Source organism: Genypterus blacodes, unplaced genomic scaffold (genome assembly GCF_046128005.1).
Source record: "Genypterus blacodes isolate CSIRO-AG114 ecotype Tasmania unplaced genomic scaffold, CSIRO-AGI_Gbla_v1 ptg000058l_1, whole genome shotgun sequence".
Lineage (NCBI taxonomy): Eukaryota > Metazoa > Chordata > Actinopteri > Ophidiiformes > Ophidiidae > Genypterus > Genypterus blacodes.
In genome coordinates, this window is record NW_027466870.1 from 1,215,770 (window position 1) to 1,286,428 (window position 70,659).

General features: G+C 43.4%; 3 protein-coding genes and 1 non-coding gene across 5 annotated transcripts in view; all 4 read left to right on the plus strand.

The window, feature by feature from the left end:
* LOC143003051 (elongation factor 2b-like) overlaps positions 1 to 4,828 on the plus strand; it is a 6,314-nt gene extending 1,486 nt beyond the window's left edge. Inside the window, exons 2-13 of the mRNA XM_076153526.1 lie at positions 1 to 139; positions 304 to 485; positions 584 to 792; positions 1,166 to 1,344; positions 1,435 to 1,540; positions 1,805 to 2,057; positions 2,194 to 2,389; positions 2,500 to 2,866; positions 3,156 to 3,509; positions 3,628 to 3,810; positions 3,927 to 4,059; positions 4,472 to 4,828. The exon at positions 1 to 139 is cut by the window's left edge and continues 76 nt beyond it. Coding sequence (XP_076009641.1) covers positions 1 to 139; positions 304 to 485; positions 584 to 792; positions 1,166 to 1,344; positions 1,435 to 1,540; positions 1,805 to 2,057; positions 2,194 to 2,389; positions 2,500 to 2,866; positions 3,156 to 3,509; positions 3,628 to 3,810; positions 3,927 to 4,059; positions 4,472 to 4,665 — 2,495 coding nt within the window. The 3' untranslated portion in view covers positions 4,666 to 4,828. The remainder of the gene's footprint in view (positions 140 to 303; positions 486 to 583; positions 793 to 1,165; positions 1,345 to 1,434; positions 1,541 to 1,804; positions 2,058 to 2,193; positions 2,390 to 2,499; positions 2,867 to 3,155; positions 3,510 to 3,627; positions 3,811 to 3,926; positions 4,060 to 4,471) is intronic.
* Positions 1,656 to 1,723, plus strand: LOC143003138 (small nucleolar RNA SNORD37). The gene has a single exon (XR_012963839.1). It is a non-coding gene; the product is annotated as a small nucleolar RNA SNORD37 (small nucleolar RNA).
* A 1,837-nt stretch (positions 4,829 to 6,665) lies between the features above and the next one.
* On the plus strand, positions 6,666 to 9,934 carry hmg20b (high mobility group 20B). Of its 2 annotated transcripts, none has more exons than XM_076153575.1 (9): positions 6,666 to 6,714; positions 7,015 to 7,143; positions 7,479 to 7,679; positions 7,811 to 7,931; positions 8,032 to 8,084; positions 8,177 to 8,240; positions 8,365 to 8,580; positions 8,959 to 9,091; positions 9,365 to 9,934. In XM_076153575.1, the coding sequence occupies exons 2-9, from the start codon at positions 7,066 to 7,068 to the stop codon at positions 9,375 to 9,377; spliced, it is 879 nt and encodes a 292-aa protein (XP_076009690.1). In that variant the 5' UTR covers positions 6,666 to 6,714; positions 7,015 to 7,065; the 3' UTR covers positions 9,378 to 9,934. The 2 variants fall into 2 exon arrangements, with proteins under 2 accessions (XP_076009690.1, XP_076009691.1); XM_076153576.1 differs by having other exon boundaries at positions 8,035 to 8,084.
* A 1,569-nt stretch (positions 9,935 to 11,503) lies between these two features.
* Positions 11,504 to 42,544, plus strand: unc13a (unc-13 homolog A (C. elegans)). The gene is made up of 45 exons (XM_076153248.1): positions 11,504 to 11,525; positions 15,970 to 15,999; positions 16,096 to 16,195; positions 17,036 to 17,153; positions 17,774 to 17,897; positions 18,165 to 18,241; positions 18,650 to 18,698; positions 19,405 to 19,434; positions 19,662 to 19,857; positions 20,466 to 20,585; positions 22,110 to 22,907; positions 23,041 to 23,134; positions 23,919 to 23,965; positions 24,114 to 24,192; positions 25,723 to 25,728; positions 25,994 to 26,068; positions 26,176 to 26,395; positions 27,346 to 27,573; positions 27,664 to 27,805; positions 27,901 to 28,070; positions 28,194 to 28,309; positions 28,895 to 29,058; positions 29,146 to 29,299; positions 29,515 to 29,583; positions 29,917 to 30,006; positions 30,417 to 30,551; positions 30,853 to 30,986; positions 31,231 to 31,316; positions 31,552 to 31,678; positions 32,087 to 32,183; positions 32,969 to 33,112; positions 33,207 to 33,284; positions 33,380 to 33,457; positions 33,651 to 33,739; positions 33,869 to 34,015; positions 34,165 to 34,288; positions 35,230 to 35,235; positions 36,717 to 36,746; positions 37,459 to 37,515; positions 37,677 to 37,757; positions 37,907 to 38,054; positions 38,571 to 38,627; positions 41,490 to 41,582; positions 42,008 to 42,167; positions 42,256 to 42,544. Exons 1-45 carry the CDS (start codon positions 11,504 to 11,506, stop codon positions 42,542 to 42,544), a joined length of 5,478 nt encoding a protein of 1,825 aa, XP_076009363.1.
* Positions 42,545 to 70,659: the final 28,115 nt, after the last annotated feature.

The window sequence follows — 70,659 nt, forward strand, 5'->3', positions numbered from 1 at the left end:
ACGTTGACCACGGAAAGTCAACGCTGACAGATTCGCTGGTGTCGATGGCTGGGATCATCGCTTCAGCCCGTGCCGGGGAAACTCGTTTCACCGACACGCGTAAAGATGAGCAGGAGCGCTGCATCACCATCAAGTCCACGTAAGTAACCGATAGTGGACTTAATGTTGACATGTTATGTACAGAGTTGTCTTGACATGCAAGACACACCCGTTAGATTGTACAAATGAAGTGGTGCACTACATGTTACTTTTTCTACACGTCTTCTGTTACTTGAATCTCTAAGCAATTGTCTTAATTTGCAGCGCTATATCCCTGTTTTACGAGCTGAGCGACAATGATTTGGCCTTCATCAAGCAATCCACGGATGGCAATGGCTTCTTGATCAATCTGATCGACTCCCCCGGGCACGTCGACTTCTCCTCTGAGGTGACGGCAGCTCTCCGTGTCACTGATGGAGCCCTCGTTGTTGTGGATTGTGTGTCTGGTAAGTAATGGGTAGTGTGATTTATTTATATCAGTGGGCGGCATGTAACTGAGGGGAAATTTGAGTTCAACGTGGAAATTGCCTTGTGTCCTTGCCAGGTGTCTGTGTGCAGACAGAGACTGTGCTTCGTCAGGCCATTGCTGAGCGCATCAAGCCAGTTCTCATGATGAACAAGATGGACCGTGCTTTGTTGGAGCTGCAGCTGGAACCAGATGATCTTTACCAGACTTTCCAGCGCATTGTTGAGTCGGTCAATGTCATCATTTGCACCTATGGAGAAGATGATGGTCCCATGGGTCAGATCACGGTAAGTCGCAATTAATACTGTTCCCCCCATTGTATGTACTTCGTACCCCTATTGTGTATACTTATCGTCTACTTATCTACTTGCATTCTTGCACATTTCTTTATTGCACTAGTTGGGGTGATTTCTGGTTCTCGTTTTCATGCTGTACTGTAACTGTTGCACAGTAATTTCCCTCGGGATAATAAACTTTCATCTTATCTTATATTTTCACTTGAATGCAAAAATCTACCTCTCCCAGAGGCCATTGGCTAAAATTGCCACTTGCGTATGACTACAGAGTTTTGTGTTAATCGGAAATTTAGGTCTAATTTGAGCAAAAAATGTCCTGACTATCCCAATTGCTTCAATATTTAATCTTTACCACCACTTTTAGGTTGATCCGGTCATTGGTACTGTTGGGTTCGGTTCCGGACTCCATGGCTGGGCTTTCACCCTGAAGCAGTTTGCTGAGATCTATACAACCAAGTTTCTTGCAAAGGGCGGTACAACATTGACACCACAGGAACGCTGTAAGAAAGTGGAGGACATGATGAAAAAGCTCTGGGGCGATAGGTGAGTCACAAGATGCAACTGTAATAAGAGCAGCCTGAGTATTTGGAGAGAGTATTGTAAGTGTTAATTTTAAAATGTCTATTTTTAAAGGTATTTTGACGCATCAACTTCAAAGTTTTACAAGGCTGACTCTGTCCCACAAGGCACCAAGCTGCCACGTACCTTTGTTGCCCTCATCCTTGACCCCATCTACAAGGTAATAAGATTTAGTTAGTCGCATAGTTGAAATAATTTGTGAAATAAAAGTGATACCTGAAGCATTTTCGCATTTTAATTTCATCAAGGAAAATTAGCAACACTGCTGTGTGCATGCAAGTGATGATGATAACATTCTTCACTTTGACCTGAGTGTACAGTGATGATAACCTTCCCTCTGAGCACGGCACAAGAGTTGATTTGCCTGTAAGAGCTCAGATTGACATTTGTTTAACTACATCTGACGAAATTCTGTCCTTTTCAGATGTTTGATGCAATCATGAACTTTAAGAAGGAGGACGTGGCCAAAATGCTGGAGAAGCTGGATGTTAAGCTGGATAGTGAGGACAAGGAAAAAGAGGGCAAGCCCCTCCTGAAGGCTGTGATGCGTCGCTGGCTCCCTGCTGGCGAGGCCCTGTTGCAGATGATTGCCATCAACCTGCCTTCCCCTGTCACCTCCCAGAAATACCGCTGCGAGCTGCTCTATGAAGGACCTGGCGATGATGAAGCTGCCATGGGTATGTGGCTGCCTCAGCTTGAATGTTGAACGTTCATGTTAGTTTGGTAGGGCGCTTCTGCCTTAACCCTGTGTGTGTGTGATCTGTAATTTGACATTTAGTTGTTGGAGTAACATTATGGTCACTCTTTTGCCAGGTATCAAGACCTGTGACTCAAAGGCTCCCCTGATGATGTACATCTCAAAGATGGTGCCCACTATGGACAGAGGCCGTTTCTATGCCTTTGGCCGTGTGTTCTCGGGAACTGTCTCCACTGGCATGAAAGTCCGCATCATGGGACCAAACTATGTGCCTGGAAAGAAGGATGACCTCTTCCAGAAACAAATTCAGAGGTTGGTTCCCCATCTGCACTGTTAAATAATTTGAGGTGTTTTTTCAGTTCATAAGAAATTGTTACCTCACATTTAAAGTGGCTTTAACCCACAACATTGCTCTTTACCAGGACCGTACTGATGATGGGACGTTATGTGGAGGCCATCGACAATGTTCCGTGTGGTAACATTGTTGGTTTGGTTGGAGTTGACCAGTACATCATCAAGACCGGTACCATCACCACCTTTGAAGCAGCACACAACATGAAAATGATGAAGTTCAGTGTCAGCCCTGTCGTGAGAATAGCCGTGGAACCCAGGAACCCCAATGAGCTGCCCAAGTTGGTTGAGGGTCTGAAGCGTCTGGCCAAATCCGATCCTATGGTCCAGTGCATCATTGAGGAGTCTGGAGAGCACATTGTTGCTGGTGCTGGAGAGCTCCATCTGGAGATCTGTCTGAAGGATCTGGAGGAGGATCATGCTTGCATTCCATTAAAGGTGAATAGAAAACTTGCCATATTTAAGGTTTGAATTTGTAGTGCATATTAATCAAGCTATGAAGGGCTACTGCTTTACTGTAGCCTTCATTTCACCACTAATATCCCTCCAAAATATGCTTGGACTACAGCAAATCTGAGTCACCATTTTTGATGGCAAAAAAGGTGCAAAGGCTTGCACAACTCTATAACTGGCGCCTATAAGGTTGACCTCAAAGACGCTGCTCAGTAAAGACAGCATTGCCATTTTTTTGTTAGGGAGGTACTTAAATGTAATCTCTTCTCTTTAGAAATCTGATCCAGTGGTGTCCTACAGAGAGACTGTCAGCGAGGACTCCGACCGCATGTGCCTGTCAAAATCCCCCAACAAGCACAACAGAATCTTCATGAGAGCACGTCCCTTCCAAGATGGCCTAGCGGAGGACATCGACAAGGGCGAGATCACAACTCGTCAGGATTTCAAAGCCCGTGCTCGATTCCTGGTGGAGAAGTTCGATTGGGAACTTGGAGAGGCCCGTAAGATCTGGTCCTTCGGACCTGAGGGAACTGGCCCCAACATGCTTGTGGATGTATCCAAGGGTGTACAGTACCTTAATGAGATCAAGGACAGCGTTGTGGCTGGCTTCCAGTGGGCAAGTAAGGAGGTAAGGGTTGACGGGTTGATCTTACTATTGCATAGAAGCCTGACCTCAGCTACTGAAGGGTTAAAGAGAATGCAGTACTTTGAAAGAAACCAATCTCAATGGTACCTGTTGTCCTCAGGGTGTCCTCTGTGACGAGAACATGCGCGGGTGCCGCTTCGACATCCACGATGTGACTCTTCACGCTGACGCTATTCACCGTGGTGGTGGACAGATCATTCCCACAACCCGCAGAGTGCTGTATGCCTGTGTGCTCACTGCTGAACCCAGACTTCTGGAGCCAGTTTACCTGGTGGAGATTCAGGTAAGTGCTTTGGCAGACATTCTTTTCATTTGTTGTACATAAACAAAGGATCATGACTTTGCTTATCTTTGTGTATTGTTTTTCACAAATCTGACTATTGTCCGTTTACTCTGCAGTGTCCAAGCTCAGCACAGGGTGGAATCTACGGTGTGTTGAACCAGAGGCGTGGTCACGTGTTTGAGGACGCCCAAGTTGCTGGAACACCAATGCAGCTCATCAAAGCCTACCTGCCTGTCAACGAGTCGTTTGGTAAGTCCTATACTAACAGGAAACGTACTGATCCGACCCAAACAGTAGAAAGGGGTTTTACTCTGTCATTGTGTTGGGTGTTGCTAGTTATGGCCCTCTCCCACTGCTCAGTAATGTTGAACTGTACCAACATAGATATTGTTGCTATCATAGGTCAGATTTTGTTTAGTTTTTTGGTTAAGAACCACCTGGGAAGATGCAAGGGTTAGGATGAGACAATAACATTTGACCTAATGTGTTCAACCCTCCTCTACTTTTATTTTTTATTGCCACATGTTCAGAGGCAGTATGATTTTACCTGTTGTCAAACTAAGTCACTGGAAGATAACTGGACCTCAGTGACTTACCGGCTTGTCAGTGTTGGTGTGACTTAAGTGGTCCTTGCAACTAATTTTGCTCTGTCCAATCAAAGGTTTCACTGCAGCCCTGCGTTCCGCCACTGGTGGCAAAGCATTCCCACAGTGCGTGTTCGACCACTGGCAGATCCTCCCCGGAGACCCAAATGAACCTTTAACCAAGACGGGTGCGGTCGTTACCGCGACACGCATGCGCAAGGGATTGAAAGAAGGCATCCCACCCCTGGACAACTACTATGACAAATTGTAAGAACCTGGAACCCTCTTGATCTTGACTCCATTCCACTACTCCCATGGAATTTCTATTGTGGGACAGGACTGTACAGAACATTGAGCAGTTATGTTTGCCAAAAGGATTGATAATGAATAAAACATCACATAATTGTAAACCATAAATAAAGGAAATAAAAATCGTTTTGGTTCTAGCTTGTCATTGTACTGCATTGTGGCTGTATTGGCAAGGACACAGGACACGCCAAGTTCTGTTACCCTGATGCTCTGTGGGTCCTCTGCATAGATGATATACACAGGGTTGTAGGGTCATCCAGCCCCCCACTCAAGTAACCTGGCGGCAGAATATTTGCAGATATGGTGCCTTAAATTGTCACTGGAAAGGCTTTTGGGGGGAAATCTTATGTCCAAGGGGAAGTTGAAGAATGGAGTCGCAGCCAAAAGGTGCAACCCACTGAACATCTAATCATCTAGCATGCTCTGCCTCACTCAAGGTGAAACACCAAGCTAGGAATGCAAAAGAAAAATCAAAGCTTCAGGTCTATTGGACAATCCTGTAGTACTTTCTCGGCATGAATGTCGTCTTATGTCTTGAAATATTTTAAAATTGATATGGTGTCAGATGAATGGTGTTCTGGAGCGAACCAATATCTATGTTCATTCACAATTAATTTTGGCCAAACCTTTCTCAGCCCGGGAGTTCAGAGCTGCCACCGTGACAAATGTGCCACTATTACAATTCAAAGTCATGGTTCATTCTGTTTCACTATATTGCAAATATAAGGAATCCTCTGATCTTGAAGGCACTGGTGGTTTCTATGTGTGCGTACCTTGACGTCTTCCTCACAACTCTTAAATCTACAGATGTGACTAAAGGACGCGAAGTCACATTTGTTAACACATTTACTGAAACTAATCTTCCTAAGTCTTGCATTCCAGCATCAAAACAATGTGTAAAATAAGGCAGTGAGAATAATCAATAAAATGGAATGAGGCAGCCTGGACATCAACTCACTTGAAGCCAATGCACCACTAAGTATACATTTCTTTCCAAATCTCTTGCTACCACATGCAGCTTAAACGTTACATTTGAGGGGGTTTGGTGTCACTGACAAGAACCTGGAACCTCCTTCGATAAGTGGCGGCAACCAAAAGGATTCATGTGATCACAGTTCATCTGACCTCAATTACATTAGCTGCTCTGAACTGTAACAGCATGTCTGTCTTGCGCGTCCACACACAGGTGTCTTGTCATTCCTTTGCCCGGCTGATTCCTGCATCATTTTTAGCTCACAGCAGCTTTTCAAATGGCTTCAGATCAGTCAAATTTCAATTGCATGCAACATTCGAAGTATCTTATCCTTTCATGCTGTAAATCACATCCTGTTCTCTAACCCTAACCCATTGGTTTTGTTCATATTCTTAGATTATCAAAATGTATACATTTAAGAAAGAAATTATTTTAAGAGACGAGTGCACTAAGTTCGTTGATGCTAAATTTCAATGCTTAAATCACGTTATCCAATGAGTTCATTCTACTCTTAACTAGGTTATTTTTCCATGAATTATCTTTACTTTTATTTAAGGTATTTGATCCTCCTGACTAGTTTAGAGTGTAATTGTCTATTTACTTTTAAAACATATACTGTTCAAGTCTTATTTTATTTTTTAGCTTTTAATTTGTGTGCGTGTGCGCGCGCGTCCGTGTATTTGTAGGTAAACACAGTATGAACGTTGATGAAATTGATATCTGCAAATAAAATGGCGCCTTGCATTTTCATAAAACGTCAACATTCTTCTCCCCAGGAATTCACTTTTCAGTCTACATTGTTCCCGTGTAGGTGCTGTGTCACAAACCGAAAAGAAGCTGGAGAATAACGAGGTTTGACCAAGGTTTAGTCAAGGGACATTTTAGACGTAAATTTCGTCTCACTATTTTAATTGTTGGAGCCGCCGCTAAAGGGGCGCGGCTTCTTCTCCAGCAAACCAATCGTGAGTTGGTATACAATTGACCAATCAGATGACACGCAGACTTCTCTTCCTGTTTGGTGGAGGCTTTCATCACCGTGTGAGTAATACAATTAAATAAAAAAAGTAGAATTGTTTAGAGAAAGCAAACGCTGATGAAGTTCTTACTGAACAGATATTATTACATGAGGATACATTTGTCTATTTTGTTAATCTTGTCGGCGTAATTTGGATTCGCTCTTTTTTCGGGATGTTGTCCGTTGTGGCCAGTGTTAGCGCCACACAGCTAACAGTGCTACTACCGAGAAACATGGCATATGTGCGGGGATCATTCTGGAAAGGTTTCGTCATTGCATTCATGTTTGTCCTATAATTTTCTGATTGTATTATTTTTGCACAGAGATCCATCTACAACCTAGACTTGTTTTTCCATTAATCCCACGTAAACGGGATGGGAGGGATCAAACAAGAGGGTGAGAATCCCCAGCAGTCTAAAGGTGCATATTCGTCAGATCAACCTCAAGATGAGGTGAGTACATCCGGCTACTGCTCGACACAACAAACTCTCCTTATACTATTGTTCGAAAATGTTGAGAATTACCCGGATTTCTGCATCAATTACGTCATCAAAGTCATTATAATAGATACAAACACCTTGTTCACACAAATTCTGAATACACCATTGAAATTTGTTGTGTTTCTTTGTTGTTTGTTTGAAATCGTAAAATAATACTCGGACCCCCCCCAATGTTATGGTTAAATCCAAACAGGTCTTGTCAGTAATCCTGCTAAAACTAACCAACCAACATATATGACTTGTCTGAAAAAAAAACAGTTCAATGATTTTGTAACTTTTGTGTGCAGCCTAAAAAGAGAGGTTGGCCAAAGGGGAAGAAAAGAAAGAAGGTGCTCCCAAACGGTCCCAAGGCACCGGTAACAGGATATGTTCGCTTCCTGAACGAACGCCGGGAATACATGCGGGCCCAGTACCCGGAGCTGCCATTCCCAGAAATCACCAAGAGGCTCGGAGCAGAATGGACACGATTAGCTCCCAATGACAAACAGGTAGATAGAGTGCTCACATGTATTATAACACACTTTAAATACATTATACACACATTACAATACAATATTTACACCATTCTTAGACTTTTCATTTTGCTATAGTAACACGATATTATTTGATGCACTGTCAGCGCTATCTGGATGAGGCAGAGCGGGAGAAGATGCAGTATGCCCAGGAGCTGAAGGAGTATCAGCAGACGGAGGCCTTCCAGATCACCAGTGCTAAGATCCAAGACAAGAGGATCAAAAAAGGTGAGACCTGACGTCCTCTTACCTTATATCAGCTTCAGTACAGCATCCTTTGACCAGTCTCTGTGAACTCTAACCGTTCCTTATACGTTTCTGCTTTCAGAAGACTCTCCATCCGTCATCATCAGCACCAATGCAGTGTCATCTCTACCAAAGGTGCGTTCATAATGGTTACACATATTGTTGCATTTGTCGTCCTTTATACATTACCAACATGGGAGTTTTGCATTTGATGATATTTCCTTTAGGCTTCAGACATGAGCAGATTCGATATCCCAATCTTCACAGAGGAATTCCTTGATCAGAACAAAGGTAAGAATTTGAAAAGAGGAATGTGAACCAGATGTTTTCCACATATATTTTTGGAATATCTCCTGATGCATGTAACCACATTTTATCCCGGTGTCCTCACTTATTTCTCTTTCTCTGTCGTCAGCACGAGAGGCGGAGCTGCGGCGCCTCCGCAAGGCCAACATTGAGTTTGAGGAGCAGAATGCGGTGCTGCAGAGGCACATTAAGGACATGTACACCGCTAAAGAGCGCCTGGAAGCAGAACTGGGTCAGGATGAGCTACGCACCCAGGCGCTTCACAAACACCTGCTGGGCATCAAACACAAGCTGGTCGGCAGTCTCTCCGTGGTGCCGCTGCCAGGTCAGATGTCAAACGTGTGTCTGTAAAAACAAAGGTTGAAGACTCAAATCTTAGGTATTAGAGTCATGTTGTAGTGTTACATCACTTGCTTCATATTTGGTGGGTGACATGTTGTTCAAAGGGTTCTCAGGCCAGTTTTTGTGTTTCGGCCTACAGGATATACATGAAGACGATCTTAGGAATGATGGCAGAAATAGAAAGAAAGTATACATATTAAAGTATTGATATGTAATCTTAATTGAAATTAAAGTATTATTGTTATCAAATCATTTGATTGATAATTGGCCCCTAATGTTGCCTCTTCACTTCTGTTATTTACCCTGGAGAAGATTAAATTAATCCATTTTGAAATTCCTCTTCCGGGTCCTTTCCCCACAGGTACAGGTGAGACGGCATCACTGGGGAACCTGGACTCCTACCTGAGTCGTCTGAATGGCGCTCTGGAGGGGAACCCGCACAAGCACCGCGCCTTGCTCAGCCAGCTGTGTGACGTCCTCTCTCACCTGGACAGGTAACGCAGGCCCCCGTTTAACAGAGGTCAGAGGCCAGAATAGATATACACACCAGCACATTCAGACAGATCAACTACAAACAGGTTTTCTAATTTCAGTATGAAAGTTTTGCTTCAGCCCCCGTTAAGGTAGAATAGAATGACATACCAGAATTTCAGAAGAACGCAATACTGATCAGCAAATCCCCCAAGTTCAGAGCTGATGGAACGATTCTAACGTGTATGACTGAATATCTCTTTTTCTTCTTGTTGTTTTGTCTAATTTATTGCCAGTGAGAAGTTTTGAGGTGACGTCAGCCAGAGTCCAATTCATTCCTGCGTCAGATCCACAGACAACATGCCTGTGGTATTTGGTGCCAAATCAGTGCAATTCAGCAGATCCCTGATGGAGAGTTAAAGCAAGATCACACACGCACACACACACTTCCAAACACCACAGTCAGTCCAGTCTATGTGTCTTTTCTATATGAATATGTGTATTCTCATATGATTATGTCTGAATGTGAACATCTGACTCTTTGTGTTACAGTTTATTGCAAGAAGGAATTTCCTTTGGCACAATTTGATTTTACCAACTAAACTGACTTAACTGAAACACGCACCATAACCCAGCTGTTATATTATCTACAGGTCCAATTAAAGAAACCTTTCGGTTTACATTAATCACTATTTCACGTTAGATAGTTGGGGATCATATAAACAGAAAAAAAAACATTGAAGGGGTCAAATCTATTGGTCAAGTCAAAGAAATGTCAATGTCACATGTCCCAAAATATAAATAGTTGTGGAGTATATTTGTATTTTTTTAATGTTCATTAAACCATTCTGCAAATGTTTCCAAAACATTTTTGCATTTTTGTAGTTACCATGTATGTGTGTGTGTGTGAATACAGACACACGCACACACACACATACATAATGCACTTGTTTTTTCTCGCTGAAGCATAAATTAGTAATCTTAATGTTTCCTTCTTCCAATCTTGCATAAAATGTATAGAATGAGGCAATGTTTCCCCTCCCCTCCAATGAAATACATGCGGCAAAACATTACGATTCTTATCCGACATGCCACATCCCACCTTGTGTACACAGCAGCATATCAGTGGAGTAAAGTCCATGATGTGGGAGTAGCTGTGACCTACAGACAGGCAGGCAGGCAGGCAGAGAGCAGCAAGCCAGGAGCCACACAGCAGCTCACACCATGTACAGAGACATAAACACAATGCACCTTCCACTACAGCTTTGTTTCCCCTCAGGCCATGAATGCTGAACTGCCTATTGACTTGTTCTGGTTTTCTAATGTTTGACAGACAGTTCACTTCATTTGACTGAGTGTTTATGTTGCCACTTGGCAACGCTTTGAACACCAAATGAAGTATCCAACTATTTATATTTACTTGGACTGGTGCATAGATCAAATGTTTAAATGTAAAAAGTAAGACTTACACTTCAGACAGGCAGTGTGCATGTATGGGATGCTGCCTTCCACTAGGGGGAGCTGTTGGTCCGCATAGGAGAATGTAAACGCCAAATTTCAGCTGGGAGTCGAACATAAACTAACAAACTGACCTGTATTATCAAGCCTCAGCCTCGAATTAATAGGACTCTCAATCTGATCAAACTCAATCTAACAGCTGTTTGGACATTCGGACCAATGCTGAGTCACAAATACTCATAAGCATCTGAAACTGTTATATTATTTAAGCTTTCATTTTAAGTTTAAAGGAGAAGCCTTATAAATGTTTGCTTCTTTGCTCTATGAACTTGTGTAAATATACTGGAGAGTGATAAAATCATAGTTTAAGATACCTTTGCTGGTATGAATCAAGATTATATTTGAAGATCAGTCGGCCTAAGGGCGGCGCTGTAACAACAACAAAAAATCTCGACAATAACTTCTGTATTTTCAATAATAAACTCGCTAGTGATGCATCTCTCGGTGCAATTTAACTTATCAATCACGCACAGACACACGCACTCTCACTCACACACGCACAGAAAGACGCACACACGCGCCACCTCTGACGTCACTGCCAGTATCTGTCCACGCAGCGGCGGTGCTGAAGCTGAACAAGATGGCTGTGTGTTGGGGAGCGGAGAGCTGAGAGAGAAGCGGGGAAAGAGTCCAACATAGACACACACACCGCGGAGACAGACGGAGAGGATCAAGACACCGGTGTCCGCTGTTGACCCGTGAGGAGACTCGAGTGTCCCCCGCGCCGTGACGAGCCCCGCTAGGCCCCGTGTCTCCGTGTCCAGCTGTAGAGAAGGAGGGTGTCTCATCCACTCACACACACCAGTTTATTCCCAGGCTGCTCATTGCTCAGATTAGCTCAATCAAGGAAGCTGGCGGAGGACCTGGACCCGGACCTGGACCTGGACGTGGACGTGGACTAAAGGCGCGTTAAAGAAATGTCATTGCTGTGTGTTGGAGGTAAGTGAGGACTGAAATAAGTCATATTGCTTTGACACGACTTGTTGGTGCTGACAGTCTGAATTGCCTTTAAGATTGTTTTGTGTTAATATAACGTCAATATTCTGGACGAGTCGATCATTCAGAACGCTTTTGCAATAGAACTAAATGACAGTTTGGTGCAAATCCCCCGTGATGGCTCATATACACACACAATATCACACTATCTGTATCAAGCCGGTTTTCCTACAACCGAGGTGTCAAACAGTGAAATAGTCTTAAGTTGTGAAGCAGAGCTGCAGCGGTGATTTGATGATTTTGTCGTGAATCAGATTGAATTTTGACGTTTCGACCATGTGAGTTAAGCATTTTGTGTGATTTTTGCGTAATTGCGCAAAGCAAAAAGGCGTGTGCGTCTTAAAGTCACGTGATTGGTTGAAATATTATACAGATTTCGCATTGAATCGATTGAGTTCCTATATAAAAAAAATCAATCTGTTCACAATCTCTTCCGAAATGAAGAACCCCAAAGCTTTGCTATTCTTATTCCTTTGAGCTGTAGATTTTGAAATGTTTGAGTAAATATGTCCTCAGTCAGTGTAGTTAACTTATCAAATCTTCAGTAAGTGTGTGTATGGAGCTTATTTGTGTAGCCCCAATTTCACACACAACACTGACCAACCCAGAACAAGAGCTCGAAGGAGATCAGGAGAAAACTTCCTATGATACTCAACATGTCATGGCAGTTCAGACAGAGAACGTCCCCCCTCAAACCCCCATGTGTACAAAAGGAGGCGCAGGTGGGAGATCTGGCGGATCAGACAGAGACAAATAAAGATGTGACAACAGAGGGGAAATCTAAAGGCAATATTTGAGTTCTGACTAAGACTACTAAGAGGAGTTCAAACACACCAAGATGTCCCCATGTTCAGCTGAAATGTCTCATCTACTTTTAGATAGGATTTCATTCCAGATTAGCTCACTGCTTATAAACCGACAGATCACAGTCAAATGTATTTGTCCTGATATGGACTCAGAGGAACCAACTCCATGTAATCACACTGGATTTTAATTCGGATACAAAAAGTACTATTTATTCCCCTTTGAGTGTGAGTGATTCAAGGAGCAGTTGGAGGTGGTTTATAGTGTTTATGAGAGGCTGTGATGTTGTTGACACCAGTGCTGGAGCTGATTACACAGATGCCAGAATGAAACCCGGCATCGTTGGTGGTCCCCTCATGTCCCAAAGCTTTGTTGGCATAGCAACTACAACGCTACTGGCATCTTCTCATTAGTTCATACTTACTCTAGTCATAGTCCCGGAGCAAAGAATAGATCCATATAGAGCTCATGCATATGCTCTATATGTTTACTGGAAGCCTTGAAATGGCACCGCGTTCAACTCTGACAACCCTTCCCTAATAATAATGATATCATGCTGATAACTGAAGAGTCAAACTGACAGCATTCCAACTTGTGATCCAGGAGAATTGTCCTCATTAGTGCCACCCTCTGTCATTAAGGAATTATCCCAACATTACTTACATATGAAGTTGAGATCATTAGGGATGAAACGGGCTCCAAAAAAGCACATGAATATAATTTAGAGCCAAAGCATCCTTGGCGAGCTCCGTGTCTTATTATCATATCAAACACGCCGCTGTGTTACTGTAATAATGAGTCCTGTTACTGGGAGTCTATAAATAGTTTTAGTTTAAGCTTTTAAGTGTATATTGCGATGCTAAAATGTCACACAGCATCTTTCAAAGAGGAATTCTGAATCTATAATATCAGGTTCATGTTTATATTCAATTGGAGGACAAATTAAAGGAGAAACAAGTATAAAGTGTGTGTGTGTGAGGTGTTGGCTCCTTCCAGTCAGCAGGCCTGCATCAATATGCTTTGGCATCGATTGTTCAAGTCCCTGGAACTGCAATTTGCTGTTCTGTCTACGGGGGACAAGTGGACCCAACGCACCCCCATCCTTCTATAATGCCCCTCTTATCCTGTAATTGTTGACAGACTGTTCTCCTTTCTGCTGACGCAATTTGATCGTATCCTGGGTCGTCAGTCAGAGGAAGAGCCGCTCCTCTGTTTTTCCTTTTGTATCACACCAGTGCACAAGCAGCATCACGGTCATCACAGTTTGACCTCAATTCCTAAGTCCTGGGTCACTGAGGCAGCAGGCCATGTAAAGTAGCCCAGATGTCCCTCTCACTGGCCACATTCTCCAGCTCTTCCTGGGGATCCCAGAGGGAGATAGGACATATTCAGCATATTCCGGGTCTGCCTCATGATCTCCTCCCACGTGGAGATGTAGTAATGTCTTCATCTCCACATCTCTGAAAAGAGAAGAGGAGTAAAGTCTCCTCTTCTCTTTTCATCTGGATCCTGCTCTGCATTCTTATACACAGCACCGATCATGTTTTGTCTGGAAGCATCTGCACCCTTTAATGTTGATTTACTCATCTATTCTTGTTCTCCCTCTGTGTTACATGATCCTCAGCTACATATCCTGTGATATATCTGATCTTTGGTGTGTTGCTGAGGTTGAGGCTGTACTGACCTGCCTCACATTCGGGGCTGCAGGTTCATATGTTTGTTCCTGCTGTCAATACAATTGTCCTGCAGCCATTCTCCTTGAAAGCTTTTGATTGGAAAACCTCAGGAAATAAAAGCCGTTTTTTTTAGCTCCTCCACGACGCAGCATGAGGGAATTTATTTGTCCAATTTTCTGCAGCAAAGAAAGAAAAATTAGATCCTGTGATTGTTGTGGCAGACATTTTCAACAACACTTTCTGGGGAGGGTTTGCAAAAAAAATAAATGTAGCACTTCACTCCGTCTCCCCTGTAACTGCAGCAGTGTCTGTTTAGTATTATGCCTTGAGCTGTAAGACCCCCCCCCCCTTTTCCGGCACCCCCCCAACCCCCTATCCACTCTTGTCACACCGAGGAGGTTATTTTTAGTGTTGGGGATGTTGCAACTGCTATGCCCGCGTTTGTCTGCAAAGAGAGATTAATGGAGCACGAGAGAAAGAGATAGAAAGGGAGCACACGTGCATGCTCACCACATGGCAGAGGGAGGATGCTGGAACGAGAGAGAGAGAGAGAGAGGGAGAGAGGGGTTGCATCAAGGAATCAAGGAATAGGCTGTTGAGGTCCATCTGTCATTAAACATTTAACAAAAAGAAATATGGCATTAGAATTCCTTTTGGTTAAGTATATCTTTGACGCCTCCGTTCCTTTCCCTCGGGTTGTGATGGTCTCGTCAGGTGTTGGAATATCAGAAAGAGGATTTAGCTTTGATGTTAAATGAAAGGCACATGTTCTACCGTTTACTCCTGCCTCCAAAATCACAGCCAGGTTTAAGCACTAAGCGAGGGTTTTCTGGGGTCAGACTATTTTTAGATTACAATTTGTCCACCTTCTTGGCCTCTTGTCACTTCCGAGACAATGACTCAGATTTGGGTTCCTGCCAACAGCCTTAATCATCATCCTGTGTTTTGTTAAGGTAGTCGACCCCTTGCTTTGCTTTTCCTTTTCCTTTGCTGTCTTTCTTCTCCTTTTTTATGCCATTTCATTCACTGGAGGTTTTCAGAATCTCCAATTTGGTAGATCTGTCTGTGGGTCTGTGTGTCTGTAGTGCATTTTGTAGACAAACACTGAACACACCAGAAAAGTCTTTTGAATAGCAGACTTCTCAATGAGGTCTAATCAGATGTAATTCTTATAAGTATTCTTATTCCCCTTATTTTGTCGAACATAAAGTTAGCATTCATGAGAGGGATTGGAAAACAGGCCTTTGATTATTAATGCCTTGCTGCTGAACATGGGGGTGTTGGGCATCAGCAGGGTGCAGGATTGAATGAATAATGAATTGGCTTTTGACGTAACCGTGGTTTAAAAGTCACTCTGGTACTTCCAGTGGTCCCTGTGGCGGAGAAGATCGACAGAGCCGCACCTAATGTGTTAGACAAACCACGGGGCCGCTCATTCTTCTATCCAGCACGACACAAATGTGTCATCGAGGGGCGACAAAGCCAGAGCTCTGCTCCCTCGCCCCTCCTGCTCTTTGTTTCACCTACACCAACTTCTGAAAAGTGACTCAGACATCCTGCTGAACGAGGCAGACTTTGGCATTGAGATTCTGGCATTTTACCCAAAGAGGAGAGAGGACCGGACTGACGAGCAGACCCCTCCTCTTCTCTCTCAAATGCCAGGCTCCTGTCAATCACCAGTGAACCATACTTTGCCTGCCGGGCCTGCAGGATAAAGGCACACAACACTGTAAGCAAAGGCCCCGGAAAAGCCATGTTGAGAGATATACTGCACCATCTTTGTAAACAGCTCTGAAAAGCTTATGGTACAAAGACAGAAGAATCGTTTCACTCCGTTTCTTCAGCTGATGTGTGTGAAAGACTGAAACAGTCGTTGCATCTCACTTGTCTTCTGTGTGTGTTTACAGTAAAGAAAGCCAAGCTCGATGGACCCCAAGGTGAGCTGCTACTTTCCTCCATTTTACTTGTTTTCTTTAATCAAACGAAGATAATGACATCATCTCATGGGGTTTATTTTTTAATCTTCTTTTCAGAGAAATTTAACACTTACGTGACCCTGAAGGTGCAGAATGTTAAAAGCACCACCATCGCCGTGCGTGGCAGTCAGCCATGCTGGGAGCAGGACTTCATGTTGTGAGTGATTCTTGCCGTCTTTCATGCGGGATCTTCTTTCATCTATCTCACAACTCATTCTTTTCCTCCTGTAGAATTCCTTCATCTCCCTATTTAGTCCCTTTCTTAATAAATTATTCATTTTTCTGTTGAGTTTGATTGATCGTTATATGGAATGCTAAATTTAAAAGTCAGTATTCAGAGCATTATGGGCTGCTTTCTGATGAATTGACCTGTTTTTACTGCAGCGACAAAAACTCAAAAAAGGCATATTCCTGTTTTCCCTTTTCTATCCGTCCCTCTCTCCTTCCTCGCCAAACACTCATCCCTTCTCTTTTATGAAGCACTTGCACAGCCATTTACCAGATTGCTTCCTCGGCTCCCAGTGAGACAGAAAGATGCTTTTTTTCACATCATGCCTGTGTCTATTATTAGAATTTGATTCACTTAAGACATGGGCGTATGGTCTGTGGAACAGGTTTAGGCTCGGAGTTTGCTGCTGTTTGTCATATGGAAATATGGGCACTCTCTGCTGTTGGCCTCATCTATTCTCGCTCTCATATCCTGCTGGCAGCCTAGCTGACAGTCCACGACTCTTTTCCATCTTCATGCTGAATGACTCATTTCCCACAGCGGATTGAATCACAGTCCGTATCCGTCACTGCATTTAAGTGCACTTCTTGACAACGTAGAGTGTATTTCTCTAGAAGACCTTATATGAATTGATGCGTCTTAGTTCTTAACATACAGCATTCTGTTATTGTTACTTTCTCTCTTATGCTCTGTCTGTAGCTGATACCTCTCCCTCTCTCTCTCTTTTTTTTTTATCTTCCCTCCTTCCTCCCTCTGTCTGCTGAGCAGTGAGATAAACCGCCTGGATCTGGGCCTGACAGTAGAGGTGTGGAATAAAGGGCTGATCTGGGACACCATGGTGGGCACCTTATGGATCCCCCTGCGCAGCATACGACAGTCCAATGAGGTACAAAACCTCTCATTGTGGTCTGCCTCCTTCCCTCAACATGTTAACACAATACACCTTTACCCTGAATGACTGAATCTGAATGAACCCTGAATGAATACATAGATTAAGAAAACACCACCATTGTTATGTTTTGTTGATTAAGGCTTAGTGGAATCTATGGAGTTTGCTTGTTTCCTGTCTCTGCGTCGGTTTCGTTATAGCCGAGATTGTCGCCCTTTCGATATTTAGTCTGCAATGAAAATATCTCCAGATTGTATCCAACTTCATCCTACTAATGCTCTTCTACTGTACAAAATCTACTTTGTCGTCGCAATGCTGGTTTGTTGCTAACTAGTAATGCAAGCTGTATCGACTCTTAGCGTAGAAGTTAAGCTAGCTGATGCGAAACACTCTTACCGCTCAAACACTCTAGTTGTTATCAAGTTCAGCGGTCATATTTAAGAATATAATTGACCGTTGAATGCCACGACTGAGTGCTGTATAATATTACAGAGTGTCTTATAATAACCTGGAGTGTTGAGCTCCACTCTGTCTGTACAGGTTTGAGCTGACGTCAAAGACATATTTATTATGTATTTATAAGTATCGGTATGCTAATGTGTCTGTTTCCTCTCCAGGAGGGTCCGGGTCAGTGGCTCACGCTGGACTCCAACGTCATCATGACCGAGAATGAAATCTGCGGCACCAAAGACCCGACGTTTCACAGGCTGCTGCTGGACACTCGCTTTGAACTGCCACTAGGTTTGGACATTCAGAAAGCTGATAGTGTCGGCCCCATGTCAAATATAATCCAAAGAAACTGTAATGAATTAATCAGAACAGATGAAGAGTCAGCCCTCAAGCAACCTATTTTCACTTAAAGTGCACAGCGGTGTTGTAGCACAGGAGAATGAAGGCTGATCAGTTTTGCAAAGCATTCAAAGTAGACCCTTAAATGAAAACGAGAGATTGAATGCATGTTTATATAGTTTGCTGTGTTTTGTTGAGTGTTTTTGTTGTTTGCTGCAGACATTCCAGAAGAAGAGGCCAGGTACTGGGCAAAGAAACTAGAACAACTAAATGCAATGAGAGACCAAGACGTAAGAGCTCCATCCTCCTCCACACTCTGCTCTCCCTCTCTCTCTCTCCCTCTCTCTCACTCTCTCCCTCTCCCTCTCTCCCTTTCTCCCTCCCTCCCTCCCTCCCTCCCTCTCTCTCTCTCTCCCTCTCTCTGCACCTTTGTCATCTAGAGTTCTACATCTATTAATCCTCTCTCTCCCTAATTGTATTTTCTCTCGTAACAATATTCATCCTCTTAGTCTCCCTCCCACTCGCTGCCACAGTGTCTTTCCCTGTTTTTCATATTCTCTGTAATTATACTGGATGGTTCTTTCCTCAAAGACGTTGCCAACAACAGCGTTTGGATTTCTGTGCTCCCTCAGTGCTTTTACCAGTAATTTAGCTCGTGAGAAAATGTTCAATGTTCGAATGTTTTTGGTGTTTTATTCCCTCAGTATCAAGAAGAACAGGAGCGACCACTCCAAGCTCCAACCACACAGTGCTGTGAGTGTCACACACCTCCTCCTCCACTTCCACCTCCCCCCTGTGTCATCTCCTCATCCGTCCTTTTTATAAGTCCTATATATCCTCCTCTCCTCTCGCCTCCCCTCCCATCCACCTTCCTCTCTCTCGCTGCGAACGGGATTAGATCGGGGGTTGCGGCGAGGCTGACAGATGAGGCAAAGCGCGGTGGGAGGGCGGGAGGGGAAGAGCCGGTATGACAAATCGCACCAGCACGCCCCCGTCTGAGTGCCGGGATGACTTATAGGTGCTAGATGTGTGATTAATGTGAAGTGACATACGCTGGACTGTCAGACACTCACCACCCTGCCTGTCTGTTTTAGTGATGACAGCACAGGGAACCAGGTGGATGGGTGTGTGTGTGTCTGTGTAGTATTAATCTGCGGACACATCCCTAGACACATCTGATTCAGTGTGTGTGTGAAGAGATGATGCAGTGTGTGTATTTTAACAGCGGACATGCAGCGGCTCAGAGAAAAGCTGATTCTGTTCAAATGTACCAAAACAATTCTCACACTGATTTGCATCACTTGTGGACTCTCTGCACTCAAATGTAATTCAGCTGCAACCATCTTCATCTTTAACTCATTTCATTGTATTTCTTTACCTGTGGGGCTTTGGACTTGTGTGTTTAATCTATTGCCCAAAACTTAATTTAGTTTTCACAACTCTTTATCTCCTTTTGCAGGTAATTGGAGTCTGTGGGGTGAACAGCAAAGTAAGTTTCTCTCCAATTGATCTCATTTGTCCACATTTCCATTCACAGCTTACCTGTTGGTGGCGCTATGATAACAACAGTGAATTTTGGTAAATTTTGTCAACCTGCCACAGTAAACTCAGAAACAAGTGGCTCATGTGTAGCATTCCTGAGTGACCATTAGCTCCCTCCATTTGTATTTCTGGACTGTTCCTTCCATCCTCATTCCCCGCTGTGTGTGTGAGCAGACGAGGACCCAGACAGTGCCGTGGACGACAGGGACAGCGATTACCGCAGTGAGACCAGTAACAGCATGCCGCCTCCCTTCTACACCACCTCCCAGCCCAACGCTTCCATGCACCAGTATCCCATGAGGCAACAGCAATACAGACAAGCCTACAGCGACGACAGCCACGACCCGGATTTCGATCACAGAGCCATGAGGTAACAAACGGAGCAGCACATCAGTCACACAGTCCTTCCCATGAGTTTCATTGCCGATGTTGACCCTGGACAGTTGACAGAATGTATTGACGAGACTTGCAAAGAATGAAACAGTTTTAATCTGCGTCTGGAGCATCTTATGTACAATATAGTCCTGAGACAGTTAAGGATCTGTTTAGTTTAGCTTCACTGTGTTGTACATGGTAACTTGTTTTCCCTCTGTGCTCCTCTCCTCTAGAGAATAAGCCCGGCCTCAGTGTATACAAGCTGAGGCGTAGAGGTCTTGTATACAGGTTATAACTGAAGTATGAGTGTGTGCCTGTGTAAGTGTGAGAGCATCTGAAACCCCATGTGATCTCCTCTGCGCTAACTTGTGTTGCAGAAAACGACATGAAAGACAACCAGTCATGACATATGGTTTACGTAGAAAGAATCCACTGTCTCGTGTTTAAGACGTCTTTATGCAAAAGCTTTCCCGGGACAGTGCACAGACTCACTTCTTTGAAAGACTTTGAGCTCTACTGATGCTCCTCTCCCACCTCTTCCCTCCTCCTCCTCCTCCTCCTCCTCCTCCTCCTTCCTACCTTCCTCCCTGCTCCTTTTGCCAGACGCTTTGATAGTTTAGACTCAGCAACCAACGGGCGCAGCGATATCGACTCAGGCTCAGGGTCGAGCCGGCGCACCAGTCGTCAGTATTCACTAGACAGTAGGCACTCACTGTCCGATAGGTGGGTCTCTGCACCTCCTCTTCAACTCCTCCTCCTCCTCTTCCTCCTCCTCTTCCTCCTGCTCCGGCCTGTGACTCCGTCTCGCTGTGACGTCAGTGGTGGACTTGTCCCGTCCTCCTCGCTCGCTGTGCTTGCATGCATGCGCTCATACCCTCTTTATATCTCTTCTTTATATGTATACTGTATATTTTCTTTATCAAATCTGCTGAACCCGCATCTCTCTTTGCTGTGTTCCTGGTGAAGAATCAATATCACAAATAAGGCACCATGCTCATCCTCTACGTTTGTAATACTTTTATCTACAGTTATCTACAATTCTCTGTATATGTTCATGTGTGTCAGCAAGTGGGTATGTGTTGGTATGTAACAGTCAGAGTTAATTGTTGTCATAGAGAGAGAGAGTGTGTGTGTGTGTGTGTGTGTGTGTGTGTGTGTGTGTGTGTGTGTGTGTGTGTGTGTGTGTGTGTGTGTGCTTGTTTTTGTGACAGGCTATTATTATTGCCTCATCCTGTGTGTGTGTGTGGGAGAGAGAGAGACTTTAAGACGAGCACTCTGTTATTCCGGGTGTCCCACAGTTGGTAATTATACGCATCTGCTTCTCACTTGTGAGGTGGCAGGAGGCCTCCAGTCCAGTAATAGAGCCGCAGCAGAGATGGACACAGATCCTCCTACACATTACGATAAAGCTCGGATGCAGTTTGAATCCAACATTATGCAAGCGTTTTGTCTTTGTCCATGTAATGATGGAGCCCGTAGCTCTGGACTCCTTCATGCTTACGACCCATTACACACTTTCTCTCCTTTACGACTCCTACACCATGCATTATTGAACCAACACCTACGCCGCTGTAATCAATAGACAGCAAACAATAAAATGTGTGTATGTGTGTGTGTGAGGGAGAGAGGAAGTAAATGTACATGTGTCTGAAAACTCTCTGACTGATATTCTGTCTCATTATTTAATAGCCTCATTTGTCATTGTGAACAAATATTATTCACTTTATTTGCCTGCAAAAAGAGCCTGTTTTCCTTCTGCCAGCCTAATAAATGACCCTGAACCTCTCACTCCTTTCCTTTCCTCACTCTCTCTCTCTGTCTGATTCTCTCACTCCCTTCGTCCTGTGACAGACTCTTCACAGATTCACGTTCTTTCGTTTTGAATAGGCCGGCCCGTTCCTAGCTCAGTTTCATGAAAAATGCATTTGTATTGTATGAAATGTGAGTCAGTATTTCTATGTGTGCCTGTGTGTGTGTGTGTACTAGTAACTTAATAGTCCTCATAGTAACCATCCCTATTGGTTTTAAATAATACACCTTGCAGTCTTATGAATATATATCTGCATCATCAGCTTTCCCCCCAGCTTTGAATTTCCTGATTGATTGGTTCTTCTCCTATAGGTTAGCCATCTCCCTCTCTGGCCCCAACTCAAGCTCCTTAAGTGTCACTTTGTGTCATGTTACTCTGGGAAATCGTGTAGTTTTCCTCTTTAACTTCCTGTAACTGGTGTCCGTATCTTCTTTCAGCCCCTCAGACAGTCGCTACGCCTCGTCGGGCGATTTGAGTCGAGGAAGCTCTCAGCTCAGCGAGGAGTTTGGTCCCGAGGAAGGCGAGAGTTTGCGAGGATCAGAGTTCTACGATGAAAACGACTCCTACCACTCCTGCCATTCCTCTGTCAGTTACGGCAAGGCGGACTCCCCGGGGTGGGACCCCGCGGAGCCCCAAGCCGTCTACAGTGATGAAGGGGGCTACCTCAAAGACGGAGGGGAGGAGGGAGCGCTGTATGAGGGAGAAGAAGGAGAAATGTACGGGGAGGAGGGAGAGTATAACTACGAGGACGAGGAGGAGATGCAATATGAGGAAGATGAAGATATGTACCCACTGGATGGCACGCTGAGTGAAGACCAAGAGCCACCATACACTCCCACACCGACTAGCACTGCCCCGTCTCTGATGCCCCCCTCTGAGGGTCTGTCCTCCACAAGGCCGCCCCTGGAGAAGCAGTCGTCCTTGCACCAGCAGAGGACGGGTCAGCATCAGAGCCAGACCCTCAGCGCCGGCCCTGGTCTTTCTCCTGTCAGGCAGGATGACACCTTGCCCCCTTTTGGAGCAGAAACCACCAAGCCTCCTTTCACTCCAAGCCAAATGGATCTGTCCACCACCACCGCCACATCACAGGTTCCAGCTCCAGACTTCAGGTCCCTGCTGCCTGAAAAGAAGTTTGAGGCACCAAAGGAGAAACCTGCAGCCCCTGAGCAACCTCCTGCAGCAGAGATCATCCCTGCAGCTCCCCTAGAGAAAGCAGAGGAGCCTCCTGTTCCAAGGTGAACACACACACACTCTCTCACTGTGCAAATTCATTGTGTTAACGCCACAAAGAAATGTCTCAGTATTAAAACATATTTAAAGATCATTGAAAGTTCACGCTGACATCTTGTTCCATTCTCAACTACTCAGCTTTCCAAAGAGGGAAATCATGGAACCTGGTCCTGCCAGGGCCAAGGCCAACTGGCTCCGACTTTTCAGCAGAGTACGACTACAGCTGCAAGAGGTACATCTGCTTGTGTGTGTGTGTATGTTTGTAGAAATGTGTGTACGTTGTGTACAACACACTCATTCATACAGGTGCTATATGTCTCTGCTCATAAGAGTGGAGAATATGTTGTCTTCGTTGTCCAATCTCTCAGTGTATTGGTGGTGTGTCGGTCCCTGCATGTCCCACTCTATCCCAGTTTACGTTAACTGGATCCCAGTTGTTGGCTCCTGCAGTGTTGTATTGTCTTGTGTCTCTTTGGGTTTGACCGTCTCTGTTTACCCCCTTGTATTGTTTGCCATTTCATTATTGTCTTTTCAGTTGTTTGCCATCCTTGTAGCGATTTGCATGCATTCCGTTGTGATTGACCATGGGCGGAGCCAACTCTCAGGTGGGTGTGGCCTGTACCGCATCAATCAATTCAATTTTTGTATTCAAAGTTTTTCGTATACTGTGAAATGTATTGAGAACAAAGCAACATTAAGCTTTCTTAGCCTCCTTATACCAATCATGAGTCATGATTAATTTAGAAAGATGGTTACACAGTTGCCTCTCCAGTCATTTATATTCTTCAATACAGAAAAGTCCCTCTATTATACATGTGTGAATTCTCGGAATACTTGCAGTCATCATGGCAGAGTGTTTGCTGAAACCTATTTGCTACATAGTATCTCATTTTTCCCCAATATGGACGACATAAAGGCAACAAGGAGAGAACAATAATGTGCAGTGCCTCTGCGCTAATAACAGCGTGTTTGTGTCTCGCTGGCTTCTCCCACCTCATCTGTCTGTTTCTCCACAGGCTCGGGGAGAAAGTGTGGGCATCGCCTCTTTGCTTCTGTCAGCAGGGTAAGAAACCGAGACACACATGTTATTACTCTGCTCACTCAGACTGTGCACTTTATAGACCAATATGTAATGTGTGTGTGTGTGTGTGTGTGTGTGTGTGTGTGTGTGTGTGTGTGTGTGTGTGTGTGTTTTGTGTGTGTGTGTCCAGGGTGGGTGGAGCTCTGTATAGCATTGACAGCATGCCAGACCTGAGGAAGAGGAAAGCGATGCCTCTGGTCAGAGATCTGGTGAGTTTTTGCAATCATCTCTATATTCTCTTCATCATTTCTCACCAAGCCGTCCGTCTCTGGCCCTCTGGGGCCTTTTCAATCTCATTTCTTCCCTCCTTCTTTACTCATCTCTCTCTTTTGGAGCTCCTGTTCTGCATGTACAGTAGAGGAAAAGTTCCCAGCTGGTTGAGCTTGACAGGGTGAGCAGCAGGTTAAAGGGGCCACAGTTGAGGCCAAGGGTTCTCTCTGACTGACACTGATGCTGCCATAGAACAGACTAACCAATAACTAATCCTGCTATCACCTGCCACTGTCTCATCAGCGAGAGGACTTGAATGTGGCATGAATATGAATTATGTGGAGGAAGCTGTACTCGCTTTATTCACAACACACTCCCTTCAAGCATCTTTCAATCCCTTAAAGAGTCGATCAGTGTAGGCACGTTAACACTTATCCTCCTCTATGGACAAGTGCAAAGTAAAGTCTGATTGATTACAAATTGCACTTAAGTAATTAAAAAACATCAACAAGGTAATTTTGAATTTCATAACCCATAAAAGTGCACAAGCAGCTCCGATTACAAACAGTGCATAGTTACGTAGGTGATATGATGATTTCAAAAGCTTTGAAGGTCCTTCACACCTTCTGGTAGAAAAGTCTGCAACCAGAGACACTCGATGATGCACCGTGAGTATTTCCAGATTTATTTTAAGTTCCTGGGGTCCCATTCAGTGATATGAAAGAGACAAAACCAGATTCTGATTCATGCTTCACACATTTAATCAATTTTTCGTCCATTGATTCATTATTTCAGCACTGTATTATCTGATTTTTATACTGAGTCTCTGTGTCTGACTGTCACAACACTGTTATGTGATAAACAACTGCATCTCCCATGAGACTTGGAGGTATCAAAGTCTAATGGGAGGTGTAGTTGTTGAACACAGACAGAATAATTCCCTTTCAGTCTCTTACTGTCTCTGAGGCTCAAACCAGCAACCACAGCAGTCTGAACCCATTTAGCCTAGAATACAAAGAGAGAAAAGCCCAGTATCATCTTTAAGTCTTTGAGAAAGTCAGACGAAAGACACGTCCTCTGCCCTCAGCTCTCATCTGCAAAGCTCCGAGCTATGCAAATCTCACGCTGCTGTTCTCCCCGCTGGATTATTACCATACACAGGTAAACAGCACAGTCGGCCATCTTCAATAATCCATCCTGAAGTCAGGCAGTAACAGCAGCTGCACACTGACAGTGATATTTACAGCCACAGGCAGGCGTACCTACAGTATTTTCCCTGTTTTACACACACACACACACACACACACTCCTGAGCTGTCAGTGAATGCCGCTGTGTCCTTCAGGCAGTCTGTCCATCAAACGCTCGCTACACATTCTCCCAGGATGACATGTGGTTTATTTTCTATTGTTTCCATTTTTAATCATGATTGCTGTGTTTCAGGACTCATTATGTCCATTTTGTCTCTTTTTATGTCCTTTTCTAACAACTCTCCCCCTCGGGACTCTCACCTTCGCTCCTCCTGCCACAGGCTATGGTGAGTACAATATTTCCTTGTGCTGTGAGGGTAAACGTGTTGTATGCATTACGGGCAAATTGGGCTCTCCTTGGGATGAAAGCACTTTAAATTCCACAGCTGTCATCTCTAGTTTGATTCAGGATCCAGGAAAATGTTGCCGAACACGGTGTAACAATATACACAACCTCATAGGCTGCAATGAGATTAGTCTTGATCAAAACTAAGCAGGAAGATATTGAACTGGGAGCTGAGAGAAACTGACCCCTTCTGTTCTGTCACCCAGTCTTTGGTTCAGAACTCCAGGAAGGCAGGAATCACCTCAGCCCTGACATCCAGCACCCTCCATAATGAAGAACTGGTCAGTATCTTAGCCATACCTGACATCATTACTCTGACACTAGAAGATAAACAATCACACAAAAGCCTTTTCTTCATCCTGCTGTCTCTCCTCTTCACTGTTTGTAGAAGACCCATGTTTACAAGAAGACCCTCCAGGCCCTCATCTATCCCATCTCCTGCACCACCCCGCACAATTTTGAGGTGTGGACGGCTACCACACCCACCTACTGCTACGAGTGTGAGGGCCTGCTGTGGGGTATCGCACGCCAAGGCATGCGCTGTACAGAGTGTGGGGTCAAATGCCACGAGAAGTGCCAAGATCTACTGAACGCAGACTGTCTGCAAAGTAAGAACTTTACTCAGAGAAGTGCTAAGTCCATGATAGTACCATACCATATTTTATCTACTGCATACCAGAAGTTTAAGCAACAATCTGTAACTAAGCCAGAACTGCCACAGGCTGTAACCACAGTAACTGTACTGTTCCCATTGTTACTGCGGCATAACCATGGCAATGGATGCAATCACAGTGACGGGCCACTCTCCATGGCAGTTAACAAAGCCACCGGCGCCAGCCATAGCAATCAAGCAGTTACCATAGCAACTGGTTGTAACCACGACAATCAAATGGTAGCAACACCTATTGGGTTTAAATGTCATATAGATTAAACAGGTTAGACTAAGTTTAAAAACAAAACATTGCATATCAACAACATGCTGCATATCTTAATATGTATTTAGTCCTCTAAAATAGTTTTTACACAATGAAAACAGGTGCTTAGAGGAGCTTGGGTGTAGATGCCACACAGAAATCAAATTAACTATTTAAGGGGAAACAATGTTTCAATGTAGAATAAAATACTTAGAGGAACTGAACAAACATTTATTGACGATGTCCCTGAGTGTTGCATTTACTGAATGAACATGCCGATCGAGTGTGTTTACTTCTCAACGCCAAACTCAGGGTCTTCCCCTCTGTCTCTCTCTCCTCCAGAGGATATTAACAGTAATTTGTCTTTTGTTGGCGTCCATCTCTCTTTCTGCCTCTTTTATTCAGCATTCTCCGGCTCTGTACACGTTTCAGCATCTCATTTGTGAATTGTAGACAACATCTTCCTCACAATCTTCCTCTTGGCTGCGTATTCTGAATTGAATTCCCCTGTATCAAGTTTCCATATAAATATCACATATTGTAGAAATGTCTCCTCATGGAAATCATCCACGCTCTTATTGTTGGCTGCCAAACACAATATCACATATCTGATTCTTTGTTTTTCTGAACTCTGCCCCGAACAGGAGCAGCAGAGAAAAGCTCCAAACACGGTGCGGAGGACAGAACCCAGAACATCATCATGGTTCTGAAGGACCGAATGAAGATCCGAGAGAGGAACAAACCTGAAATCTTTGAGCTCATTCAGGAAGTCTTCACTTGCCCCAAGTCCACTCACGTCACCCAAATGAAGCAGATCAAACAAAGTGTGCTTGATGGAACCTCCAAATGGTCGGCTAAGATCAGCATCACAGGTGTAGTAGCTATGAAAGAGTTGGACAGCATTGTTAACATCTAGAGGAGGACAATCCGTCTGCTCACATTGTCTTTGTGTCTCTACCCAGTGTTGTGCGCTCAGGGTCTACAGGCCAAGGATAAAACTGGATCTAGCGATCCGTACGTCACGGTTCAGGTGGGCAAGACGAAAAAGAGGACAAAGACCATCTACGGAAACCTCAACCCTGTGTGGGAGGAGAACTTTAACTTGTGAGTAGACATCTAAAAGAGAATCTAAATATAAAAATCTCAATGGAATGATGATGATGTTTTGTAAACGTGTGTGTCTCTTTGTGTCTCTGCAGTGAATGTCACAACTCCTCAGACCGCATCAAAGTGCGAGTGTGGGATGAGGACGACGACATTAAGTCTCGCGTGAAGCAGAAGTTCAAGCGGGAGTCAGATGACTTCCTGGGTCAAACTATCATCGAGGTTCGCACGCTGAGCGGAGAGATGGACGTCTGGTACAATCTGGGTCAGTTTGGATCATGTTATGTCAACCTATGTTCATTTTCCACTCCTTTGAGATGTTTTCAGTGTATAACTGTGCTGCTGTCTGTGTGTGTGTGTATTTGTGTGTGTGCTGTTCTATTCACAGACAAGCGGACAGACAAATCGGCTGTTTCCGGGGCGATCCGCATGCACATTAATGTAGAGATCAAAGGAGAGGAGACAGTCGCCCCCTATCACGTTCAATACACCTGTTTGCATGAGGTGAGCCGTGTGTGTGTGTGTCTGTGTGTGTGTGTGTGTGTGTGTGTCAGACTGAGCCTTTGACTGAGTCTAACTGCAGGAGATTTTCCTATAACTGGAGAATTTGTTCATTACGTTGACGTCACTTAGACTTTTCAAACATTTTATTAATCACTTTAGGAAACACACAGACGTCAGACTCGCTCCTTCGGTCTGTGCTGAGATCGCTAATAGGCCGTCGACCCGTCACAGCCTTGTTCTTCGGTCATTACTCCCTCCATTACTCAACAGAGTATAATAGCCGAACCTTAAGAGAGAGAATTGACCACCGCTGCACCTAAGTGGCCATAAAGCACAGAGCCTGACGCGGAATGTTTTACAGCGGCGTAATGCTCATGGCTGGAAAGCTCAGGCATTTTATAGCTATTAATGTAGTACAGCCATTTAAAGAGGCTATGGATGTAATCTGCTCTAAGTACAGAAACACGGAATGAATTAAACAATATCGTGGAGTTATTGCTCATCTTTCTTCTCACTCTCTCTCCCTCTGGCCCTTTTTGTCACCTCATCTCCCTCCTCTCTCCTTCTCTTTCTCATTCTCTGCAGAACCTTTTCCACTATGTGACAGACATCCAGAACAACGGCGTGGTGAAGATCCCCGACGCCAAAGGTGATGACGCATGGAAGGTCTATTTTGAGGAGACTCCCCAGGAGATTGTGGACGAGTTTGCCATGCGTTACGGCGTGGAGTCCATCTATCAGGCCATGACGTATGTCCTGACAATCGCGCATGGATACGGCTCTCTGAAAATCAATAACCATCCATTGTTCCCTCATGTATCTATCCTCTCTTCCAGCCACTTTGCCTGCCTGTCATCTAAGTACATGTGCCCGGGTGTGCCTGCGGTGATGAGCACCCTGCTGGCCAACATCAATGCCTACTACGCTCACACCACCCAGGCCACCAACAACGTCTCTGCATCCGATCGCTTTGCCGCTTCCAACTTTGGGGTGAGTCACCTCGGAAACAATCATCTCCATCAATAAAGGCAGCATGTGTTATTCTCTAATCACTGTATCTGTTAAATGGCAAACGGTCTGGTGTTTTTGGTGAAAGGGGAATGGGGGAATACAATCTGGGTTATCCTTTTGAATAAACAGTAAATGACACAAACACACAGGCTTAAATCTTTGCTGAAGTCTTTTGTCTTCTATTCGTCCCGCAGAAAGAGCGATTTGTCAAACTTCTAGACCAGCTCCACAACTCGCTGAGGATCGATCTGTCCATGTACCGAGTAAGATCCCTCTCCTCCCCGCTGTTTATCGGATTGTCTCCGTGCTGTCTGTCAAAGAGGAAACTGCGCCGGTGCTCTGTCCTGTTCTATCTATGCATCTCTGTCTCCTCTTGTCTTTGCGAGAAACAGTGAAACAGCAGGCGGATGTGTTAATTGGAATCGCAGCTAATGTACGGACACATTCAGAGAGAAGCGGCGCGCCCACACAGTGATGGTGTTAGGGTTAGGTGGCAGTGGAAACTGTGCGGACGTGCTGGATCTTGCCCACAGGGGACGTAGCTGGACGTGATATCATGTGTCGTCTCTCACTGTATTCTCTATGTGTGAATGTAGAACAACTTCCCTGCCAGTAGTCCCGAGAGGCTGCAGGACCTGAAGTCCACCGTTGACCTGCTCACAAGCATCACCTTCTTCAGAATGAAGGTACCGTCTCCTGCCTTCCTCTTCCTCCTCCCTCTTTTAGTTTTCCTTTTTCTTTATTATCACACACTACTCCCACACATCAGCCTGTTAAATATTATTTTACTCACAGGAGCTATGTGTAGGATGTGTCTAATTCATCTCTAATTTGAGAGGTTTTTACTCCAGAATCCTAACAAATAATCGGATATTTGATTTCATTAAACCACACCAAAACGAATAAACCACCTTGTGTAATTGTCTCTGTTGTCTCGTGTGTGTGTGTGTGTGTGTGTGTGTGTGTGTGTGTGTGTGTGTGTGTGTGTGTGTGTCTGTGTGTCTGTGTGTGTCTGTGTGTGTCTGTGTGTGTGTGTGTGTGTGTGTGTGTGTGTGTGTGTGTGTGTGTGTGTGTGTGTGTGTGTGTGTGTGTTCAGGTCCAAGAACTTCAGTCTCCACCCAGAGCCAGCCAGGTGGTGAAGGACTGTGTGAAGGCCTGTCTCAACTCCACATACGAGTACATCTTTAATAACTGTCACGAGCTCTACAGCCGCGAATACCAGACAGACCCGGTAAGAAGCGGCAATGTGTGTGTGTGTGTGTGTGTGTGTGTGTGTTTTTGTTGCTGGGGACATTTGTTGTTTAGTTTGAAGGACACGGTTAAAGATCGATGACATGACAATCAAGAGCCATGACAAATTTGTAGAATGTGTTTTTTTTTAAGTTGCCTAGAATTAATCCATCAATCTATTTAATTTCTAGCTTTTGTATTTGTATTTGTATTTGTATTTTCTTTTTTCTTTTTTTTAATTATTATTATTTTTAATTTATTTTTATTTTATTTTATTTTTAATTCCGTGTTTGCTTTTCCAGGCCAAGCAGGGCGCTGTGCCTCCAGAGGAGCAGGGACCCAGCATCAAGAATCTGGACTTCTGGTCCAAACTCATTACCCTCATTGTCTCAATTATTGAGGAGGACAAGAACTCCTATACTCCCTGCCTCAACCAGTATGTCTCTATATCTTCATCTCTACAAAATCCTGTCTCAAACTTCTCTCTTTTTATCAAATTTAATTTATTTGAATCAGATTTTGTTTCATGCCTCTTTCTGTACTGTACGTCCTCTCCACTGTCCCTTACTAACTCTGTTTAAATCTAGACACCCAGACTGTTGTCGGGCAGTGACTGTATCATACTCTTATATAGCCTCGCTCTGGTCACGCATTTCTCCTCTCTGCTCTTCTCTGTGAAGATTTCCCCAGGAGCTCAACGTGGGTAAAATCAGTGCCGAGGTGATGTGGAACCTGTTTGCTCAGGATATGAAGTACGCTATGGAGGGTGAGTGTGCTGCAGCCACAGATCGCTCCAGATGGGCTGACCTGTTACAAACAAACACTTTCAGAGACTTCAAACTGAAAGTGGCGAGCTCATTGGTCATGCACTAATGGCACATATGACACACACACGTTATCCTGCTATTACCCATGCTAGAATATTGTCAAAACTCTCTTATACGACAGAACAAATGTGGTTTTAAGTCGTCATTCATGTGTTTCTCCTTTATTTTACTCAGAACATGAAAAGAACCGCTTGTGTAAGAGTGCAGATTACATGAACCTGCACTTCAAAGTGAAGTGGCTCTACAACGAGTACTGCAAAGACCTGCCCTTCTTCAAGAGCCGAGTGCCGGAATATCCTGCGTGAGTAAACTGCACAATCAGATTAGAGATCATTTATTGTCATAGCAACTTGGTACAACAATTAAAGCAGCAAAGTAATGGAATAAGCAATTTGTTGATTGTATAATAGGAATAAAACTACATGTTCATAAAGATAAAGTTGGAAAGAAAGAAAGAAAGAAATGGTCCTACTTGTTGACTCTTCCTACTAAATCTACTAAATCTCCTAAATGTATATTGTCAATTTATAACATCAGCTTTTTTAACGGCATTGGCTAAATCTGCCTTTCATCAACAGATCCTCTTTCGTCATAAGAAAGCCTGTTATTATTATCCTGGCACATACACACACTCCTTACTGGTGTGACTGTGAGATCCTAAATGTTCCTTGTCTTCATATCAAACTCTCTGTATTTCTGGCCTCTGTAGGTGGTTTGAGCCTTTTGTCATCCAGTGGCTGGACGAAAACGAGGAAGTGTCCCGCGACTTTCTGCACGGCGCTTTGGAGCGAGACAAGAAAGACGGGGTAAGACGTCCACACCATCTCTTCCTCTCCTGCTTCTCTTCTCTGAAAACGACGAGTCACTGCTGGAGCTGGAGCAGAATTACTGTAATCCACCCTTTGTACCGCCTCTGTCATCGTCAAGTTGTCAGCTCTAGTCTCCACCGCCGCCTCCCCTCCTCCCCCCCTGCCATCCTCTCCTCTCCTACATTGTTCAAAGGCTCCTCAAAAACAGAAGCGTTGGTACCGCAGCACAGACGGGAGCTCAAAGCAGAAGGCGTGTTTGTTTCAGTGCGGGTGTATCAGACAGAGACTGCGCGGTTGAGGCGTGAATGTTCTTGAAGGAGAGAACTTTATGACAGCGGGATGAGGTGAATTAATGGCCTGTTTCTAGAGTTTTGACTGCAGGAAAAATGTCCTCACCTCATTACTTAGACACCCTGAAGGAGCACCTACACACTCACCTCCAGCCAATTAGAGATCAGGCACGAACCGGCAGCCAATTACAAAAAGACAGACAGGAGCTCCCCGACCTGTCACAGTGTTGTATGGCCCCCGGAGGCACGGGAGAAGTGGTGAAAGGTAACAGAAGTGTGGATTAATAAAGCTCCTAACAGGCCTGATATGGGATCTTTGGTTCAGAGGGGTCACACCTTTCTTGTGGCTTTACCTTCTTGCACCCTTCTGCCCCACACACACACACACTAACCTGTCACACAGTCAGCTTCCAACCTGCCCCCTCAGCTCTCACCCTCAGCCTCCAGCATACTTCATGGCACTTATAAGCCTCTTCTCTCTGACTTCCACAGTTCCAGGTCACGTCAGAACACGCACTCTTCTCCTGTTCGGTGGTCGACGTCTTTTCGCAGCTCAACCAGAGTTTTGAGATCATCAGGAAGCTGGAGTGTCCAGACCCGCAGATTGTGGGTCACTACATGAAGAGATTTGCTAAGGTAGAGCGTCACAGAGTTTGGCTTTGCTATATTATAACTAAAACAAGAAGTGGGATGTGATTAAGGACGTGTTGCTTTCTTATTCTCTCACCAGACCATCAGCAATGTGCTTCTCTCCTATGCGGACATCATCTCCAAGCTGTTCGCCAACTACGTCTCCATGGAGAAAGTGGTGAGTGGTTTTCTTAACATAGACAGAGAAATGGAACTGAAGTTGGAATTGGAAGTGTTTGGATGATGAGTCTGAGTGTATCCTCCTGTCTTCAGCCCTGCATCCTGATCAACAACATCCAGCAGCTCCGGGTTCAGCTGGAGAAGATGTTTGAAGCCATGGGTGGAAAGGATGTGAGTGTATCTGTAGTATGAAGCTCTTGTTTGTATGTGTAGCTTATCAGACACTTTCATCAACTCACTATGTCTCCTCATCTCAGGGAGAAAAGTGATGTAACACAAATACAAAAACACAATGGTGAAAGAAGTTTAACCTTGCGTGAGTGTGTGTATCTATCCTGATTGCTCATCAATGTGCGTGTTCCAGCTGTGTGTGGAGGCCAGTGACATCTTGAAAGATCTGCAGGTGAAACTCAACAATGTCATGGATGATCTCAGCAGGGTCTTTGCTGTCAGGTAGAGTCACACACACTGTATACACACTGTCCTGGTTAACATGTGTTGCCACTGCGTGAGTACAAACTATCGAATGTCTTTCCAATTGTCCCCTGGTTTCGTCTCTTTGTCCCATGTTTGTCCCTTCAGCTTCCAGCCTCACATTGAGGAGAATGTGAAGCAGATGGGAGACATCTTGGCCCAGGTGAAAGGCACCACAAACGTGGGCAATGCCAGCAGCGTGGCCCAGGATGCAGACAATGTCCTGCAACCCATCATGGAGTTCCTGGACAGCAAGTGAGGCATTCTGCAGTTTTTAAATGCACCTGGAAGAGACACTGTAGATGATTTGGGAGCATTTTGCTGTGTCACCTACTTCAGTATAGTCAGATAAACTCAGGGAAAGGTCACATTTGTATTTGAAATATTCCTTTGCCTCTCACCAGCCTGACACTGTTTGCTAAGATCTGCGAGAAGACGGTGCTGAAGCGAGTGCTGAAGGAGCTGTGGAAGCTGGTGATGAACACCATGGAGAAGACCATCGTCCTGCCGCCGCTCACGGACCAAACGGTGAGAGAACGGATACAAACGTAAACATCGGTGGCGGCGGCGCAGTGCACTTGAAACACGGTTACAGAGCCAGTGTGTGTGCCGGTCTTTAAAAGCTAAGATGGAATAAATCTGATGAGTATCGGATCCGTTTTGATGACAGCCGCAGCCTAATATAGACGGCAGGGAACTGATATACAGAACACACATGCATACACACACTCAAACACACACATTTGCCGAGATACTAAGGAGGAGGTGAAAATGGAGCACAAAGGCAATAAGATATTTTGTGTCGTGGTCCAAGATCCAACAACAAGCTGCTTTGTCATCATCTTACATGGTTCCCTCTCCGCTACTCAGCCCCCACATGTGACACACCCCAATGCCTCCATCCATCAAACCAACTGAGCTCAGCACACTGTCAATAAGCTGAAGGGGAAAGGAAAAGGAGTGCACCATATCATTCTAACCCCAGCTCATGGCTGCTCTCCAGTATGTCAGACAACAATGATTTGCACCGATTCCTCATTTCATGTTTAACTCTCAACTCAACTTGAAGAACACGGCAGAAGTTTGGCTCACTTATTTGGCCCCTCGTGCAAAGAGAGCGATACATTTTGGAAAGCAGCCTCTTGTTTTCTTTTGCTTTGGATATATGTGTTCTTATTTGTGTTTGGTGATGAAAGAAAGAGCCTCATATCACAGAGAGTTAATCTGTGCTTAGCGTTTTCTATGATAAAGGTCCTGAAAGTGTGTCATCTCGACAGAATATCACTTTTATTGCTGTAATTGTAATTAAGTCTTACATCAAGTCCACTGATGGTCCCTCGTCCCCATCTCTTCGGGACCCAAACCTTTGATTTGATTGATGTGGGGCTCTTTGCAGCTTGACTGACCCTTCTCTCTGGTTGTTGTTGTTATTACTATTACATCCTGCTCCCACTGCTCTCCCTCCACAGATGATTGTAAGTACAGCACTCCTGCGTGTGTGTCTGTCTGTTCGTCCACGGTGGTCGGTTCTCTGCTATATGTGGCTGTGATCTCCCCTGTATTACCCTCCACATCAACTCCCCCCTCCCACTCTCTCTCTCTCTCTCTCTCTCTCGTTCTGCTCGGATCAGTCCCATCTGTCTCTCTGTCTTTCGCTTGATCTCCCGTCTCTTCTGTTCTCTTCTCTTCCTCCAAATCTGTCTCTCATTGAGAAGACAGACGCATGGTGCATTCCTGACTGGTTCTGATAGCCCCCCCCCCCCCCTTCCTCCCCCTCTCCTCAGTAATATCCACCAAGCAGCACCCCTCCACCCCCACCCCCCCTCCTCTATCTGCTGTCCGTCCTCCTGAACGCTCCTCACACAGGAGGCGTCACTCCTCCTCTTTGCGTCCCGGTGTCGCCTTGTTTCTTCTCATGCATTGTGTCCTTCCCGGGACCTCCAGGTGGGGGCGACTGTGGTCTCTTGGTGGCTTGGTATCTGGTGTCTTACCCCATAACCTCCTTTCCTTTCCTTCTGACCTCCCTCCCTCCCCTCCCCCTTAAGCCCCCTTTCCCTACTGTCCCCCACCTTTCCCACCTGTTTGAACTGTGTCCCTCCCCCAGTGTGGGTTTGTTGCTTGCGTCTGATTTCCACACAGCAGTCTCCTCTCAGTGAACAACACTGCACTGTACTGTACTGTATGTCCCTGCAGACCTGTCCCGTTGGTCTGATTCATGTCATGTTGTTACTATGATTGTTGTCATACTGGTTACAAATTCTGTCAGCTGTATCGATACACAATGGTTTGGGGTAACACTGCTCAAAACACACAGTCTGTCGCTGTCCAGAGTGTGTTCTGTACAATAGTCTGACCCCGGTACTTCAGTCAAGCACGGTACTGTAGTCTGGTGGGTCTCTAGCAAAAGTCTAGCATTTTATAGGTGCTCGAACGTACATCAGAAAAATTTGTCTTGCGATTCTGGAAAGTTCCATCCATTCAGACACTCAGTAATGGAGTAAGGAATCTCAAACAACAAAGAAGAACCTTTTAAGTCAAAATTTTGTGACAGTTCACCCCAAAAAATGTAGGAGGAGACCTTTCTAGACACAAACGGCCCAAAATGAAAGGTTCAATGGTTACAGGCCAAAATATAAGACCAGTTATTACAGCACCACCATCTCGCCGACTGCTAAAAAGTAGAGGAGGTGGCTTGCAAGTCTTCCGTTCTGTGACAGCAAGGGATGATGGGAGCAGCAAGAACAAACACAACAGGCGTAAACAAAGTCAGGTGCAGATTTCGGAGCAAATTTTACTCGGTTTACTCCAACAACTAAACAATGCTTTCCCTCCCTACATTTCCTGTTTCTAGAAAGCAGCTTAACAGATTATTTTTGAATACTTTTGCCAAAGGAATATATGCGATTGAATTGCCAGAACAATGAGAGTGAGTGTTAACCACATCCTGTCTTTCCAGGGGAGGCTGAAGAATGCTTCTCACAGTGATGTAAGGACTTCACCCCTTCAGATCAATGTGTCTTTGTCTCCTCCCCTGTCTTCTCTCTGTGTCTCAGTCTCTCCCTACTTTTATAAAAGAACAAGAAGCAGACATTCAGCACAGATATTGATCGTACCTTCACCACAGGTCACACACACACACACTCAGAAAATAGGGTGAAGAGTTGATCCTCTTGGTTTAGTCTTTGACTCTATACTTTATTTTCTGACTGTGGACTGTGGCGTAATACTGTATTATTCTTAACGTTATACCATCTTTTTTTCCTTAGTTCCTTATTTGTTGTGAGGTTTATAGCAATATGGAAAATATTGGCACATACAAAGTCATACATGGTATATGTCACTATAGACAAAGAGATTCTTAGGACCTCTAGTAGATACTTGTGTACGCGTGTGCATATGTGTGACCTGAGCCCCGTCTTCATACTGGAATGTGTCTCCCTGTGTGTGTGTGGATTTTGCATCAGAGTATAATGTTGTGGAATGAATAAATCAGATCTAAGTGTTATGACGGCACCTTTACCTTGACGTCTGTAAAGAAGCTTAGAGTGACTCTGTGCGTGTGTGTGTGTGTGTATCAGAAATGTCGCTGTCCTCTGTGTGTGACTCAAAGCCATTCATCACCGTCCTGGATTGTCATGATAATTACAACTCTTTCGTTCCTCTTCTTCTTCCTCTTCCTCTTGTTCTCTCTCTTCCAGGGGACTCAGCTCATCTTTAATGCTGCCAAGGAGTTGGGGCAGTTATCCAAACTGAAGGTACGTCCTAACTCTACAATACCAAGAATGTACTCAGCCCAACTTATACCATCATGTTTTCATTGCAAACCTGAACCGAGCCAGAGGAATCTGTGTTCGTGTCCACGTGGTGTTGAGACCCAGATTAATGATGAGTGGGTTCATCTGGTTGTCGTCTTTAGGAGCACATGGTTCGCGAGGAGGCCAAAGCTCTCACGCCTAAGCAGTGTGCTGTGATCGAGTTGGCCCTGGACACCATCAAGGTACAAACTGTCACACACACACACACACACACACACACACACACACGCACACATCACTTTACATTCTTTTCAGATGCAGGACTTTGCTTTGCTCCAAGTATCTGTTATGAATGAGCTCTAACGTGTCCACCTCCCTTTGTGTCTGTTAGCAATACTTCCATGCTGGAGGCGTTGGTTTGAAGAAAACGTTCCTGGAGAAGAGTCCTGACCTCCAGTCTCTTCACTATGCTCTGTCCCTGTACACACAAGCCACGGACAAACTCATCAAGACGTTTGTCCAATCACAGAATGCGCAAGGTAAACAAACACACACACACACTCTCTCCTTTTCATGTTTGATTAATTTCTCCTCTATGCTACAGTTTAATACCCCGCACTTCTCCATTGGGGTAAGAGTTCCCCACATGCCTGCAGCTCTATACTCTGAAAGTAACTCCCAGGCTTTACAGAGCAGCAAGCAGCACAATATTCTCTCCTCTGAATCTCAAACACTTTTCTTGACACAATCTGACAGCTGCCCTCTCTGTCCCTAACCGCCCCCGGTAGAGGTACCCCTGGTACTTTGAATGGATCGCCCCCCCCTCACGCTTATTCATGGACTCTCTCTGTGTGTTAACCGACCATATTGAAAGTCATGAGTCTGTTTTTCCTACTCTGTTTTTGATTGTCAATTCTACGTGTCTCTCCTGCTCTCTCTCTCTCTCTCTCTCTCTCTCTCTCTCTCTCTCTCTCTCTCTCTCTCTCTCTATCTCTCTATCTCTCTATCTCTATCTTCCTGTCTCTCCTCCCTCCCTCGCCCCCTCTGCGGGCCAGTGTTCGGCGGGAAGGGGGTGAGGTTCACCACTAGTGAGGATGTGTACCCAGACAAGGGTATGTGGACCTCAGGCTCAGGGGCCTTGGGACATCAGGAGGCCCAGAAAGCCTCTAAAACCAAAGCCCAACCCAACCCCCCACCCCCACCCCCCCTGCTCTACCCTCCACCCCCTCCCCCCATATGCATCCTGAGACTGCCCTGCCTGCTCAGACTCATCCCAACAGACAAATATAACACACACACACACACTGTGCTTTCTCTCTTCACATGACAGCCAGTGCACCATAGACTTTATGCCTTCATGCATGTAATGTAACACGCTGATGTCTGTATGTACGGTACTGCACTGAATACATACACCGTGTATGTATGAGCAGAGACTAAAGCATGATGTGCGGACATTAGATGAAAGGAATGGAAATGCATCGTAGTATGGAGGAATCCTGATCCAGCATGATGTCACAGCGATGCCCGAGGGCTGAGCGAACGTGTGTGTGTGAGTGTGAGAGGGAGAGACTGTGACAAAGTGAGTGGTCCTGACTTTGTAACCGTCATGGACTCACAAACGCCGAGTCTGTGTGAGGTCTTTTGTTGTGGGAACAATGATGAAGCTTTGATGAAGATGCTGACGGTTGGCTCAGGTCATGTGGGTGGGAGGTGGGAGGTTGAGGCCTCTCTGATAAACACACACGCCCCCCCCACACAGCCCTTCCTACAGCAGTGACCCCCCCAACCCCCCGCCCCGCCTCCTCTCTGTGCCCCAGTGAAGTAGATGATCGAGCCAATCACAAATGCTCCCTACAGTCAGGTGTTCAACTTTCACTCGCTTCAGATCAGCCTCAAATGATACACACATCTACACACACACACACACACACACACACACACACACACACACACACACACACACACACACACACAATGCTTCCAGAGCTTTGTGCACAGAGCAAAGTCAGTGTTTAGGCTAGACTGCACTCATTCTTCCACACAGGCGTGTCAGACAGCAGCATGTTAAAGTGCTTTACAGCGCCCTCTAGGTGTAGAGAACAGACACGCTTACATTCTCTGCATTCCAAGTTGGTCTTTAATGGCTTTAACATCCCCCATGAATGCCTCAGGAAGACATGCAGGGAATCTTCTGACCCCAATACAATGTCCAACATTGAGACAGGAGGGAGGAGAGGCGTAGGAAGGGCGAAAGGACAGTTGCGGAAGAGCTCAATGGGTGAAGCGAACAGAGTTGGCAAAGGATTGAGACAGATGGAGAGCGCGTGCAGCAGCCGTATGTCCCACACAGGACGAGGAGGATTAAGCGAGTCCAGTAATGGACGCAGAGAAATGCCTTGCTTACCAACCGAGGCTGTCGTCCTGTGATGGGAGGCCAAAGAAGCAGCCTCGTACAGAACAGACAGCAGTGTGTGTCTCCAGCTTCAACAACAGCTGCCGGACGTTTTTGGCATTCCAACCCTGTTAAAGTCGCTGATGGGAGCAGGACAGATGTAGCGGACACACATGTGGACACTTTCACGGAATTAAATAACTGAGAGTCTGAGATTCTTCTCCTAAATGGTGTGAATGATGTCCTTCTGATGTCTGCGTTTGTCGAAGAAGCAAACAAGCTTTTCTTTTTGGCGACATCTTCCTGTCTGCCTGCCAGAAAAAGTTTCCTCTCTTTTCTTTCCTCCCATCTTGTTTCATTTTTTCATTTTTATCAAAGTTCTCCGCGGAGAAGACGAGGCCAGATGGATGACGGCTGCTCTCTTTGCTCCTACTGGCAATAACACCGGCAATCCCATAATGCTCTTGGGGGACATGCAAAGAGCTGCCTGCCAGGAACACTCAGCCATCCCAACTCCCACACACACCTTGTTTAGTGGGTGGCTGGTTAAACACACACACTCACTCACACACATTTTCAGGCTGCTGATCAGGCGTTGACAGAGTGAAGACACTAATTAAAACACTGAAAATGAATGTCCATCTGTCACCGTATCCTTCTGGGGTGGCTCGGTGGAGCTGAAGCAAAGACCTCACAGGGACCAGGAGGACAGATTCCTCCAGCTCAGTGTCACCATGTGGAGCAAACGTCTCCCAGAAAGAAGAGTTGGACCCTGAATAGAACATTGTACACCAGTGAGTCCTGGTCCTGGTCCTGGGTAATCAATATCTAAGAGTCTCCAAGGTCTTGAACGGTCTGAGTCCTCCACACTTGATGGACTTTAGGTTGAATTGTGGTGCCGGTGAAGATTTTAGAGGCTGAAGGTCTCTACTCCTCCTCTTCCTCCTCCTAGATCCCCTCTCCCTCCTCCTCCTCCGTCTCTTTTCCCCACTCTTGTGTAAATCCTTTGGAATGGGTGTGTGTCCATCTGAGCATCCTGACCTCATCCACATCAGGGGAACCATGACGACGCTTTACCCTCTCAACCTCTCTTACGTTTGTTTACTTCTCTTGCTCCTACTAACCACCCTGCATCCTAATAGACACTCTATGGGACGGCACAGACAGCCATGCGTCTATGAGTGGGCACTGAACTCACAATTTGACCCCTAAATGTATTTAAACATATATAAATGTGTGTGTGTATACTGCATCATTGAAAATGTGAAACTCGACTGTTCACCTGAAAGTACAGTACCACTCATAGGAGCATCGTCTGATTGTCTTCTTCCAAACCTCAGCATTTGCACAGAAAAGCACGATGCCTCTTTTAAATTCTCCATGAATGCAGCACATGTTTCAGTATTCAATGCTCTGATTATGTTTCATTTCCAAAATTCTAATGGAATGGCCTCTGTAGACCAGATGAAAGGAGAGTTTGGAATGGAGAGCATTGTGACCTGTGTTTCGGTCTGTGAGGGGACACAGGTTTCCACCCGTCCCCGTCCCCCCCTCCTCACCCTGTCCCGTCTCGTTTCAGGCTCCGGGGTTGACGACGCTGTGGGTGAAGTGTCCATCCATGTGGAGATCTTCACACACCCCAACACTGGAGAGCACAAGATCACAGTGAAAGGTAGAAGGAACGCGTCTTTACTAACTCACCTGTGACATCTACAGCGCTGAGAACGGGGGTTACTATAGAAACCAAAATATTCCCCCCAGCTTTGGCAGCCAATTATAGATGAATTAAATTATATATTACTCTTTTGTCTGGCTTGGTCCAAACATTCTTCATGTAAGAAACTGTGACACTTCATATGAATGTTCTGTTTACCTGCTTCACTCTCTCTCTCTCTCTCTCTCTCTCTCTCTCTCTCTGTTGTGTCTCTCTCTCTGTCTCTCTCTGTCTCTCTCTCTCTCTGTGTCTCTCTCTCTCTCTCTCTCTCTCTCTCTCGCTCTCTCTCTCTCTCTCTCTCTCTCTCTCTCTCTCTCTCTCTCTCTCTCTCTCTCTCTCTCTCTCTCTCTCTCTCTCTCTCTCTCTCTCTCTCTCTCTCTCAGTGGTGGCTGCCAATGACCTGAGGTGGCAGACGCAGGGAATATTCCGGCCCTTTGTGGAGGTTTACATCATCGGCCCGCACCTCAGCGACAAGAAGAGGAAATACGCCACCAAGTCCAAGAACAACAGCTGGGCTCCCAAATACAACGAAACCTTCATTTTGTGAGTAAACAGCGGAGGAAGACATATTCTTTCTACATAACTGGAGCGAATAGTTCACTGCTTCACACTCTCATCTCTCCGCCCGCAGCGCCCTGAGCAACGAGGTGGGCCCCGAATGTTACGAGCTGCAGGTGTGTGTGAAGGACTACTGCTTCGCCCGGGAGGACCGCACAGTGGGCATGGCGGTCATGCAACTGAAGGACGTGGCCTCCAAAGGCAGCGTGGCCTGCTGGCTGCCACTGGGCAAACGCATCCACATGGACGAGACGGGCCTGACGGTGCTGCGCATCCTGTCGCAGCGCAACAACGACGACGTGGCCAAGGAGTTCGTCAAGCTCAAGTCGGACCAGCGCTCGGCGGAGGAGGGCCGCAGCTAGGATCCTGACGCCACATGGGTCTGACGTCACCGCTGCCGCCCCCTCCCCCACCCCCCCGTTGGTCCACTGTTGTAAAAGCACAGATAAGACAACATTCCCAAACACATACATACATACATACACTCTTTAATGTTTCCAGTTTCTTTCACTGCCTTTTTACCTTTCCACCCCTGACTTCCGAGTCCCCCTTCACTCTGCTCGTGTCCGCTCAGAGAAGAGAGGAGAGGAGAGGAGGGACCCAAAGTGCCAACTGATAGTCAATGAAATACGCCAAGAGCACAACGGGACCAAGTGTCCACCCGACCCCATCACAACATTCCAACTGAGGTGTTACACATTACACATGTTTCTTTGAATTCATTTACAAATCATCATCAAATATATTGTAACGTGTTAAGGGCCTATGTAACGTTCTCAAAGAGGATAATGTGATGGACGTGTTGTACTTGAATGATGATGTCGTTGTCGTCCCAGTCCGTCTTTACGTCCGTCCGTCCGCCCCGTAACAGAGCACACTGCCTGACACCCTTACTGCCTTCTGTCTCGTCGTCCCTCGCGCGTCTTCGTCTCCTATAGATCTAATCTGATGATGTCGAGCCTTCAAAGCACTGTGACTCATGCATCAGAACCTGTGTGTGTGTGTGTGAGCGTCAAGTGCAAGTGTTTTTCTGTGAGACGTTCTCATGTTTGACCTCATGTAGCCGCCAGGGTTGCCTGTTACCTGCCTATGTAAAGCCATCACAAGCAGAGGACGTGACACCAGGGCGGGGGAGGGGGTCGTTCACTTTCTGATTAGACTTTTGAAATGAATTTTCTAAGTGTTTCTTTAAGGAGGATCAGTTTCTCTCTCTCTCTCTCTCTCTCTCTCTCTCTCTCTCTCTCTCTCTCTCTCTCTCTCTCTCTCTCTCTCTCTCGGTTTTTTGAGGCTCTTATTTTGCATTATTGTAAACATTCCGTGAGCAGCCGGAGTCGCCGGCTGTGTGAGACGAGAAATAGGAAACAAATCAAACCCTGCAAGTCCAGATGTGATACAAAAAAAACTTGTTTAACCTCTCAGATAGAAACGGCTTACAAAGACTACAACTACATCTACGGGAGACTCACATCTGTTTCCACGGACACGCATCATGAACATGTAAATAGTAAAAACGTGCATAGAATCAAATGATCTGATTTGAGCCACGTTCCCACACGGAATGCCAATCCGGAATCTGCCAATGAGAAAAAACACAGATCGGAACGGCGTCATCTTCCTCATCTACCTTCCCCAGATAGGAGAGCACAACCCAACACTCCAAAACTGCATTGAGGGGTCAAAGGTCAGTTTGAAATCCTAAATCAGTGCTCTTGTTGTGAAAGTGATGCATCAGGGGTTTGCATCTAAAGGGTTAACAGGGTGATCTACTGCATTCTTTTCTATGTCGTGTAGCTGCCTTATGTTTACGTTTCTCAATAATGAGGGTCTGTCCCCCCTATGAGCACTCGGTCGTCATAGTAACTGAATAATTGTATACCTCCCTCCCCCCCTTTCAACAAGGTATAAGAACTGAACTCTATGCATCTAAGAATCTATAAAAGAAATCTACGTAGACGAGTCATTTTTTGAAGCAGTCTTATAATGTTTACATTGTGGATTATTATTCTAACGATATCAGCACAAGTGTTGGTCTGATACCTTCATGTAAATGCTGTCGCTATTGTTACGGGCCAAAGTGTCGCACGTGTACAGAGGAAGCTCGGTTGCCGTTGGGTGTTTTGCTTAGATTTTGTAACGCGGGACTGTGTGAAGTGATGTTTGCTGCTCTTATGTACACTTGAATTTTGGGGGATTGTGTGTGTGTGTGTGTACACGAGCGTCCATCTGGGTCTGGAGATGAAGCTGTGACTGCAAGATGAGCATACGTAGATCACGTACACGTTAGACGATGTACAGTCGATACATTTGTTTTAATTGATTGGTTTGTTAAATGAGCCGCTCTTGTTATGTATTCTCGTACTGAGCACAGGAAGTGAAAGTAATCAATGTAGAAAGGCGCTAATTAGAGCCCATACCTCTGCCAAGGCCCATCAAAGTCTAACAATGTTGTTTTATTGATCTCTCGCTTCCATGGGAAAATAATCGTCATAGTGCCACAGTGCAGCAGCCCAGGATCAAGTCCAGGTCTACAGCCTAGTGCCTTGGTAACGGGCAATGGCAAGAGCTTAGTCTAACATACACATATATCCTTTAATGCTGAGGAAACCCACACACAAACACACACCTGTGCTAACCACTGCCTAACTGTGCCGCTCTGCAGAGAAAGGAATGACTGGAATGATCGCGTTTAACTGATTTAGCAAAATGGTCTCATAACTTTTTGAGTAATACATCTAGAGATATGAACGACAGGAGCAAAGCTAAAGGTCCTTGGCAAAGGAGAGAGGAGCTCATTAACTAAACTAAGAGTAAACCTTAGTTTGTGCACAGGGTCTCGTCATCGAAGGCAAAATCTGTTCTACCTTTTCAAGCACAGATTTTATTAATAACCACAAAACTGCCACGTACATGGAAATGCCACTAAAAAATCTATTTATGCTGTCGACAATGAGTTTGTAGTGGAGAGGCTCAGCTGGCGTGTTGTGGGGGTTAAAGGTCACGTACAAGGGGCTGGCGGGTGGAACATGTATGTAAGAAGCACAACAAAAAGAAGCACACAGACACACAAGCAGACAGACATGCATGTTTCTGTCTCACTGACCACTGACATGCAGACAGACGTGTGCACGGCGATGCTGGTCCTGTTACTTCCAGTCATGGTGCATGATGGGAACAAGAAAACAAAAAGACAAAAAATTGTTGTGCCAGCACGCATAATTATTTGATGTTATTTGCCAATTGTTGTCTTCTTTATTTTGATATTTGATTATTTTCTATTTTTCCAATGTTTGTGAATATATAAATATGTATTACGGATGATGTGTAGTGGTACAAAGTACTCGCATGAGAATTTTTTTATACACAAGATGTTTCTAATTTTTGGTTATTTTTATTCTGGTTGTTCTTATTGGGGGTTGAGGTAACTGGGAATCGCAGTCTCATTGTGTTTCTGCTTCCAATAAAATAAAAAATATATATTAAAAAAGGTCCAAGTTTCATTCCTTCATTATCAAATGGAGAAAAAGCTGCATAATCACCTCAGTTCTCAGAGTAAAGCCATTCGAAAAACGTTGACTCGCGGGTCATCAATTTTTGAAACTAGAGGAAACTTGAAAAGCCCATATCTTGGACAAGGAAGGAGACAGAGAGCTACAATTTCAGATGCAGCATCCAGGCAGAAATGGCACAAATTTGTGTGAATTTGGGGCGAATTGGGGAATATTGAAAACATTCAAAAAACGTTGACCCGCCGCGGGTCATCGATTGCTGAAACTAGAGAAAACTTGAAAAGCCCATATCTTGGACAAGGAAGGAGATAGAGAGCTAAAATTTCAGATGCAGCATCCAGGCAGAAGTGGCATCAATTTGGGTGAATTTGGGGCAAATTGGAGAATATTGAAAATATTTCGAAAAAAAAAACGTTGGTCATCGATTTTTGAAACTAGAGAAAAGTTGAAAAGCCCATGTCTTGGACAAGGAAGGAGATAGACAGCTAAAATTTCAGATGCAGCATCCAGGCAGAAGTGGCATCAATTTGGGTGAATTTGGGGCAAACTGGGGAATATTGAAAAAAATCGTAAAAAGGTGACCCTTTTTACGTTTTTATAAACTAGGGAGAACTTGAAAAGCTGGGGAATATTGAAAAAAATCGTAAAAAGGTGACCCTTTTTACGTTTTTATAAACTAGGGAGAACTTGAAAAGCCCATATCTTGGACAGGGAAGGAGTGAGAGGGCTAACATTTCAGACACAGCATCCAGGCAGAAATGGCATCAATTTGTGTGAATTTGGGGCAAATTGGGGAGTAATAATTTTTTTTGGAAAAAGTTGACCGCGCGGTCATCGTTTTTTTAAACTACAGAAAACTTGACAAGCCCATATCTTGGACAAAGAAGGAGTAAAAGAGCTAAAATTTCAGACACAGCATCCAGGCTGCAATGGCATAAATTTGTGGGAATTTTGGGGCAAATTGGGGAGTAATAAATTATTTTTTAAAAAGTTGAACCCGCGGTCATCGATTTTTGAAACTAGAGAAAACTTGAAAAGCCCACATCTTGGACAAGGAAGGAGTGAGAGAGCTAAAATTTCAGACACAGCATCCAGACTGCAATGGCATCAATTTGTGTGAATTTGGGGCAAATCAGGGAGTAATGACTTATTTTTGAAAAAGTTGGACCCGTGGTCATCGTTTTTTTGAACTAGAGAAAACTTGAAAAGCCCATATCTTGGACAAGGAAGGAGTGAGAGAGCTAAAATTTCAGACACAGCATCCAGACTGCAATGGCATCAATTTGTGCGAATTTGGGGCAAATTAGGGAGTAATGAATTATTTTTGAAAAAGTTGAACCCGTGGTCATCGTTTTTTAAACTCAAGAAAACTTGAAAAGCCCATATCTTGGACAAGGAAGGAGATAGAGAGCTAACATTTCAGACACAGCATCCAGGCAGAAATGGCATTAATTTGTGTGAATTTGGGGCAAATTGGGAAACATTGGAAATTTTCAAAAAATCGTGACCCGCGGGTCATCGATTTTTGAAACTAGACAAAAGTTGAAAAGCCCATATCTTGGACAAGGAAGGAGATAGACAGCTAAATTTCAGATGCAGCATCCAGGCAGAAATGGCATCAATTTGGGTGAATTTGGGGCAAATTTGGGAATAATCACAAATTCGTAAAAAGTTGACCCCGCAGGTCATCGTTTTTATAAACCAGAGAAAACTTGAAAAGCCCATATCTTGGACAAGGAAGGAGATAGAGAGCAAACATTTCAGACCCAGCATCTAGGCAGAAATGGCATCAATTTGGGTGAATTATGGGGCAAATTGGGGAATATTGAAATTTTTCTAATAATGTTGACTCTCGGGTCATCGATTTTTGAAACTGGAGAAAACTTGAAAAGCCCATGTCTTGGACATGGAAGGAGATAGAGAGCTAAAACTTCAGACCCAGCATCTAAGCAGAAATGGCATCAATTTGTGTGAATTTGGGGCATATTGGGGAATATTGAAAAAAATCGAAAAATGTTGACACGCGCGTCATCAATTTTTGAAACTGAAGAAAACTTGAAAAGCCCATGTCTTGGACAAGAAAGGAGATAGAGAGCTAAAATTTTAGACGCAGCATCCAGGCAGAAATGCCATCAATTTGTGTGAATTTGGGGCAAATTGGGCAATATTGAAAATATTCTAAAAATGTTGACCCGCGGGTCATCGATTGTTCAAACTAGAGATAACTTGAAAAGCCCATATCTTGGACAAGGAAGGAGATAGAGAGGAAAAAATTCAGACGCAGCATCCAGGCAGAAATGGCTTCAATTTGTGTGAATTTGGGGCAAATTTGGGAACATTGACAATTTTTTTGAAAAAGTTGACCCCGCGGTCATCGTTTTTTGAAACTAGAGGTAACTTGAAAAGCCCATATCTTGGACAAGGAAGGAGATAGACAGATAAAATTTCAGATGCAGCATCCAGGCAGAAATGGCATCAATTTGGGTGAATTTGGGGCAAATTGGGGAATATTGAAAAAATTCAAAAAACGTTGACCCGCGGGTCATCGATTTTTTAAACTTGAGGAAACTTGAAAAGCCCATATCTCGGACAAGGAAGAAGATAGAGAGCTAATATTTCAGACGCAGCATCCAGGCAGAAATGGCATGAGTTTGTGTGAATTTGGGGCAAATTGGGGAATATTGAAAAAAATCAAAAAACGTTGACCCGCTGGTCATCGATTTTTTAAACTAGAGGAAACTTAAAAAGCCCATATCTCAGCTGAGGAAGGAGATAGAGAGCTAATATTTCAGACGCAGCATCCAGACAGAAATGGCATGAGTTTGGGTGAATTTGGGGCAAATTGGGGAATATTGAAAAAATTCAAAAAACATTGACCCGCGGGTCATCGATTTTTTAAACTAGAGGAAACTTCAAAAGCCCATATCTCGGCTGAGGAAGGAGATAGAGAGCTAATATTTCAGACGCAGCATCCAGGCAGAAATGGCATGAGTTTGTGTGAATTTGGGGCAAATTGGGGAATATTGAAAATATTTCGAAAAAAAAAACGTTGGTCATCGATTTTTGAAACTAGAGAAAAGTTGAAAAGCCCATGTCTTGGACAAGGAAGGAGATAGACAGCTAAAATTTCAGATGCAGCATCCAGGCAGAAGTGGCATCAATTTGGGTGAATTTGGGGCAAACTGGGGAATATTGAAAAAAATCGTAAAAAGGTGACCCCGCGGGTCATCGTTTTTATAAACTAGGGAGAACTTGAAAAGCCAATATCTTGGACAGGGAAGGAGTGAGAGGGCTAACATTTCAGACACAGCATCCAGGCAGAAATGGCATCAATTTGTGTGAATTTGGGGCAAATTGGGGAGTAATAATTTTTTTTGGAAAAAGTTGACCGCGCGGTCATCGTTTTTTTAAACTACAGAAAACTTGACAAGCCCATATCTTGGACAAAGAAGGAGTAAAAGAGCTAAAATTTCAGACACAGCATCCAGGCTGCAATGGCATAAATTTGTGGGAATTTTGGGGCAAATTGGGGAGTAATAAATTATTTTTTAAAAAGTTGAACCCGCGGTCATCGATTTTTGAAACTAGAGAAAACTTGAAAAGCCCACATCTTGGACAAGGAAGGAGTGAGAGAGCTAAAATTTCAGACACAGCATCCAGACTGCAATGGCATCAATTTGTGTGAATTTGGGGCAAATCAGGGAGTAATGACTTATTTTTGAAAAAGTTGAACCCGTGGTCATCGTTTTTTTGAACTAGAGAAAACTTGAAAAGCCCATATCTTGGACAAGGAAGGAGTGAGAGAGCTAAAATTTCAGACACAGCATCCAGACTGCAATGGCATCAATTTGTGCGAATTTGGGGCAAATTAGGGAGTAATGAATTATTTTTGAAAAAGTTGAACCCGTGGTCATCGTTTTTTGAAACTCAAGAAAACTTGAAAAGCCCATATCTTGGACAAGGAAGGAGATAGAGAGCTAACATTTCAGACACAGCATCCAGGCAGAAATGGCATTAATTTGTGTGAATTTGGGGCAAATTGGGAAACATTGGAAATTTTCAAAAAATCGTGACCCGCGGGTCATCGATTTTTGAAACTAGACAAAAGTTGAAAAGCCCATATCTTGGACAAGGAAGGAGATAGACAGCTAAATTTCAGATGCAGCATCCAGGCAGAAATGGCATCAATTTGGGTGAATTTGGGGCAAATTTGGGAATAATCACAAATTCGTAAAAAGTTGACCCCGCAGGTCATCGTTTTTATAAACCAGAGAAAACTTGAAAAGCCCATATCTTGGACAAGGAAGGAGATAGAGAGCAAACATTTCAGACCCAGCATCTAGGCAGAAATGGCATCAATTTGGGTGAATTATGGGGCAAATTGGGGAATATTGAAATTTTTCTAAAAATGTTGACTCTCGGGTCATCGATTTTTGAAACTGGAAAAAACTTGAAAAGCCCATGTCTTGGACATGGAAGGAGATAGAGAGCTAAAACTTCAGACCCAGCATCTAAGCAGAAATGGCATCAATTTGTGTGAATTTGGGGCATATTGGGGAATATTGGAAAAAATCGAAAAATGTTGACACGCGCGTCATCAATTTTTGAAACTGAAGAAAACTTGAAAAGCCCATGTCTTGGACAAGAAAGGAGATAGAGAGCTAAAATTTTAGACGCAGCATCCAGGCAGAAATGCCATCAATTTGTGTGAATTTGGGGCAAATTGGGCAATATTGAAAATATTCTAAAAATGTTGACCCGCGGGTCATCGATTGTTCAAACTAGAGATAACTTGAAAAGCCCATATCTTGGACAAGGAAGGAGATAGAGAGGAAAAAATTCAGACGCAGCATCCAGGCAGGAATGGCTTCAATTTGTGTGAATTTGGGGCAAATTTGGGAACATTGACAATTTTTTTGAAAAAGTTGACCCCGCGGTCATCGTTTTTTGAAACTAGAGGTAACTTGAAAAGCCCATATCTTGGACAAGGAAGGAGATAGACAGATAAAATGTCAGATGCAGCATCCAGGCAGAAATGGCATCAATTTGGGTGAATTTGGGGCAAATTGGGGAATATTGAAAAAATTCAAAAAACGTTGACCCGCGGGTCATCGATTTTTTAAACTTGAGGAAACTTGAAAAGCCCATATCTCGGACAAGGAAGAAGATAGAGAGCTAATATTTCAGACGCAGCATCCAGGCAGAAATGGCATGAGTTTGTGTGAATTTGGGGCAAATTGGGGAATATTGAAAAAAATCAAAAAACGTTGACCCGCGGGTCATCGATCTTTTAAACTAGAGGAAACTTAAAAAGCCCATATCTCAGCTGAGGAAGGAGATAGAGAGCTAATATTTCAGACGCAGCATCCAGACAGAAATGGCATGAGTTTGGGTGAATTTGGGGCAAATTGGGGAATATTGAAAAAATTCAAAAAACATTGACCCGCGGGTCATCGATTTTTTAAACTAGAGGAAACTTCAAAAGCCCATATCTCGGCTGAGGAAGGAGATAGAGAGCTAATATTTCAGACGCAGCATCCAGGCAGAAATGGCATGAGTTTGTGTGAATTTGGGGCAAATTGGGGAATATTGAAAAAATTCTAAAAATATTGACCCGCGGGTCAGCGATTTTTTAAACTAGAGGAAACTTGAAAAGCCCATATCTCGGACAAGGAAGAAGATAGAGAGCTAATATCTCAGACGCAGCATCCAGGCAGAAATGGCATGAGTTTGTGTGAATTTGGGGCAAATTGGGGAATATTGAAAAAATGCAAAAAACGTTGACCCGCGGGTCATCGATTTTTAAAAGAAGAGGAAACTTAAAAGCATATATCTCAGCTGAGGAAGGAGATAGAGAGCTAATATTTCAGACGCAGCATCCAGACAGAAATGGCATGAGTTAGGTGAATTTGGGGCAAATTGGGGAATATTGAAAAAATTCAAAAAACGTTGACCCGCGGGTCATCGATTTTTGAAACTAGAGGAAACTTCAAAAGCCCATATCTCGGCTGAGGAAGGAGATAGAGAGCTAATATTTCAGACGCAGCATCCAGGCAGAAATGGCATGAGTTTGTGTGAATTTGGGGCAAATTGGGGAATATTGAAAAAATTCTAAAAATATTGACCCGCGGGTCAGCGATTTTTTAAACTAGAGGAAACTTGAAAAGCCCATATCTCGGACAAGGAAGAAGATAGAGAGCTAATATCTCAGACGCAGCATCCAGGCAGAAATGGCATGAGTTTGTGTGAATTTGGGGCAAATTGGGGAATATTGAAAAAAATCAAAAAACGTTGACCCGCGGGTCATCGATTTTTAAAAGAAGAGGAAACTTAAAAGCATATATCTCAGCTGAGGAAGGAGATAGAGAGCTAATATTTCAGACGCAGCATCCAGGCAGAAATGGCATGAGTTTGTGTGAATTTGGGGCAAATTGGGGAATATTGAAAAAATGCAAAAAACGTTGACCCGCGGGTCATCGATTTATTAAAAAAGAGGGCACTTAAAAAGCCCATATCTCGGCTGAGGAAGGAGATAGAGAGCTAATATTTCAGACGCAGCATCCAGGCAGAAATGGCATGAGTTTGTGTGAATTTGGGGCAAATTGGGGAATATTGAAAAAATTCTAAAAATATTGACCCGCGGGTCAGCGATTTTTTAAACTAGAGGAAACTTGAAATGCCCATATCTCGGACAAGGAAGAAGATAGAGAGCTAATATCTCAGACGCAGCATCCAGGCAGAAATGGCATGAGTTTGTGTGAATTTGGGGCAAATTGGGGAATATTGAAAAAAATCAAAAAACGTTGACCCGCGGGTCATCGATTATTAAAAGAAGAGGAAACTTAAAAGCATATATCTCAGCTGAGGAAGGAGATAGAGAGCTAATATTTCAGACGCAGCATCCAGGCAGAAATGGCATGAGTTTGTGTGAATTTGGGGCAAATTGGGGAATATTGATGAAATTCAAAAAACGTTCACCCGCGGGTCATCGATTTTTAAAAGAAGAGGAAACTTAAAAAGCCCATATCTCGGGCATTGAAGGAGATAGAGAGCTAATATTTCAGACGCAGCATCCAGGCAGAAATGGCATGAGTTTGTGTGAATTTGGGGCAAATTGGGGAATATTGAAAAAATTCAAAAAACGTTGACCCGCCGGTCATCGATTTTTTAAACTAGAGGAAACTTAAAAAGCCCATATCTCAGCTGAGGAAGGAGATAGAGAGCTAATATTTCAGACGCAGCATCCAGACAGAAATGGCATGAGTTTGGGTGAATTTGGGGCAAATTGGGGAATATTGAAAAAATTCAAAAAACGTTGACCCGCGGGTCATCGATTTTTAAAAGAAGAGGAAACTTAAAAGCATATATCTCAGCTGAGGAAGGAGATAGAGAGCTAATATTTCAGACGCAGCATCCAGGCAGAAATGGCATGAGTTTGTGTGAATTTGGGGCAAATTGGGGAATATTGAAAAAATGCAAAAAACGTTGACCCGCGGGTCATCGATTTATTAAAAAAGAGGGCACTTAAAAAGCCCATATCTCGGCTGAGGAAGGAGATAGAGAGCTAATATTTCAGACGCAGCATCCAGGCAGAAATGGCATGAGTTTGTGTGAATTTGGGGCAAATTGGGGAATATTGAAAAAATTCAAAAAACGTTGACCCGCGGGTCATCGATTTTTTAAACTAGAGGAAACTTAAAAAGCCCATATCTCGGACAAGGAAGGAGATAGAGAGCTAATATTTCAGACGCAGTATCCAGGCAGAAATGGCATGAGTTTGTGTGAATTTGGGGCAAATTGGGGAATATTGAAAAAAATGCAAAAAACGTTGACCCGCGGGTCATCGATTATTTAAACTAGAGGAAACTTCAAAAGCCCATATCTCGGACAAGGAAGGAGATAGAGAGCTAATATTTCAGACGCAGCATCCAGGCAGAAATGGCATGAGTTTGTGTGAATTTGGGGCAAATTGGGGAATATTTAAAAAATTCTAAAAATATTGACCCGCGGGTCATCGATTTTTAAAAGAAGAGGAAACTTAAAAGCCAATATCTCAGCTGAGGAAGGAGATAGAGAGCTAATATTTCAGACGCAGCATCCAGGCAGAAATGGCATGAGTTTGTGTGAATTTGGGGCAAATTGGGGAATATTGAACAAATTCAAAAAACGTTGACCCGCGGGTCATCGATTTATTAAAAAAGAGGAAACTTGAAAAGCCCATATCTCGGCTGAGGAAAGAGATAGAGAGCTAATATTTCAGACGCAGCATCCAGGCAGAAATGGCATGAGTTTGTGTGAATTTGGGGCAAATTGGGGAATATTGAAAAAGTTCAAAAAATGTTGACCCGCGGGTCATCAATTGTTTAAACTAGAGGAAACTTATAAAGCCCATATCTCGGGCATTGAAGGAGATAGAGAGCTAATATTTCAGACGCAGCATCCAGGCAGAAATGGCATGAGTTTGTGTGAATTTGGGGCAAATTGGGGAATATTGAAAAAATTCCAAAAACGTTGACCCGCGGGTCATCGATTTTTTAAACTAGAGGAAATTAAAAAGCCCATATCTCAGCTGAGGAAGGAGATAGAGAGCTAATATTTCAGACGCAGCATCCAGACAGAAATGGCATGAGTTTGGGTGAATTTGGGGCAAATTGGGGAATATTGAAAAAATTCAAAAAAGGTTGACCCGCGGGTCATCGATTTTTTAAACTAGAGGAAACTTGAAAAGCCCATATCTCGGCTGAGGAAGGAGATAGATAGCTAATATTTCAGACGCAGCATCCAGGCAGAAATGGCATGAGTTTGTGTGAATTTGGGGCAAATTGGGGAGTATTGAAAAAATTCTAAAAATATTGACCCGCGGGTCAGCGATTTTTTAAACTAGAGGAAACTTGAAAAGCCCATATCTCGGACAAGGAAGAAGATAGAGAGCTAATATCTCAGACGCAGCATCCAGGCAGAAATGGCATGAGTTTGTGTGAATTTGGGGCAAATTGGGGAATATTGAAAAAAATCAAAAAACGTTGACCCGCGGGTCATCGATTTTTAAAAGAAGAGGAAACTTAAAAGCATATATCTCAGCTGAGGAAGGAGATAGAGAGCTAATATTTCAGACGCAGCATCCAGGCAGAAATGGCATTAGTTTGTGTGAATTTGGGGCAAATTGGGGAATATTGAAAAAATTCTAAAAACGTTGACCCGCGGGTCAGCGATTTTTTAAACTAGAGGAAACTTGAAAAGCCCATATCTCGGCTGAGGAAGGAGATAGAGAGCTAATATTTCAGACGCAGCATCCAGGCAGAAATGGCATGAGTTTGTGTGAATTTGGGGCAAATTGGGGAATATTGAAAAAATTCTAAAAATATTGACCCGCGGGTCAGCGATTTTTTAAACTAGAGGAAACTTGAAATGCCCATATCTCGGACAAGGAAGAAGATAGAGAGCTAATATCTCAGACGCAGCATCCAGGCAGAAATGGCATGAGTTTGTGTGAATTTGGGGCAAATTGGGGAATATTGAAAAAAATCAAAAAACGTTGACCCGCGGGTCATCGATTATTAAAAGAAGAGGAAACTTAAAAGCATATATCTCAGCTGAGGAAGGAGATAGAGAGCTAATATTTCAGACGCAGCATCCAGGCAGAAATGGCATGAGTTTGTGTGAATTTGGGGCAAATTGGGGAATATTGATGAATTCAAAAAACGTTGACCCGCGGGTCATCGATTTTTAAAAGAAGAGGAAACTTAAAAAGCCCATATCTCGGGCATTGAAGGAGATAGAGAGCTAATATTTCAGACGCAGCATCCAGGCAGAAATGGCATGAGTTTGTGTGAATTTGGGGCAAATTGGGGAATATTGAAAAAATTCAAAAAACGTTGACCCGCCGGTCATCGATTTTTTAAACTAGAGGAAACTTAAAAAGCCCATATCTCAGCTGAGGAAGGAGATAGAGAGCTAATATTTCAGACGCAGCATCCAGACAGAAATGGCATGAGTTTGGGTGAATTTGGGGCAAATTGGGGAATATTGAAAAAATTCAAAAAACGTTGACCCGCGGGTCATCGATTTTTAAAAGAAGAGGAAACTTAAAAGCATATATCTCAGCTGAGGAAGGAGATAGAGAGCTAATATTTCAGACGCAGCATCCAGGCAGAAATGGCATGAGTTTGTGTGAATTTGGGGCAAATTGGGGAATATTGAAAAAATGCAAAAAACGTTGACCCGCGGGTCATCGATTTATTAAAAAAGAGGGCACTTAAAAAGCCCATATCTCGGCTGAGGAAGGAGATAGAGAGCTAATATTTCAGACGCAGCATCCAGGCAGAAATGGCATGAGTTTGTGTGAATTTGGGGCAAATTGGGGAATATTGAAAAAATTCAAAAAACGTTGACCCGCGGGTCATCGATTTTTTAAACTAGAGGAAACTTAAAAAGCCCATATCTCGGACAAGGAAGGAGATAGAGAGCTAATATTTCAGACGCAGTATCCAGGCAGAAATGGCATGAGTTTGTGTGAATTTGGGGCAAATTGGGGAATATTGAAAAAAATGCAAAAAACGTTGACCCGCGGGTCATCGATTATTTAAACTAGAGGAAACTTCAAAAGCCCATATCTCGGACAAGGAAGGAGATAGAGAGCTAGTATTTCAGACGCAGCATCCAGGCAGAAATGGCATGAGTTTGTGTGAATTTGGGGCAAATTGGGGAATATTTAAAAAATTCTAAAAATATTGACCCGCGGGTCATCGATTTTTAAAAGAAGAGGAAACTTAAAAGCCAATATCTCAGCTGAGGAAGGAGATAGAGAGCTAATATTTCAGACGCAGCATCCAGGCAGAAATGGCATGAGTTTGTGTGAATTTGGGGCAAATTGGGGAATATTGAACAAATTCAAAAAACGTTGACCCGCGGGTCATCGATTTATTAAAAAAGAGGAAACTTGAAAAGCCCATATCTCGGCTGAGGAAAGAGATAGAGAGCTAATATTTCAGACGCAGCATCCAGGCAGAAATGGCATGAGTTTGTGTGAATTTGGGGCAAATTGGGGAATATTGAAAAAGTTCAAAAAATGTTGACCCGCGGGTCATCAATTGTTTAAACTAGAGGAAACTTATAAAGCCCATATCTCGGGCATTGAAGGAGATAGAGAGCTAATATTTCAGACGCAGCATCCAGGCAGAAATGGCATGAGTTTGTGTGAATTTGGGGCAAATTGGGGAATATTGAAAAAATTCCAAAAACGTTGACCCGCGGGTCATCGATTTTTTAAACTAGAGGAAATTTCAAAAGCCCATATCTCAGCTGAGGAAGGAGATAGAGAGCTAATATTTCAGACGCAGCATCCAGACAGAAATGGCATGAGTTTGGGTGAATTTGGGGCAAATTGGGGAATATTGAAAAAATTCAAAAAAGGTTGACCCGCGGGTCATCGATTTTTTAAACTAGAGGAAACTTGAAAAGCCCATATCTCGGCTGAGGAAGGAGATAGATAGCTAATATTTCAGACGCAGCATCCAGGCAGAAATGGCATGAGTTTGTGTGAATTTGGGGCAAATTGGGGAATATTGAAAAAATTCTAAAAATATTGACCCGCGGGTCAGCTATTTTTTAAACTAGAGGAAACTTGAAAAGCCCATATCTCGGACAAGGAAGAAGATAGAGAGCTAATATCTCAGACGCAGCATCCAGGCAGAAATGGCATGAGTTTGTGTGAATTTGGGGCAAATTGGGGAATATTGAAAAAAATCAAAAAACGTTGACCCGCGGGTCATCGATTTTTAAAAGAAGAGGAAACTTAAAAGCATATATCTCAGCTGAGGAAGGAGATAGAGAGCTAATATTTCAGACGCAGCATCCAGGCAGAAATGGCATTAGTTTGTGTGAATTTGGGGCAAATTGGGGAATATTGAAAAAATTCTAAAAACGTTGACCCGCGGGTCAGTGATTTTTTAAACTAGAGGAAACTTGAAAAGCCCATATCTCGGCTGAGGAAGGAGATAGAGAGCTAATATTTCAGACGCAGCATCCAGGCAGAAATGGCATGAGTTTGTGTGAATTTGGGGCAAATTGGGGAATATTGAAAAAATTCTAACAATATTGACCCGCGGGTCAGCGATTTTTTAAACTAGAGGAAACTTGAAATGCCCATATCTCGGACAAGGAAGAAGATAGAGAGCTAATATCTCAGACGCAGCATCCAGGCAGAAATGGCATGAGTTTGTGTGAATTTGGGGCAAATTGGGGAATATTGAAAAAAATCAAAAAACGTTGACCCGCGGGTCATCGATTATTAAAAGAAGAGGAAACTTAAAAGCATATATCTCAGCTGAGGAAGGAGATAGAGAGCTAATATTTCAGACGCAGCATCCAGGCAGAAATGGCATGAGTTTGTGTGAATTTGGGGCAAATTGGGGAATATTGATGAAATTCAAAAAACGTTGACCCGCGGGTCATCGATTTTTAAAAGAAGAGGAAACTTGAAAAGCCCATATCTCGGACAAGGAAGAAGATAGAGAGCTAATATTTCAGACGCAGCATCCAGGCAGAAATGGCATGAGTTTGTGTGAATTTGGGGCAAATTGGGGAATATTGAAAAAAATCATAAAACGTTGACCCGCCGGTCATCGATTTTTTAAACTAGAGGAAACTTAAAAAGCCCATATCTCAGCTGAGGAAGGAGATAGAGAGCTAATATTTCAGACGCAGCATCCAGACAGAAATGGCATGAGTTTGGGTGAATTTGGGGCAAATTGGGGAATATTGAAAAAATTCAAAAAACATTGACCCGCGGGTCATCGATTTTTTAAACTAGAGGAAACTTCAAAAGCCCATATCTCGGCTGAGGAAGGAGATAGAGAGCTAATATTTCAGACGCAGCATCCAGGCAGAAATGGCATGAGTTTGTGTGAATTTGGGGCAAATTGGGGAATATTGAAAACATTCAAAAAACGTTGACCCGCCGCGGGTCATCGATTGCTGAAACTAGAGAAAACTTGAAAAGCCCATATCTTGGACAAGGAAGGAGATAGAGAGCTAAAATTTCAGATGCAGCATCCAGGCAGAAGTGGCATCAATTTGGGTGAATTTGGGGCAAATTGGAGAATATTGAAAATATTTCGAAAAAAAAAACGTTGGTCATCGATTTTTGAAACTAGAGAAAAGTTGAAAAGCCCATGTCTTGGACAAGGAAGGAGATAGACAGCTAAAATTTCAGATGCAGCATCCAGGCAGAAGTGGCATCAATTTGGGTGAATTTGGGGCAAACTGGGGAATATTGAAAAAAATCGTAAAAAGGTGACCCCGCGGGTCATCGTTTTTATAAACTAGGGAGAACTTGAAAAGCCCATATCTTGGACAGGGAAGGAGTGAGAGGGCTAACATTTCAGACACAGCATCCAGGCAGAAATGGCATCAATTTGTGTGAATTTGGGGCAAATTGGGGAGTAATAATTTTTTTTGGAAAAAGTTGACCGCGCGGTCATCGTTTTTTTAAACTACAGAAAACTTGACAAGCCCATATCTTGGACAAAGAAGGAGTAAAAGAGCTAAAATTTCAGACACAGCATCCAGGCTGCAATGGCATAAATTTGTGGGAATTTTGGGGCAAATTGGGGAGTAATAAATTATTTTTTAAAAAGTTGAACCCGCGGTCATCGATTTTTGAAACTAGAGAAAACTTGAAAAGCCCACATCTTGGACAAGGAAGGAGTGAGAGAGCTAAAATTTCAGACACAGCATCCAGACTGCAATGGCATCAATTTGTGTGAATTTGGGGCAAATCAGGGAGTAATGACTTATTTTCGAAAAAGTTGAACCCGTGGTCATCGTTTTTTTGAACTAGAGAAAACTTGAAAAGCCCATATCTTGGACAAGGAAGGAGTGAGAGAGCTAAAATTTCAGACACAGCATCCAGACTGCAATGGCATCAATTTGTGCGAATTTGGGGCAAATTAGGGAGTAATGAATTATTTTTGAAAAAGTTGAACCCGTGGTCATCGTTTTTTAAACTCAAGAAAACTTGAAAAGCCCATATCTTGGACAAGGAAGGAGATAGAGAGCTAACATTTCAGACACAGCATCCAGGCAGAAATGGCATTAATTTGTGTGAATTTGGGGCAAATTGGGAAACATTGGAAATTTTCAAAAAATCGTGACCCGCGGGTCATCGATTTTTGAAACTAGACAAAAGTTGAAAAGCCCATATCTTGGACAAGGAAGGAGATAGACAGCTAAATTTCAGATGCAGCATCCAGGCAGAAATGGCATCAATTTGGGTGAATTTGGGGCAAATTTGGGAATAATCACAAATTCGTAAAAAGTTGACCCCGCAGGTCATCGTTTTTATAAACCAGAGAAAACTTGAAAAGCCCATATCTTGGACAAGGAAGGAGATAGAGAGCAAACATTTCAGACCCAGCATCTAGGCAGAAATGGCATCAATTTGGGTGAATTATGGGGCAAATTGGGGAATATTGAAATTTTTCTAAAAATGTTGACTCTCGGGTCATCGATTTTTGAAACTGGAGAAAACTTGAAAAGCCCATGTCTTGGACATGGAAGGAGATAGAGAGCTAAAACTTCAGACCCAGCATCTAAGCAGAAATGGCATCAATTTGTGTGAATTTGGGGCATATTGGGGAATATTGAAAAAAATCGAAAAATGTTGACACGCGCGTCATCAATTTTTGAAACTGAAGAAAACTTGAAAAGCCCATGTCTTGGACAAGAAAGGAGATAGAGAGCTAAAATTTTAGACGCAGCATCCAGGCAGAAATGCCATCAATTTGTGTGAATTTGGGGCAAATTGGGCAATATTGAAAATATTCTAAAAATGTTGACCCGCGGGTCATCGATTGTTCAAACTAGAGATAACTTGAAAAGCCCATATCTTGGACAAGGAAGGAGATAGAGAGGAAAAAATTCAGACGCAGCATCCAGGCAGAAATGGCTTCAATTTGTGTGAATTTGGGGCAAATTTGGGAACATTGACAATTTTTTTGAAAAAGTTGACCCCGCGGTCATCGTTTTTTGAAACTAGAGGTAACTTGAAAAGCCCATATCTTGGACAAGGAAGGAGATAGACAGATAAAATTTCAGATGCAGCATCCAGGCAGAAATGGCATCAATTTGGGTGAATTTGGGGCAAATTGGGGAATATTGAAAAAATTCAAAAAACGTTGACCCGCGGGTCATCGATTTTTTAAACTTGAGGAAACTTGAAAAGCCCATATCTCGGACAAGGAAGAAGATAGAGAGCTAATATTTCAGACGCAGCATCCAGGCAGAAATGGCATGAGTTTGTGTGAATTTGGGGCAAATTGGGGAATATTGAAAAAAATCAAAAAACGTTGACCCGCCGGTCATCGATTTTTTAAACTAGAGGAAACTTAAAAAGCCCATATCTCAGCTGAGGAAGGAGATAGAGAGCTAATATTTCAGACGCAGCATCCAGACAGAAATGGCATGAGTTTGGGTGAATTTGGGGCAAATTGGGGAATATTGAAAAAATTCAAAAAACATTGACCCGCGGGTCATCGATTTTTTAAACTAGAGGAAACTTCAAAAGCCCATATCTCGGCTGAGGAAGGAGATAGAGAGCTAATATTTCAGACGCAGCATCCAGGCAGAAATGGCATGAGTTTGTGTGAATTTGGGGCAAATTGGGGAAATTGAAAAAATTCTAAAAATATTGACCCGCGGGTCAACGATTTTTTAAACTAGAGGAAACTTGAAAAGCCCATATCTCGGACAAGGAAGAAGATAGAGAGCTAATATCTCAGACGCAGCATCCAGGCAGAAATGGCATGAGTTTGTGTGAATTTGGGGCAAATTGGGGAATATTGAAAAAATGCAAAAAACGTTGACCCGCGGGTCATCGATTTTTAAAAGAAGAGGAAACTTAAAAGCATATATCTCAGCTGAGGAAGGAGATAGAGAGCTAATATTTCAGACGCAGCATCCAGACAGAAATGGCATGAGTTTGGGTGAATTTGGGGCAAATTGGGGAATATTGAAAAAATTCAAAAAACGTTGACCCGCGGGTCATCGATTTTTGAAACTAGAGGAAACTTCAAAAGCCCATATCTCGGCTGAGGAAGGAGATAGAGAGCTAATATTTCAGACGCAGCATCCAGGCAGAAATGGCATGAGTTTGTGTGAATTTGGGGCAAATTGGGGAATATTGAAAAAATTCTAAAAATATTGACCCGCGGGTCAGCGATTTTTTAAACTAGAGGAAATTTGAAAAGCCCATATCTCGGACAAGGAAGAAGATAGAGAGCTAATATCTCAGACGCAGCATCCAGGCAGAAATGGCATGAGTTTGTGTGAATTTGGGGCAAATTGGGGAATATTGAAAAAAATCAAAAAACGTTGACCCGCGGGTCATCGATTTTTAAAAGAAGAGGAAACTTAAAAGCATATATCTCAGCTGAGGAAGGAGATAGAGAGCTAATATTTCAGACGCAGCATCCAGGCAGAAATGGCATGAGTTTGTGTGAATTTGGGGCAAATTGGGGAATATTGAAAAAATTCTAAAAACGTTGACCCGCGGGTCAGCGATTTTTTAAACTAGAGGAAACTTGAAAAGCCCATATCTCGGCTGAGGAAGGAGATAGAGAGCTAATATTTCAGACGCAGCATCCAGGCAGAAATGGCATGAGTTTGTGTGAATTTGGGGCAAATTGGGGAATATTGAAAAAATTCTAAAAATATTGACCCGCGGGTCAGCGATTTTTTAAACTAGAGGAAACTTGAAATGCCCATATCTCGGACAAGGAAGAAGATAGAGAGCTAATATCTCAGACGCAGCATCCAGGCAGAAATGGCATGAGTTTGTGTGAATTTGGGGCAAATTGGGGAATATTGAAAAAAATCAAAATACGTTGACCCGCGGGTCATCGATTATTAAAAGAAGAGGAAACTTAAAAGCATATATCTCAGCTGAGGAAGGAGATAGAGAGCTAATATTTCAGACGCAGCATCCAGGCAGAAATGGCATGAGTTTGTGTGAATTTGGGGCAAATTGGGGAATATTGATGAAATTCAAAAAACGTTGACCCGCGGGTCATCGATTTTTAAAAGAAGAGGAAACTTAAAAAGCCCATATCTCGGGCATTGAAGGAGATAGAGAGCTAATATTTCAGACGCAGCATCCAGGCAGAAATGGCATGAGTTTGTGTGAATTTGGGGCAAATTGGGGAATATTGAAAAAATTCAAAAAACGTTGACCCGCCGGTCATCGATTTTTTAAACTAGAGGAAACTTAAAAAGCCCATATCTCAGCTGAGGAAGGAGATAGAGAGCTAATATTTCAGACGCAGCATCCAGACAGAAATGGCATGAGTTTGGGTGAATTTGGGGCAAATTGGGGAATATTGAAAAAATTCAAAAAACGTTGACCCGCGGGTCATCGATTTTTAAAAGAAGAGGAAACTTAAAAGCATATATCTCAGCTGAGGAAGGAGATAGAGAGCTAATATTTCAGACGCAGCATCCAGGCAGAAATGGCATGAGTTTGTGTGAATTTGGGGCAAATTGGGGAATATTGAAAAAATGCAAAAAACGTTGACCCGCGGGTCATCGATTTATTAAAAAAGAGGGCACTTAAAAAGCCCATATCTCGGCTGAGGAAGGAGATAGAGAGCTAATATTTCAGACGCAGCATCCAGGCAGAAATGGCATGAGTTTGTGTGAATTTGGGGCAAATTGGGGAATATTGAAAAAATTCAAAAAACGTTGACCCGCGGGTCATCGATTTTTTAAACTAGAGGAAACTTAAAAAGCCCATATCTCGGACAAGGAAGGAGATAGAGAGCTAATATTTCAGACGCAGTATCCAGGCAGAAATGGCATGAGTTTGTGTGAATTTGGGGCAAATTGGGGAATATTGAAAAAAATGCAAAAAACGTTGACCCGCGGGTCATCGATTATTTAAACTAGAGGAAACTTCAAAAGCCCATATCTCGGACAAGGAAGGAGATAGAGAGCTAGTATTTCAGACGCAGCATCCAGGCAGAAATGGCATGAGTTTGTGTGAATTTGGGGCAAATTGGGGAATATTTAAAAAATTCTAAAAATATTGACCCGCGGGTCATCGATTTTTAAAAGAAGAGGAAACTTAAAAGCCAATATCTCAGCTGAGGAAGGAGATAGAGAGCTAATATTTCAGACGCAGCATCCAGGCAGAAATGGCATGAGTTTGTGTGAATTTGGGGCAAATTGGGGAATATTGAACAAATTCAAAAAACGTTGACCCGCGGGTCATCGATTTATTAAAAAAGAGGAAACTTGAAAAGCCCATATCTCGGCTGAGGAAAGAGATAGAGAGCTAATATTTCAGACGCAGCATCCAGGCAGAAATGGCATGAGTTTGTGTGAATTTGGGGCAAATTGGGGAATATTGAAAAAGTTCAAAAAATGTTGACCCGCGGGTCATCAATTGTTTAAACTAGAGGAAACTTATAAAGCCCATATCTCGGGCATTGAAGGAGATAGAGAGCTAATATTTCAGACGCAGCATCCAGGCAGAAATGGCATGAGTTTGTGTGAATTTGGGGCAAATTGGGGAATATTGAAAAAATTCCAAAAACGTTGACCCGCGGGTCATCGATTTTTTAAACTAGAGGAAATTAAAAAGCCCATATCTCAGCTGAGGAAGGAGATAGAGAGCTAATATTTCAGACGCAGCATCCAGACAGAAATGGCATGAGTTTGTGTGAATTTGGGGCAAATTGGGGAATATTGAAAAAATTCAAAAAACATTGACCCGCGGGTCATCGATTTTTTAAACTAGAGGAAACTTAAAAAGCCCATATCTCGGACAAGGAAGGAGATAGAGAGCTAATATTTCAGACGCAGTATCCAGGCAGAAATGGCATGAGTTTGTGTGAATTTGGGGCAAATTGGGGAATATTGAAAAAAATGCAAAAAACGTTGACCCGCGGGTCATCGATTATTTAAACTAGAGGAAACTTCAAAAGCCCATATCTCGGACAAGGAAGGAGATAGAGAGCTAGTATTTCAGACGCAGCATCCAGGCAGAAATGGCATGAGTTTGTGTGAATTTGGGGCAAATTGGGGAATATTTAAAAAATTCTAAAAATATTGACCCGCGGGTCATCGATTTTTAAAAGAAGAGGAAACTTAAAAGCCAATATCTCAGCTGAGGAAGGAGATAGAGAGCTAATATTTCAGACGCAGCATCCAGGCAGAAATGGCATGAGTTTGTGTGAATTTGGGGCAAATTGGGGAATATTGAACAAATTCAAAAAACGTTGACCCGCGGGTCATCAATTGTTTAAACTAGAGGAAACTTATAAAGCCCATATCTCGGGCATTGAAGGAGATAGAGAGCTAATATTTCAGACGCAGCATCCAGGCAGAAATGGCATGAGTTTGTGTGAATTTGGGGCAAATTGGGGAATATTGAAAAAATTCCAAAAACGTTGACCCGCGGGTCATCGATTTTTTAAACTAGAGGAAATTAAAAAGCCCATATCTCAGCTGAGGAAGGAGATAGAGAGCTAATATTTCAGACGCAGCATCCAGACAGAAATGGCATGAGTTTGTGTGAATTTGGGGCAAATTGGGGAATATTGAAAAAATTCAAAAAAGGTTGACCCGCGGGTCATCGATTTTTTAAACTAGAGGAAACTTGAAAAGCCCATATCTCGGCTGAGGAAGGAGATAGATAGCTAATATTTCAGACGCAGCATCCAGGCAGAAATGGCATGAGTTTGTGTGAATTTGGGGCAAATTGGGGAATATTGAAAAAATTCTAAAAATATTGACCCGCGGGTCAGCGATTTTTTAAACTAGAGGAAACTTGAAAAGCCCATATCTCGGACAAGGAAGAAGATAGAGAGCTAATATCTCAGACGCAGCATCCAGGCAGAAATGGCATGAGTTTGTGTGAATTTGGGGCAAATTGGGGAATATTGAAAAAAATCAAAAAACGTTGACCCGCGGGTCATCGATTTTTAAAAGAAGAGGAAACTTAAAAGCATATATCTCAGCTGAGGAAGGAGATAGAGAGCTAATATTTCAGACGCAGCATCCAGGCAGAAATGGCATTAGTTTGTGTGAATTTGGGGCAAATTGGGGAATATTGAAAAAATTCTAAAAACGTTGACCCGCGGGTCAGCGATTTTTTAAACTAGAGGAAACTTGAAAAGCCCATATCTCGGCTGAGGAAGGAGATAGAGAGCTAATATTTCAGACGCAGCATCCAGGCAGAAATGGCATGAGTTTGTGTGAATTTGGGGCAAATTGGGGAATATTGAAAAAATTCTAAAAATATTGACCCGCGGGTCAGCGATTTTTTAAACTAGAGGAAACTTGAAATGCCCATATCTCGGACAAGGAAGAAGATAGAGAGCTAATATCTCAGACGCAGCATCCAGGCAGAAATGGCATGAGTTTGTGTGAATTTGGGGCAAATTGGGGAATATTGAAAAAAATCAAAAAACGTTGACCCGCGGGTCATCGATTATTAAAAGAAGAGGAAACTTAAAAGCATATATCTCAGCTGAGGAAGGAGATAGAGAGCTAATATTTCAGACGCAGCATCCAGGCAGAAATGGCATGAGTTTGTGTGAATTTGGGGCAAATTGGGGAATATTGATGAAATTCAAAAAACGTTGACCCGCGGGTCATCGATTTTTAAAAGAAGAGGAAACTTAAAAAGCCCATATCTCGGGCATTGAAGGAGATAGAGAGCTAATATTTCAGACGCAGCATCCAGGCAGAAATGGCATGAGTTTGTGTGAATTTGGGGCAAATTGGGGAATATTGAAAAAATTCAAAAAACGTTGACCCGCGGGTCATCGATTTTTTAAACTAGAGGAAACTTAAAAAGCCCATATCTCAGCTGAGGAAGGAGATAGAGAGCTAATATTTCAGACGCAGCATCCAGACAGAAATGGCATGAGTTTGGGTGAATTTGGGGCAAATTGGGGAATATTGAAAAAAATTCAAAAAACGTTGACCCGCGGGTCATCGATTTTTAAAAGAAGAGGAAACTTAAAAGCATATATCTCAGCTGAGGAAGGAGATAGAGAGCTAATATTTCAGACGCAGCATCCAGGCAGAAATGGCATGAGTTTGTGTGAATTTGGGGCAAATTGGGGAATATTGAAAAAATGCAAAAAACGTTGACCCGCGGGTCATCGATTTATTAAAAAAGAGGGCACTTAAAAAGCCCATATCTCGGCTGAGGAAGGAGATAGAGAGCTAATATTTCAGACGCAGCATCCAGGCAGAAATGGCATGAGTTTGTGTGAATTTGGGGCAAATTGGGGAATATTGAAAAAATTCAAAAAACGTTGACCCGCGGGTCATCGATTTTTTAAACTAGAGGAAACTTAAAAAGCCCATATCTCGGACAAGGAAGGAGATAGAGAGCTAATATTTCAGACGCAGTATCCAGGCAGAAATGGCATGAGTTTGTGTGAATTTGGGGCAAATTGGGGAATATTGAAAAAAATGCAAAAAACGTTGACCCGCGGGTCATCGATTATTTAAACTAGAGGAAACTTCAAAAGCCCATATCTCGGACAAGGAAGGAGATAGAGAGCTAGTATTTCAGACGCAGCATCCAGGCAGAAATGGCATGAGTTTGTGTGAATTTGGGGCAAATTGGGGAATATTTAAAAAATTCTAAAAATATTGACCCGCGGGTCATCGATTTTTAAAAGAAGAGGAAACTTAAAAGCCAATATCTCAGCTGAGGAAGGAGATAGAGAGCTAATATTTCAGACGCAGCATCCAGGCAGAAATGGCATGAGTTTGTGTGAATTTGGGGCAAATTGGGGAATATTGAACAAATTCAAAAAACGTTGACCCGCGGGTCATCGATTTATTAAAAAAGAGGAAACTTGAAAAGCCCATATCTCGGCTGAGGAAAGAGATAGAGAGCTAATATTTCAGACGCAGCATCCAGGCAGAAATGGCATGAGTTTGTGTGAATTTGGGGCAAATTGGGGAATATTGAAAAAGTTCAAAAAATGTTGACCCGCGGGTCATCAATTGTTTAAACTAGAGGAAACTTATAAAGCCCATATCTCGGGCATTGAAGGAGATAGAGAGCTAATATTTCAGACGCAGCATCCAGGCAGAAATGGCATGAGTTTGTGTGAATTTGGGGCAAATTGGGGAATATTGAAAAAATTCCAAAAACGTTGACCCGCGGGTCATCGATTTTTTAAACTAGAGGAAATTAAAAAGCCCATATCTCAGCTGAGGAAGGAGATAGAGAGCTAATATTTCAGACGCAGCATCCAGACAGAAATGGCATGAGTTTGGGTGAATTTGGGGCAAATTGGGGAATATTGAAAAAATTCAAAAAAGGTTGACCCGCGGGTCATCGATTTTTTAAACTAGAGGAAACTTGAAAAGCCCATATCTCGGCTGAGGAAGGAGATAGATAGCTAATATTTCAGACGCAGCATCCAGGCAGAAATGGCATGAGTTTGTGTGAATTTGGGGCAAATTGGGGAATATTGATGAAATTCAAGAAACGTTGAACCGCGGGTCATCGATTTTTAAAAGAAGAGGAAACTTAAAAGCCCATACCTCAGCTGAGGAAGGAGATAAAGAGCTAATATTTCAGACGCAGCATCCAGGCAGAAATGGCATGAGTTTGTCTGAATTTGGGGCAAATTGGGGAATATTGAAAAAATGCAAAAAAAGTTGACCCGCGGGTCATCGATTTATTAAAAAAGAGGAAACTTAAAAAGCCCATATCTCGGGCATTGAAGGAGATAGAGAGCTAATATTTCAGACGCAGCATCCAGGCAGAAATGGCATGAGTTTGTGTGAATTTGGGGCAAATTGGGGAATATTGAAAAAATTCAAAAAACGTTGACCCAAGGGTCATCGATATTTTAAACGAGAGGAAACTTAAAAAGCCCATATCTCAGCTGAGGAAGGAGATAGAGAGCTTATATTTCAGACGCAGCATCCAGGCAGAAATGGCATGAGTTTGTGTGAATTTGGGGCAAATTGGGGAATATTGAAAAAATTCAAAAAAGGTTGACCCGTGGGTCATCGATGTTTTAAACTAGAGGAAACTTAAAAAGCCCATATCTCGGACAAGGAAGGAGATAGAGAGCTAATATTTCAGACGCAGCATCCAGGCAGAAGCATGAGTTTGTGTGAATTTGGGGCAAATTGGGGAATATTGAAAAAATTCAAAAAACGTTGACCCGTGGGTCATCGATTTTTTAAACTAGAGGAAACTTATAAAGCCCATATCTCGGACAAGGAAGGAGATAGAGAGCTAATATTTCAGACGCAGCATCCAGGCAGAAATGGCATGAGTTTGTGTGAATTTGGGGCAAATTGGGGAATATTGAAAAAATTCAAAAAACGTTGACCCGCGGGTCATCGATTTATTAAAAAAGAGGAAACTTAAAAAGCCCATATCTCGGCTGAGGAAGGAGATAGAGAGCTAATATTTCAGACGCAGCATCCAGGCAGAAATGGCATGAGTTTGTGTGAATTTGGGGCAAATTGGGGAATATTGAAAAAATTCAAAAAACGTTGACCCGCGGGTCATCAATTTTTTAAACTAGAGGAAACTTATAAAGCCCATATCTCGGGCATTGAAGGAGATAGACAGCTAATATTTCAGACGCAGCATCCAGGCAGAAATGGCATGAGTTTGTGTGAATTTGGGGCAAATTTGGGAATATTGAAAAAATTCAAAAAAGGTTGACCCGTGGGTCATCGATTTTTAAAACTAGAGGAAACTTAAAAAGCCCATATCTCGGACAAGGAAGGAGATAGAGAGCTAATATTTCAGACGCAGCATCCAGGCAGAAATGGCATGAGTTTGTGTGAATTTGGGGCAAATTGGGGAATATTGAAAAAATTCAAAAAACATTGACCCGCTGGTCATTGATATTTTAAACTAGAGGAAACTTGAAAAGCCCATATCTCTGCTGAGGAAGGAGATAGATAGCTAATATTTCAGACGCAGCATCCAGGCAGAAATGGCATGAGTTTGTGTGAATTTGGGGCAAATTGGGGAATATTGAAAAAATTCAAAAAACGTTGACCCGCGGGTCATCGATTTTTTAAACTAGAGGAAACTTAAAAAGCCCATATCTCGGACAAGGAAGGAGATAGAGAGCTAATATTTCAGACGCAGTATCCAGGAAGAAATGGCATGGGTTTGTGTGAATTTGGGGCAAATTGGGGAATATTGAAAAATGCAAAAAACGTTGACCCGCGGGTCATCGATTTATTAAAAAAGAGGAAACTTAAAAAGCCCATATCTCGGGCATTGAAGGAGATAGAGAGCTAATATTTCAGACGCAGCATCCAGGCAGAAATGGCATGAGTTTGTGTGAATTTGGGGCAAATTGGGGAATATTGAAAAAATTCAAAAAACGTTGACCCGCGGGTCATCGATATTTTAAACGAGAGGAAACTTAAAAAGCCCATATCTCAGCTGAGGAAGGAGATAGAGAGCTTATATTTCAGACGCAGCATCCAGGCAGAAATGGCATGAGTTTGTGTGAATTTGGGGCAAATTGGGGAATATTGAAAAAATTCAAAAAAGGTTGACCCGTGGGTCATCGATGTTTTAAACTAGAGGAAACTTAAAAAGCCCATATCTCGGCTGAGGAAGGAGATAGAGAGCTAATATTTCAGACGCAGCATCCAGGCAGAAATGGCATGAGTTTGTGTGAATTTGGGGCAAATTGGGGAATATTGAAAAAATTCAAAAAACGTTGACCCGCGGGTCATCGATTTATTAAAAAAGAGGAAACTTAAAAAGCCCATATCTCGGCTGAGGAAGGAGATAGAGAGCTAATATTTCAGACGCAGCATCCAGGCAGAAATGGCATGAGTTTGTGTGAATTTGGGGCAAATTGGGGAATATTGAAAAAATTCAAAAAACGTTGACCCGCGGGTCATCAATTTTTTAAACTAGAGGAAACTTATAAAGCCCATATCTCGGGCAT

Excerpts from the sequence above, each read along its gene's own strand:
- hmg20b (XM_076153575.1), top strand. The coding sequence starts at position 7,066 with ATGGGAGGGATCAAACAAGAGGGTGAGAATCCCCAGCAGTCTAAAGGT. Across the intron at positions 7,680-7,810 it reads TAGCTCCCAATGACAAACAG|CGCTATCTGGATGAGGCAGA; the intron begins GTAGATAGAGTG and ends ATGCACTGTCAG. Across the intron at positions 8,581-8,958 it reads CTCCGTGGTGCCGCTGCCAG|GTACAGGTGAGACGGCATCA; the intron begins GTCAGATGTCAA and ends CTTTCCCCACAG.
- unc13a (XM_076153248.1), top strand. The coding sequence starts at position 11,504 with ATGTCATTGCTGTGTGTTGGAG. Across the intron at positions 16,196-17,035 it reads TGGGAGCAGGACTTCATGTT|TGAGATAAACCGCCTGGATC; the intron begins GTGAGTGATTCT and ends TCTGCTGAGCAG. Across the intron at positions 23,135-23,918 it reads TACGACTACAGCTGCAAGAG|GCTCGGGGAGAAAGTGTGGG; the intron begins GTACATCTGCTT and ends GTTTCTCCACAG.